At 44.1% G+C, this 60,948-nt stretch overlaps 1 protein-coding gene across 1 annotated transcript; it reads left to right on the top strand.

Annotated features, from left to right (window-relative positions):
• The first annotated feature begins 13,893 nt into the window (after positions 1-13,893).
• Positions 13,894-56,425, top strand: E2F3 (E2F transcription factor 3). Its single transcript, XM_082499179.1, has 7 exons — positions 13,894-13,952; positions 45,883-45,994; positions 48,329-48,530; positions 49,099-49,310; positions 51,995-52,116; positions 54,977-55,112; positions 55,831-56,425. Exons 1-7 carry the CDS (start codon positions 13,938-13,940, stop codon positions 56,094-56,096), a joined length of 1,065 nt encoding a protein of 354 aa, XP_082355305.1. The 5' UTR covers positions 13,894-13,937; the 3' UTR covers positions 56,097-56,425.
• Positions 56,426-60,948: the final 4,523 nt, after the last annotated feature.

Below are 60,948 nucleotides of genomic sequence, written 5' to 3'. Positions count from 1 at the left end.
GTGAGATCTGAAGAAATCTGCTGTTTCCCAACTGATTTGCTGCCATCTCTTTCCCAGAAAGACAAGAACTTCCCAGATGAGTCAGACATAAAAGTGAATTGAGGACCAAAACAAGAATGCATTTATACCCCAGCACAGCTAACTCAACTTGCATCATACATTTTCTGAAATTAAAATGCTAAATTGTTTATGAAAAACAGAGCACAAGTCTCTATTTTCTATTCTGCTAAGTTTAGAATTTAAATCTGAGACATGAATTATCTGTTCTGATTATAATAAGAAAGATATCTCACACAAAATTAAAAAGAAAAAAAAAGGTAGAATCAGAGGAGCACTTCCCTTCTGTTCACCTGGATAAATAATAATATGCTTTGCAAGTATATTCTTCTTTCAACAGCTACTCTCTTTAGTCTCAGAATACTGATGTCTGGCTAATGAGGATTTTCATGGACTTGAATCTCTTTGTTTTTATAAAAGATGCATAGCAAGACTGATCATCTTGAGAACTGAGTCCTAAAATCTTTATGCATGACCAGATTGTGCTCAAACCTCGGGACATATAGGGACCAGAAAACCTGACAAGAGGATTTCGTTGTGGGCAAGGACTTCATCTCAACAGATGCTATTCCCTAGTAGCAGTACAGAACAATTTACATTAGTGTTTTATGTCACAACTGTCCATTACACAAGCTTCATCATTTTCCGAGACTTTGACAGCCACATCATAGCACCCCCACTTTTGCATATGGAAGTTCTCCAGAGGAAGGGAGAAAGGTTTGCTCATCTTTGTGATATTACTTGGAGTCCCTCCCATCTCACCACTATCACTCACAACCTCAACAGCCAGCTATTCCAATACTTATAATCCTTCTCCTTGTAACAGTACCCATGGAGTGCAATGACACTCAATTATGAAGAGATGATTTTTGTAAGAGACAAAGACTGCTGAGATCAAAGCAAAGTCAACTGCAATGAAGTGGTGGCAGGAAATGGCATGGTTTGGTGGGAGGACATTCTGAGAAAAGCCAACCTAAGTAAATAATAAGAAAAGTAGGCAAATGGGACCTTGCCAAGCATAGGTGTGAATTAAAACTGAGATTAAAAGGCTGTTCAACAGCTGCTCCTTGTAGTTGTTTGTCCCAGCTGCGTCTGCAGCTGGTTCTTCCCTTGAGTTTGGGGGCAGATAGTATCACCCCTACAGGCATCTTATGCAGAAGAGTCCTGGAGAGTGGGACAATGCCAACTGATCTCTACCATATCAGCTTTTACTGCCAGGTCTGGGGAAACTTGGAGTTGCAGCTGCTCTCTGACAAACCAAACATAGCCCAGAGTCACAGCAACAAGAGAAAGCATCGGCCCAGTTAATATGCTTTCCACAGTCAGCATAGCACAGAGACCGCTATTAGGAACATGTGGCGTTAAGCACTTTGTCCAGTTGTGGTTCAGCCAAGAGGGAGCCCGTGCGGGGCTGTTGTGCAGATGGAGCAGAGGCTGTAAGGCCAAAGCTACTTGCTGAAGATCTCAGCGGTAGAAGGTGAGATCTCGTTGGTTGCAATTTTCTCTTTGACCACCAGACTCCACTGTCCTGCCTGGGATGTGGGCAGCTGTGACAGCCACGTCTTCAACTGAACTCAGTGCTCCCAGCGTCCCACCTTGGAAAGCAGGAGTGGTGAGAAAAGCCCGGAGGAATAAGAAGTAGCGTAGATCACCTGTTATGTTGAGATGGATGTGGAACAATTAAAACATGGCAAAACAGCAAAAATTCAACTGAACGCATTAACTGAACTCCTGCAAAGCACAATCAAGAAAAAGGCTGGAGTTTCATGGACTCTTTGAGCTGGTGGCGTCTCAGCTCCCTGTTTTCCAGGCACCTGGATCATCCCTGTCTCCACGTTGTCCCCTCCCTTGTGTTGGCACAAAAAATTTCTGTGCAGCCCTGCAGTGAAACAGATCAGGAACTGATACAAGCTAAGACTAACCCAGCCCAAATAATAGTTGGCTCTAACTCAGATCAGTTCCCCAGCCACAAGCAAAGGGAGGGGTAGCGCAGGGACAGGAATAAATGATAAGTGACTGCTTCTTCTGGTGGCAGTGACAGCTTCTGCCTGCTCAAGTTGTGCATGCAACCGCAGCCTAACAGCAGAGGCTGTTAGGGTCAGTGCTCAAGCCTGAATCATGTATGGATGATGTTGCAGCAATGTTGGATTGCTCTTCCTGTACCCCAGGTTCAGGTGTCTTCAAAAGGTACCTAATTTGAAGAGCTCTGGACAAAATAGAAGGCCAGAAGTCAGAAAACAGGAATGCCCCAAATGTCTTCATGTGCATCATGCTATGTTAGCACCTAGCTTCTGACAGGGAAGGCAGGAGATAGTCCCACAGAGATAGCTCTGACCACATGTGGAAACTTTGGGCTCTTGCTAACTTGTTTCCCACTGTATTCTAAATAGAGTGTGTTTCTGAAACCTTTATATGCAGAAATAATATTCAAGCATTATAAGTATTATTATTTGTTGTAAATATTTCTGATGCCTCCAAAATGCATGTCTTCAGTTACACCCCTGTGAAGATGAAGTATGAGATTTTGGACAAGCTGCCAGGTACTGGAGAAGTAAGGCCATATTCCTGAAAAAGCTATATTGATACAACAGTTCAAACCAAAGAAGAATGGTAACTGATGTTATATCCATGCATAATAAAGAGGAAAATGAGGATGAATATATCTACTTATAGAAACCCACTGTGAGGTGAAAGGTGGATTTATTTAAGAAAAATTGAAAAAGCACAGTAAAATCTAACTATGATCTCAAAGCAAACTTTACAAAAATTCTTGATGCAACAAGAGTTCACGAAATGTTAGGGAAGTTTAAAAGCAAAAGAGAAGGAAGAAAAGGATTTCCATCTCCAAAAATGGCAATGACTATACTTATCAAACCATAGATAATAGGAATTACGAAAAAATCCAGAACAAAACTTGTAATTTTGGTAGCATAGTATACTTTGTGCAACTCTGTACCTTTCTGAAAGAAAGGGCTGTTGGTTTTCTGGTTAATAAATAATAAATCTAACCATTTTGCCAAAGCCTGTAAATAAAGAGTCAGTTCCAAAAGTCAGTACATTATGAGAAACAGTTTCAGTGCATAGACTCTTTAGGCAAGCATTCAAAAAAGTAAATACAGCTTGCGATTTATCTGATCTGGATGAATGTGGAAAAGAAACCTAACAAACCTGGATTGAATTAAGACATTCCACTGGTATAACTTTCCTACAACAATCCCACTAGTTAAAGAAGGGTAAAGGGGGCCTTGTGTACACAGAGATGAAAAACTTCTAGTTACAGAAGAGACAGTGCCCTAATAAAGTAGTTCTTCTCCTGTCTCCTCTAAGAGGAGGTAATTTCGAGCTGGATTGATGGAAGGAATATAAGCCGAGCACCATGGTCCCTGTCTTGTAGGCCCTGACCCAGGGCAGGAAACAGTCCCCCAGCCACTTGGCCATCGATGCTCTTCCTCGCCCTCTGCCACCCACCTAACCTCATCCCCAGCCCAGGCTCCCACCATGTAGCTCTGTGCTCAGCAGCCGTTCCTGTGCTGCCTAGGGAAATCTATGGGTCTGAACCAAACACTCAAGCTCTTCCTATCCAGTGCATTGAGAGAAACAGGCACCCAAGATTAAGAGCTGGCCCTCAACAAAAACCCCAAATGAGCAGGAAGCTTCAAAGGGGTCCTTACTCCAGCTCTTCACAGCAAGTTACTTACCAGAAGTTGAAATTTTCTCTCCTTGTTTGCCCACAACAAGGGATATTGGAGGTCTGGGTTCAGATTTGTCTTCTGCCTGCTTTGGAAAATGGGTTTGAACATTTATCTCTGTCCTAGGAGAGTGTGCGGGCTGTGGGCACTCTCCAATGGAGCTATTCCACTACCAGGCAGACCACTGTCACAGCAGCTCCTCAGCAAATGACTTCAAGTGATCGATGCAGAGAACTGGATTGCTCCAATGAAGAAAACTGGAGAAAACTCCAGAAGATTAAACTGAAACAGATTCCTATGAGAATGCCCTGGAACTGTCTCTCACCCAAGAAGTCCCCAAATAACTTGCTCTTTAAAAAGAAAACCTTGAAGATAAAAATACACAAAAATGAACAAAACATGTATTAGCAATATTATGTACCTGATCTTAATAACCTTTTGAATCCAGTTCTTCTCCTGAAGCATGAGAGGTTCAGGACCTGCATGGGTAGCTGTCCCACAGACTTCTGCATGCTCCAGAGGCCAGGAGCTGAGGCGAAGCAATCCCCTCTGGGTGCAGCCTCTTCACAAACAGTTATTTGGGCTTGGTTATTACAAGGGGATTTTTTGGTCTTTTGGAAGGCTATTGGTTCAGTTATACAAAGGCTTAAAGATTGAAGGTCTGAGTGGTAGATTTAAGAGGGTTAGATGGCTTGAGAGCAGCTTGATTTTAGGTTCTTTGTGTTTTAAATAGCACTCGATCAAGATGAAGAAGGTCTCGATTGCTATGTGAGGACATGGTGCAGGAGGCTACTATGGATGTTAACTCTTTATGTAAAGTTGGACTGAATTGACAAAAGGAATCAGAACTGGCCACAGAGGAACAGACCCAATGTCTCTTCTCCCTCCTAGTGAAACCCCTTGCACTAGGCCATGTTCTCAGAAGGTGAGAACTGCGAGGTGTGCTGTAATCCCACTAGAAGAAAGGCAGAAATTTGCAACAGAAGGACCAAAAGTCTAGCAAGTAGCCAATCCCCTAATCCTGCAATACACAGACACTTAAAGTCACCTTGTGATAACTACCCTGCATAAGGTCAAGTACATGTTTCTGTCTTTCTGTGATAGGGGTGTAGTGCCCTTCCATCTCCTCAAGCAGATAGTCAGACTCGACGTTCCTCACTAAAATCCCTCCTAAAGCAGAACTATGCTGACATACAGAATTTATAATGCATGCATGATTTTTGTTGTATTTTTGTATCATTTGCTGCAAATGAAAATTATATGTTTACCAATATAAATACAAGCACAGGCAGTGAAGTGTAGAAATGGAAGACATTAACTAGTTTATAGATATATACAGCAGGGTTTTTTAACATAAATACATGACAACATGCAAAGAATTGAAATGCTGATGGAATAGCAACAGACTGTGATGACCGTGCCAACAGTTAAAAAAAATAAAGTCATTAACCCTGAAAAATAAACTCATATGAACCAAGCAATCGTTTCTCCACCACAAAGTTCTTTTGGTGACTAGGATTCATGGCTGTTACACAGGTAAAATGAGGAGATGCTACCAAATGCTGCTGTGTTGCTCTATGCCTTCGCTCTAGTTAGGCGGTCTGCTGCTTTCCCTGAAACCACTGAAATGGGAGGGATGGCTCATTGGTATAAGGGTTGTCCCCTCGTCTAATTATTTTTTTAAGGCAAAGTGACATTTCAAGCTTGATGCCTTTTAAAAATTAAGGGGTGATAGTCCTGTAAATGTTTCCAGAAACTGTTAATTAAGTACACCCAGTAACTAGATCACATGCTGCTCACAGGAGTCATTTCACAGCTAAATTCTGAGATCACCTTCTTCGTAGAAATTACAGAATAAGGAAGTCAATTTAGTTTGTTTAGTTTCATTTCTCTGTTTTTTAAAATTTTGTCTCTATCCTAAAAAATATCATTATAATTGCTGTAAATTTTGTAAGTGTAAATGCGATTAATGAATTTGCCCAGGTTTTATGCATTTACTTCACAAGGGTTCATTTTTTTTAGTTGGTTAGTTGGATGTTTGTTTTTAGCTCTGAATTCCAACTAAGAGGAAAAGGGGTCTAATGACATAAACTGTGTTCAAAGGTTGTGGAATCATATTAGATTATTTCCAGTAATGTCCAAAATATGTAGCCCTCTGCACAAAAGCAGATTCTGCTATTACTTTACTGCAGCTCCATCATGTTTATTCTCGAATTGCTCTCCAGAAGGGATACTTATATATCATTCTCTGGGAGGGTAGGCATGCCTATACTTAAGGTTACCCAGCATTTCTCATTGAGACCCAGTTTTTAAATCATCATTCACCTTCTGAAAGCTAAATCATTTGGTCTGAAATTTCACAGAGATGATGTCCTCAGCCTGACATTTTTGGCCAGGACTATTAAACTACTTGAGAAACAAGGCGAAGTAACACAAGCTGTCTTTAGAAAATATGGTAAGCTTTCCTTCGAAGCAAAGCCTTGAAATTTGGTCAAGGATAGCTCTAATGCAATTTTTCTGAAAATGATTTTTTTCTGAAAAGTGAAACATACTAAACATCACAGCTTGCAATTGTTTAGCAGAGATTCACTAATTCTTAGTAGCTGCTTCAGAAGATGTTATCCTAAGATGGCAATCAAGAGTAGAGGGAGCAAGGCAAAAAGTAGGATCACAACCCAGACTGGAAAAGAGCCAACTTCTTTGGGTATCTGCCTGGAAGAATCCCATGGGACATTGTCCTGGAGAGAAGAGGAGACCAGAAGATCAGTTGCTTTTCAGGGATGACCTCCTCCGCACTAAAGATTTGTCCATCCCAATGAGCTGGAAATCACGCAAAGGCAGCAAGAGGCTGGTGTAGATGAACAAGGAGCTCCTGACAAAACTCAAACATAAGAAGAAAGCATGTGGAAGCAGGGACAAGTGACCAGGCAATAATATGGAGATGCTGTCCAAGCATGCATGGTTAGGAAAGCCAAAATCCATCTGAAGTTGAATCTGAAGTGGGATGTGAAAGACAAAACCAAGAGTTTTTCTAGGTACATCAACAGCAAAAGGAAGATGAGGGAAAATGTGGGCCCACTGCTGAATGGGGAAAGGGTCTTGGTGATAAAGGACATGGAAAAGGCTGAGGTACTGAACGCATTCCTTGCCTCAGTCTTTACTGGTAAGATTTGCCTTCAGGAATCTCAAGTTCTGGAGAGACTGGTGGGAAGGTCTAGAGGAAGGATGATTTACCCTAGGTAGAGGAGAATCGAATTGGGGAACATTTAAACAAACTGGGCATACACAAGTTCATGGGACCTCATGGGATGTACCCAGGAGTGCTGAGGGAGCTGGCCAATGGCACTGTGAGGCCACTCTTGATAATCTCTGGCAGGTCATGGCCACTGGGAGAGGTTCCTGACGACTAGAAGAAGGCAAATGTCAATCCTGTCTTCAATTATGGCAAGAAGGAGGATTGGGGAAATACAGATCTGTGAGCCTTACCTCAGTCCATAAGGTGATGGAGCAAATTATCCCGGAAAACACTTCCAAGCACATGAAGGACAGGAAAGTGATTGGGAGTAGTCAGCTTGCATTTATGAAGACAAAGATACGCTTGACCAACCTGATAGCATTCTACAGTGAGATTGACTGGTTCAGTGGATAAGGGGAGAGCAGTGGATGATGTTTATCTTGACTTCAGTAAGGCTTTTGACAGTGTCTCCTGTAACATCCTCATAAACAAATGGATGAAGCATGGGCTATATTAAATGGACAGTGAAGTGGAATGAAAACTGGCTGAACTGTGAGGCCCAGAAGGTTCTCATCAACAGCACAAAGTCCAACTGGAGGCCAGTCATTAGTGGTGTCTGGTAGGGGTGAATACTGGGGCCCACAGTGTTTAACATCTTCTTTAATGACCTGGATGATGGGATGTCACACTTTCAGTGACAGCAGGAAGCACATATCCCACCACTCTCAGTACTTCCTCCAGATGTCCACTTGCTGTCATGCAAGTTGTGTTCCAGATGTGTGATCACAAGCACAGAATCCCATCCCTGCCTTCTCAACTCGTCCTTGGATGCTTATGAAGTCAAGCTTCAAAATTTAGGAAATTGGGTTCTTAAAGGTTAATAATGAGGAAAGTAGTTTTTTGTACAGTCTCAGTTCTGCCCCTTGCATGCATGCATAGTGATACAGTCTTTCATTATGTGAACATTATTCCTTGCACAATTCTTCGTTCAGTATGGAGGATGGGCAGGTCTTGTGTCGTAAGTAGCTGTTCAGTATTATCTGACCTCAAAATTATTCCATGTACAGGGCTATACATTTATTTACTGTCTATTACTATTAAGACCCTTTTTAGAGACAGTTTTTTTAACTCAGGAAATTTTGCAGTCCTAATTTTTACATTGTTCAGAATCTTCTTCATGGGGGAAGTCACATTAGAATCCAGATCTCTGGGGCAGCTTTTAGCCATTTTAACATCAAGGCAAAGCTTAATCTCCATTGCTGCTTCCACTACCTGCAACAACAGTCAAAATACCCAAGAAAGCAATCCTCGTTACACAGATTTCAGGACAAATGCAGCCTTCTCCCTAAATGACACTGCATGGGTAAAAGTGCATATCATCATACAGATATAGACCATATTCCCAAGGATAGTAGTATAGTACCATAGTACCATACTCACAAGGAAAGACACACATCAGACTTAGGAGATACTATAATCTCCCAAGCCTTTGAGTTCTGCAGGGTATTTTTCCTGCAATAGATACCTGGATGATGACATCCCAGCAGGCAGCAATTTGATTTTATAGACCAACAGAGGTTCTTGGGCCTGCAATTAACTTCCTTTACATAGCTCTCTGTACACTTCTTATGTATGTTTTACTTTCCACTTTCTTTAGGTTCTTTCCATTAGCTATAGCGAGAGAATTATGTGTTTAATAGGTCCCACTGCAAACTGAAATATCTGCCACAGACCTGTGTTTAAAGAAAAGAAAGCGCACCTCTTCTCCCACAGTGTTTTCTGCACAAGTCAGTTTATGGACAATGAAGTTGCTTTTCAGATGAACCCTGTGTTTTTCTTTGAAGTTTCTCCACCAGCCTCACCAGACTCACAGCACAACTCTGCTTCCAGAAGACAAGAACATGTGACCTTGCCATTCAGACAATATGGGCCGTGTCTCCTGGCCACCCCATGCAGCTGGTGCGCATTTCTGGGTCTAGCCTTTTACAGCTGGTTACAGGGAAATGCTACCCAGCACAGTTTCTTCTCCTGCTGGAATAAGGTTTTCTTTTCTTTTTCTTATGTAAAAATAGATGGCGCCTTTCTGGATTTATTGCAGTTCAGTTAAAGTGTCCTTCTGAGTGTAACGGGATTTTGCTTGTTTCTTGAAAATTCTTAACCTTTCTTATGCGTTACGCCAGACCCTTTTCCTTCACAATGAAAAACAGCACACAAAGAAACAACGTAGGATTTAACTGTTAATAGCTTAGCTTTACTTTATTTCAACTGCTTGACTTATACCCTTTACAGAGTAATGAGCTATTAGAAATTTAGATAATGAAAGAACCAATATACAAAAGTGAATTCTGAAGTATACTGTGCCTGAGCCTGTGCACTGCCTCTTTTGCTCCCTTTGTTTGACTGTTTTGTTTCTGCTCCTGAGATCCTGGCTATTTCTACTATATCTACATCACTCTTTTCATACTTTAAAGGTCAGCTCTAAAGATTCTCTACTTTTGCTGTTGTCACCTTGCTATCACGGAATCACGGAGTTTTCAGAGTTGGAAGGGACCTCTAGAGATCATCTAGTCCAACTCCCCTGCCAAAGCAGGATTGCCCAGAGCACATTACTCAGGACTGCATCCAGGCGGGTCTTGAAAATCTCCAGGGAAGGGGACTCCACAACCTCCCTGGGCAGCCTGTGCCAGTGCTCTGTCACCCTCACCGTAAAGAAGTGTTTCCGTGTATTTGAACGGAACTTCCTGTGTTCTAACTTGTGCCCATTACCCCTCGTCCTGTCACTGGGAATCACTGAAAAGAGCCTGGCTCCATCCTCCTTCAACCCACCCTTTAGATACTTGTACGCCATAATAAGGTCTCCCCTCAGCCTTCTCTTCTCCAGGCTAAAGAGTCCCAGCTCCCTCAGCCTTTCCTCATAAGGGAGATGCTCCAATCCCTTAATCATCTTAGTTGCCCTTCGCTGGACTCGCTCCAGCAGTTCCCTGTCCCTCTTGAACTGGGGAGCCCAAAACTGGACACAGTATTCCAGTTGTGGCCTCACCAGTGCAGAGTAGAGGGGGAGAATGACCTCCTTCGACCTACTGGCCACACTCTTCCCTATGCAGCCCAGGATTCCATTGGCCTTTTTGGCGACAAGGGCACATTGCTGGCTCATGGATAATTTACTGTCTATGTTTGTACCTTGTTTCTTTATTGCTTTTCTTTCCTTATGAGGTAACAACATGGACCATGTTTCTTCTCGTCATCTGGCAGGATCCTCGATTATTTCCTCCCCCTCCTTAATCTTTTTTTTTTATACAGTTGTCTCTATCCACATAGTTTCCTAGATGCCTTTTTATCTCTCCTCTTTTTACTGAAGAGTCCCCATTACTCCTTTCACAGCTGCCCACGGTTACCTTTCTTTCCTCTTATTTCCATTTCCTTTCCTCTAGGATATGCAAAAGCAATGTAGTGTCAACATTTCCATACATGGAAAAAAATATTTTGAATGATAAGCAAGCTTACTGCCCGCCTGCCCGCACATTTTTCTGTATCTGAACTTTTCCCTCCCCATCCACTTGCTGTCGGTATTCCTCAGCTTCTGCCCCAGGAACCTTCTCCTGCTACGAGGCAGCAAGTCCTGGCATAGGATGCCCTCACACGATGGGTAGTTAGCTGAAGATGGCAGAGACCATGGCAGAGGAAAACCGTAAAAGACGCTCCAGAAGAAGACTGAAGATGGACTCTGCAGTAGGGAGTGTTTCTCCCTGCCTCCACTGAGGATACGCCTCATCCAGACAGCAAGATGTTGCTATACCTGCCGTGGCCAAGGCACACTGACCACAGCTCTCAGCTGCTTCACACTGTGCACTGGCACAAAGTTGGACGTTGCTGGCTGACTCCTTAAGAGCAGTCCACAGTAGCAGAACTGCAAATTTAGACAAAATTTTAAATGATGCTAAGGTTCTGCAGAAGAACATGAAGTTTTTCAGCCAAGCCCTGCTCCAGCCTGGTCTGGAAGGACCATAATGAAGACTTGGAAAGGCTTTTAGACTTGGAAAGGCCCTGGATGCCCAGCCCAAAGTTGCATCACCCTTAAAAGAAATTGTCCTTATCTATTAAAAAAACTCCTGTATCCTTGGGTAGGCTGCTAAGGGGTTTCCTCACTTCAACGTCTATTGATCCCTAATTATCTAGTTTAAATCTAATATTGCTTAAAAAGTCCATTACATTCCCTACGGAGGAAGAGCACTCTCTTTGTGACCCGTTGCGTATCAGATCATCACTGCCATGTCCTCTTCCCCTGGCAAAACAAAAGACAACCTTTGTAGTAGGACACATTTTTCTCACCATGTTTTTTTATTCTTGTTTTCCTCTGGATTCTCTCCAGGCTGTATCTTCCCTAACACGCAGTGCCCGGAATTGTATGCTGTAGCTTAATCAAGGCCTCTCCAATGCCAAATGGAGCAGAATTTCTTCCTTTGATGGAAAACATGCCCAGAATGGAAGATGCCCTCCTTTTACGTGCAGCAGCATCACACCACAGGTATCCGCTCTGTTTGAGCTGGGGTCAGATCAGGGGGAATTTTAAGCAGACTCGATGGAGCAACTTGTTCGTATACCTGCGAGTGTTGGACACGGGGAATGTTACCAAGGGAAAGGGTCTTCATCTGCCCGATTCAGCAGCATCCGCCTGCATGTGCAGCCTGCGGCACATCTGTTAGGAACACTGCTGGCAGGGTGTGAGGGAGGAGAAACAAAACGTGGGAAAACTGGGCACGGCCAGTGGGGGAATTTAAAAAGTTAAGGGGGCATTTAACTTTAGGGGGCATTTACTAAGTGAAGCTGCTGCCCAGAAAGTGGAAACAGCTGGTGAACATAGGTTCCATTGTTTTACTTCTCGGAGGTAATACAGATGCTAAGGGAAGGGAGTATTTTGGTGGGCGGCAAAAAATAAACGAAATGTCTCCGACAGGCTGATTTGAAGAGTTAGGGGTGCAGAAGTCCGAAGACGACGGGAAGGGGCTTCTCCAGCTACCGGTGAGCGTGAGATCCCGCCGGCTCCCAGCAAACTCCACCCGCGCAAGCTGGCGCCTTTCCGAGCGCACCAGGGCGAGGACTCAGGTGACCCCTTCCGAAGCAGCAGAAGCGCCGGCCCAGCGGAAGGGGAGGGGGGGACGCCAGCCTCCCAGCCCTTCCGCAGCAGCGGCGGCGGCAGCGAGGGGAAACCCCGCTAGTCGGCCGGGACCGCGCCTCCTCGGTGTGTGTGTGTGTGTGTGGGGGGGGTGCAAACCGACATCCCCCGTCTCACCCCGTGGGGGGGCCCCGCCGGGCCGAGGGGCGGGGCGGGCCGAGGGGCGGGCCCGAGGCGCGGTCCCGCCCCCCCGGGGCGGCCCTTGCGACGGGCAGGTCGCGGCAGGCGCCGCCGCAGCTGTCACTGTCAGAGAGCCGGCGAACCGGCGGGATCCCGGCTCCTGGGAGGGAGGGGGGATTCCCCCTCCCCAGCCTCGCCCCCGCAGCCAATCGGCGGGCGGCATGCAAATCGCCGCCGCGCCGGGTCGGTGGGCGGCGGGCCAGTGGGAAGGCAGAGGGGCGGGGAAGCGGCGCCCCGTTGGACGGCGGGGAGGGCGGCGGGGGCCAATGAGGCGGCGAGGCGGGCGGGGCGCGCCCCGGGGGCGGGGCCATGCAAATTTGGTTTGAAAAGAGGGCGGGAAATCCGAGTTTCGCGGGAGGCCCTTGGCGCGTAACCCGTCTCCTTTCCCTTCATTCATTGTCAGCAGCCGCCGCTTCCTGGAGCCATTTTCCAGCCGGCCCCACACAGCGGGAGCGGCCCCGCTCCATCCGCCGCATCTGCTCGCCCCGCCGCCTCCGTCCCCCCCCGGCGCCCCGCATCCTGCAGCCGGGGCCCCCCCGGCACCCGCAGCCCCCAGTATTTTGCGCGAGGCCTCGGCATCGAGGAGGAAAGGAGCTGGGAAGGCCGGGGGGGGGGGTGGGTGGGAGGAGGGACGGGGGGAGGAGGAGGAGACGCGGCTGCGGGGACAGACCCGGAGGGAAGGATGAGAAGGGGACTCCAGCCGCCGGCCCCGGCAGCGCCGCCGCCCGCACCGTCCACGGACTCCAGAGCAGCCCCCGCCGGCTTCCCGGCCCGCTTTGCCGCCGGCACCTTCATCCAGATCCGCAGCACCGGCACGGTGGCGGCGGCGGCGGCGCCCTGTGTTGTCTCCACCGCCGCCGCTTCCCAGGCTCCCGGTGCCTTTGCCCCGGCGGCGGATGGGGGCCAGCCCGCTGGCAGCTCGCTGTACTGCACCCCCCACGGACCCGCCGGCAGGACGGCGCTGCTGCAGCCCGCTCTCGGCGGAGGCCGCCCCCCGGTAATTCTTTTTTTCCCCCCGTCCCTGCGGGAGGGTGAAGGGGGACGGTGGGGGATCAGCGCCAGGCAGGCCCTCTCCCCGCCGCCGTCCGGGCCCGGGGGCGGGCGGGCGGGTAACGTTGGGGGGAGGCGGGGGGGGGGAGGGAGAGCAGGAAAGGCGGAGGCAGCGCTTTGTTGCAATAAACTTTCCTGCCTCCTTCCCACCCCCCGCTGCCGGGTCTTATTTAAAAGGAAAAAAAGAGGAGAGGGAAAAAAAAAAAAGGGGGGGGGAATTAATAATCCCCCGCCACGTCCCACCGCACGGGCGCAAAGACCGAGAAGCCGGCGGCGGGGAAGGGCCCCGCTTCCCTCGCCCCCACCCCCAACCCCCTGGGGGCGGGGGGGGCCGGGCCGGGCCGTGCCCCGCCGGTGTCTCCGCTTCACCCCCGGAGCCGCCGGTGACGTCTGGCACACGTGCGCGGAGGCCGCGGTTGTGACTGGGAGCCGGGGCGGGCGGGGAGGGGGACGCCGCTTCCTCCTCCTCCTCCTCCTCCTCCTCCTCCTCCCTCTGGCCTGGGACAGCCCGACCGCCGGCCGGCCGCCCCCCCGTCCCCCGCCGCTCTCGGAAATGCCCCTGCAGCAGGTCAGTGACTCGTGGGGCGGCGGCGCGCACCGACACCCCCCCTTCCCCCTCCCCAAATTCCACCCCACCCTCCCCTTAAAATTTCCACACTCCCCTCAAAAAAAAAAAAAAAAAAAAAAAAAAAAACCAAACCAAAACCCAACCAAATTCCGCCACCCCTCCCACCCCCACTCGTGGGGTTTTCTTTGTCCTCGCTGTTTTCGGGTGCTCGCTTGGCCCTCGTGGGCTCCGCCGAGTTGGAGGGTGCGGGGCATCCCCGCCGGGCGGGGGTCGTGGACGGCGTGTGGGGGTGGGCTCACCTGCCCGCCGGACCCCCACCCGGCGACGTGGGGCGCCGTCCGCGACCCCCACCCGGCGACGTGGGATCTCTAAACTCCCTCCCACCTCTTCCCTTCCCGGCCCGGTGCGCCCCTGCCCGGGCAAAAAGGGTTTTAACAGCTTCCCCCCCCCCCCCCCCTTCCCCCCCCCGCCATCCGCATCAAGTCGGAGATGGTACAGGTATGGGATGCTGCTGTAATTCTGAAATACTTTTGTAAGAGCTCGGGAGCAGCGCGTCGCGGCTTGGTGCGGCGGGGAGAGGATGAGGATGGCAGGAGCTGCTTTGCGCGTGGGTTTTTGCAGGTGTTGGTTGCTGAGGTAGCGATGGAAGTTTCAAGGTTTGTCGAATCCCATCCAAACCTTTTTTTTTTTTTTTTTTTTAATAAGAATATTTGCTAGAAAAGATAAGTGATTTTTCAGTTGGTCTTCAGCATATCCTAATAGTGATTGGTGTCAAGCAGGCCGGTTCAAGCCGCTTTGTAAAGCTGTCCTTATGCAAAGGTTTGATTCCTAGAAGGTGGTGGTAAGCAAATACAAAGAGGAGGATGTGTAGTGGGATGATTCGGGGACAATGATTGTGTTGTTTTTTGTTTTTGTGGGAGGGGTGTTGGTGTCTTAGGGGACTCCTAAAATTTCTCCTTAATGGGTGCTACAAGAGGGTTAAATATGAATTTAGTGCATTTTTCTTAGTATAGCATTCATGTCTTTTAATAGGAGGAACTCCTGGCCATAAAAGCATAGAGAGGGTTCCCCCCCCCCCCCCCCCCCCCAAAAAAAAAAGGGTTTGGAAGCAGGAAAGCAATTTTGGGCTCCACCTGCAAAAAAGTCATGAGTTTGTTGGATACCCTTAGCCCCCATGATTAGTTTGGGGAGGGAGGTGGGATGGGGGAGGAGGAGAGTGGTCAGGCTGGTGTATCTATAGGCTCGGGCTGGCACCCTCCCAGGGCGATAAGCCATCCATGGCACACACCAGGAAAGGGGCTGTGCATCCTGCTCGTCCCTGACAGCGGTGCCCCTCTTGGAGCCATGCTGGTTTGCGGCAGACCCGTCTTTAGGGAAGTAAGGCTGAAGTGCCCTCATCTTTCTGCTCCGCAAACCGCTTGGCATGGAGATGATCCAGCCTTTCCACGGTTCTCCAGCTCCCACCTAGTCTTCCCCCAAAACTCGCAGAGGATTTTCTGGGACTGGGAGGCGAGGGTATTTTCCCGGTTGGCTCCTAGCTGAGCGTTTTTGAGAAACTGATATCAAAGTCTGGTAAAAGGAGTGTGAAAGCACTGGGTAGTTGAGGCAGCAAGCTCGGGCGAGCGGCACCAGTATAAATTAGTTGAGTCGCAAGTAGTGCATGGAGACTGAGACCCCCCCCCCCCCCAGCTGAAAGCGAGGCCCTGCTATGCAAAAGACTATAGGGATAAGTATGAAATTTGGCCAGCACACCTGCGCTGGTTAGGGTTATGAAAATACTCTATCTTTGCAGATGTAACTGCACTGGCAACCCACCCATCGCTTCCAAATATAAACTATGGTATGAGTGGAAAAGAGTCAGTACAGCACTATAGTTTAGGCTGTTCAGGGAGGTGTTTGACACCAGCAAATGAAGAAGTTTATTTTGCCAAACCCTAATGCTTCCCCCACCTGGGAATTCGGTAGTTACTTTATCTATGGTTGCGTGAGCGTCACCATGCTGGAAAAGCCTTGAAAGGCGGCCTAGTCCGTAACAACAGGCAGCTCCAGCCTCAGAGAGATGAGAGCTTGCACACTCTTCCATCTCCCAAGCAGGTGTCTCGATACTGTCCAAAACCCGTTCCTTGCTGTGTCACGGCAGCTCCTGTGGCCAAGGGCTGCTAACCATGCTTTCCTACCCCGCTCAGCCCGGGCTCCGGGGGGCTGTGACCCAGGCTGCCCACCCTTTCAACTTGAGGAGCTTTTTCATGATTCCTGTGGAGTTAATAGAAAGTGTTACCGGGCAGATCTGAACCCCTGCCATGTCTTAAAGGCAAGTGGTAATGAAGAATTAACCCTTGCGAAGCAACCATCAGCTTGTGCTCCTGGGGGAAGGCAGAACCTCCAGAGATGGGGTCGGTGGTGCTGCAAGGGGCAGGTGGTCCTGCGTTCTCCCCTGCGCCCTGCCAGAGGCTGGTGCCTCTTCCCTTCTGGAAGCTCAGGCTTCCCAGGATGGAAAATTAACCCCGACCAAAATAAATAAATAAAAGTTTTCTGCTGGGCAGTCGGGTTGAATCAGCTAATGGAAGGTCTGGTAGGTGCTAGGGACCATCAAAGGAAGGCAGTGGTCAGAGAGGGCACAGGGGTGGTGACACCATGCTGTTTTGGTGGCAGTGAGCTTGCGAATCAACTTGTCTCCTTGTGAAAACGTGGGAGTAATTTATGTTTGATGAGGTACCCCAAAAGCATTCTCACTCATGTTGGCTTCTTGCTTGGTGTGAGAAAGTCACTACCATTTGCAAATCCCAGTACTCAAAAATGGGGCTGCTGTAAAAGCAAGCTGCTCAAAATGTTTCTAATTCAAATAGTGGAGAATTTCTTAGTGTCTTTGGGTTATAAAGATAAGCCTTTAAGAAGAGGGCCATTTTCTTAGCCATGAGAAAATGCTTAAATGGAGACACCACCCACATGTTAAGTCCTTTTTAAAAGGGGCTAAATCCTCTTAACGAGAATATCTTTAGAGAACTCCTGTGGCCTTTAGATGACATGAGCTGTGGAGAGGCTGGTTCGGCATACTTCAGAAGGGGGCGGGAGGATTTACATTTCCAAACTGAATACTTAGCACCTCTCTCATTTTTCTGGTGGTTTAGAAAGTACCTCTTCCTCCTTCTCAGCAAGCCACAGCTGGAAGGGGAGAAAAATGGGGTAACGCAGTCTTTCTCCTAGGTGTTAGGTAAAGGAGCAGGCCAAACAGGACATAAATACTGAGAAAGCGTTTGAGGTATGGGATAAAAACCTGTAAGTTGCATAAAAGTGGGTAGTTAACTAGTAGCTTTTCTTTATTTTGCAGGAATTAAAAGTTTTGTCGGTGTAGAAGACAGGTGTTTTCATATTTAGAGCTGTTTTTGTCTTTCTTTGTCTGATAGTTTGTGTTAGTACGAATGAATCCTAGCATGAGTCTGGGGCCTTTGCTTTTTGAATAGCATTTAAGGGAGTTTCTTTGGTTTAAATCCATCTCTTCCAGCGACAGACTGCTTCTGAGCCCAAGGAGGTACCACATGGTCCTTTGGCACAGCTATCTGAGAAGAGTTCAAAGAAGTATAAATCCTGATTGCCCTAACTGTGCCAACAAACATCTAGTGGAAAGCAGGCATCCTAATAAAAAAAGTACAGGAATAGCCTGTAGCTTGCTGTGCTTGCTGATGGTGGCTTTGCTGTCCTCATGCAGAGTCCAGCTATGCTGGTGTGGCTCCGTCTGCACCAAAGCTACTGAAGTACAGTAGGTTTCTTTCCCCGTGATAAGGGCTTCTGGCAGGTTTCCATGAGCAGCTGGGCCACTCAAAGGCTTTACTGTTGCTGGAAGGAGTAGGCTTTCTTCTCCCTCACCATCTCCTCTGGAGCACCTCCTTCACCCTACCCTTGGCCTGGCAGTGCTCCTCCTTCCCTTCTTCGTTTGGGGAGCGTCCAGCTGTGCTGGTGGGTTGGTTTTCTGCTGCTTTAACAAGGTAAAATAGTTGGGTCTGATGAGCAATTAGGTCTGGCATGCGGTAGGTATTAGGCATGCGTGGCCCAAGATGGGATGAGCGAGATGAAGGAAGGAGATGGGAGCTTTCACACGCAGTGGTGTCGAGGTGTTAAATTGTCTCACTGGGTCTCAGTTTTCAGAAGTTGGTCTTGCCTGTTCTCGCTGTGAAGGTATCTTCCTTCTGCCACCAGCCTGCTTGCCAAAGGCTGGATATGGGTCACTTTAGGACTAGTTTATTCCTCTGTAGAGGCCGCTTCAATTGATCAAGCGATTAAAGCCATTTTCTTTCCCGTCATTGCAGGTACATTGGTGCCGCTCTTAATTTTTACGGAGTGCTCATTTGTACTCACAAATGTGCAAGCATTAAAAAAAAAAAATCTTTAAACTTGGGAACTGCAGTATTTTGCAAGATGAAATGTTCTCCTGCTACTTCTCTGACTACATCTGCGGCAAACGTTTGAGGAAGGAACACAAGAAGAGGTCTTGCACAGGATAGCCCTTCTCCTACTTGCTTTGTGGGAGCACTTCCTTGCATAAGGGTTATGATAAGCTTTATAGCTACCAATGGCCTGTGATTTTTTTTGCCTAATCCCCGTTTGAAGCTAACTGTAGTTCTGACCCTATGTAGCAACAAGTTCTATCTAGGATTTAGTTATCTTGTATGGAAGCAAAAGTGGTTTTGTTTCTGCCTTTTTTTTTTTCTTTTTGAACTTGTTGTCTATAATGTCATTGGTTGATCCTAGATATTGCGGTAGGGGAAAATTACTTCCTCATATGTTTCTCAACACAGTTTATGATACATTATCTTCTGTCCTCAGTTGTCTTCTCCAAGCTGAAGAGTGATAGACTATTTAATTTGTCCTGAAACTAAAGCCATTAATGTTAAAATAGAAGTGTCCTTTATAAAAGAATTCCATGATTCTTGGAAACCAACATGTTTGTTAGTTGAGAGTTTTTACTTGACAAGCTTTTGTGGATTGGTGGCTCCAAAAGATGTTTAGAAGACAGGGTGGACCCACTTTGCAGGCCTAGCAGGAGCCAGAGATCCTTTCAGAGCCAGCTTGTTTTACAAGGTCTTAACCTGTCCCTGGGTGGGAAACGGGAGGTGTGGGGCAGAGGGGCCAAGTGTGCCTGACTACTGTGGGAGCGACTCATTACAAAGCGCAGGTCGCAAAAAAGGAAAACTAAGTAGCACCATTCCTCTGGTGTGGCTGTGGGAGGGGAATTCAGCCCACCCCTCCTGTCCAGAGCACCAAGAAGGGAGTTGGGTGAGAAACGAAGATGTGAGCTTTTCTTAGTAGCTTCAAATATGACACCTTCCAAACCTTCGGGCTTCACTTCTGAAGGTGTGTGCTGGGCTGAGGGCTGTGGCTGTGGTGGCAGGGTTGGTCCTGGTGCTGGTGTGGTGTGGTGGGAGGGTGGCTCAGGCTTTAATTCTGGTTTGTGGAGGAGCTGCCCGCTAAGGATGGGTTGGAGACCGTGACTTCAGTTTGCATGGGTTTCTCACACTGGCAGTGGTAGCGTAGATCCAGCTGTGCCCAGAGAGAGCTTTCAGCAGATGGAAAGCTCTTCTTAGTGTAACTAAGCCTCTGGATTGTACAGTCTCTGCAAATAATCCCATTTGCAGCTGGCAGCACTGAGTGTGTGTATATATGGTGGCCTCCTTACAAATGACTAAGTTGGACTTCAGGCTTTTTGTTTTGGCTGGCAGAGTTAATCACTTCCCATATTATTTTTCGAGAGCAGAATTGTGTTTGCTGTTGTGGGGAGAAGAAACCCCCTTTGAGTGCCTGGGGGTGGTGGTGTGAGGGAGGCTGCCGGTGCCCCCAGGACGGGGCTGTTATGGTGCTTGAGGTGCTGCTGCTGAAATATTTGGACTTGGTTTCAATTTCAGTTCTGTTGCCTGTTTGAAGACAGACTTGGCAAAATTGCCCAATTTATCACATCTTTAAAAGGGAACTATTTCACTTCTGTTTTCCTCGAGCAAGTTGGTCCAAAACCACACTTGTAAGTGCTATGCCTGGCATGGGTGTCTCCTGAAGTACTATGCTGTCTGCTTGGATGGTGCTGCTATTTGCTGGATCTTGTGGCGTTTGTGGAGTTCTTAATGCCTTGTGGGCTCAGGGTGAGCTGTGGTAAATATTTCCGTCTGCAAGCCCTCTAAAGGGAGAAGTCAAGAGTTGGACTAGATGTTGGTGAAGCCGGAGCATGCAGAAAATGGCCTCTGCTATGTGGTAGGAGTGTTCTACTTCATGCATTTCAGTCTTCCTTTTATGGATCTATGAATAACTCACAAATGTGTTGGTAGTTGTTTGCAAACTGAACTTGCCTGAGGTTAATGGCATGTGCTATGTATCTCCTGTCCTGCTTATGAATGTGAACAGTTGTTGACCTGACCTGTTACAGTGTGAAAACGAACATGCGAACTCTGCCACCGTGGCACGCGTGTGCCCTGCAGCTTTCGGGCTTTCGTGCCAAAGGTCTGTTGCCGAAGACTAAGCTAGGAAGGAAAGGTGGAGCATTGAAGATCACCTTCTCAGCATCAGCTGGCATCTTTTCTGTCACTGTGCTGAGTTACGTGGGCAAGCATGGCTTTTCTTTATTCCTGCCTCTAGAAGTAAAACCAGTACCCAGTTTCATTTCTTCGTTTAAGTAGGAGACTTAATTTGATCACCTGCGTCTACTTTCAAGATTCCATCCAACTTGTATGTGGCTGCATCTAGGCCCAGAAGTGTCCAGTACCTAAGGCTGACAGCATTTTCAGGTGCCCTACTTCAAGGGCCTAGGACTGGATTTTTTTAGGAAGGTATTGGGTGCTTCCTGTGATGTTCAGTTGCAGTACGGCAGATGTTGGGTCCTTCGTATCTTGAGTTTTATATAAAAAAGCCACTGTTAAAAAGCAGAGGCTGCTATACTTTGGCTTTCTTTTCTCTCTCTTTACAATGGGGTTTTAGAGTCTCATCATGTAGATGTTGCAAGCCACTAGTAGTTTTACAAAGATTAGTGAAAACTGGTAGAGAACATGTAAACAACCATTTTTGGTAAAAAGAAATTATATTGGGGAAACTGGATAACAAGAGGTGTCTGCTTAGCCTTGGCTGCTTCAGCTCCAGCATTCCTCCTCCGAGGTATGTGTGTGTTGGTTAATGTATGCATAGATTCCAGAGGTAATTTTCATTAATGAACTCCTTGAAAGACTTTATCCTCTTTATAATGCTGTTCTGGTTTGGGTTTTTTTTGGTGGTTGTACAGCTGTTGGTTCAAAGGTTGTTGCATATTGCATACCTTACTGCTAGAAAGCAGGGTGGGGGAAGAAACTCATTGGCAAACTTCCTTCCTTGTTAATTAAGGTGACATTAAAAGGTTCTGGTTTAGGACTCAATGGTGGCTGTCGCCATGCAGTGCAAGAGTTGAATTCTTATATACTATGTCAAGCTAATTGATCTATTCTACTAGTTCTCTCTAAATATGACTTTCTCTTAATTTTGGTTCTACCGGTTAGTTACAAAATCTTACTAAAATTGGAGTGCAGTAACAGATATAATTTTTCTTCTGCAAGCCACTGAATCTGCACTGCAGGATTTCAGGATTTTTACACATTTCAAAGTACAGATGTAATTTTAGAGTGAAACACTCTAAAATGAGTGTACTAAGCTATCCATAAAACTTAGCTTTCAAATTTGCCTTGTATGTTGTTCAGAAACAAACTGGCATGTAGACTCGCTTGCATCCCTCCTACCTAGACTTCCATTTAAGAGGTGTCATCTGGCAAATTTCAGGTCTGGAAGTAGAAAAGTAACCTCTTAGCCCTGCGTTTATATTGGTACGGTCCATTTGTGTTGACAGTAGGCTTCTGGCTTTTTGGGTGCTACCACAGTGTAAGTAGGTTAGTATGTAAAAATATAAAATGATGTGCAGAAAGGGTCTTATCTTAGACCGTATGTGCAATGGTGGTTCCCGTGTGTCAGGTTGTCTGTAGTGAACTGGAAAAGACATGCTCGAAGGAGCAGGTCTGAAGGGTTTGCTGTGTTCTCTGACTGCTTCTGTAATGGAAACTGGGCTTTCCTTCTCCCTCTGCTTGGGCTTTTTTAACATCTGCTGGTTTTAAGGTCATTTTTCCAACCAGAGACACTAGAAGTGGAATTATATGGAATTATAATGACTTGAGTGATGCTAGTAACCTAATAGTGCCTTTAATACTTGTTTTCTTTTGCTGCTAACTTCAGAATTAAATGGCAATTACCATGTATATATGCTGGTGTTATTTTGCCTTGCCAATGTCGTGTTTTTAGGCAGTGTTGGTCCCACACACTGACAGTCAGTTTTTTGTCCCCATACAGTAAGCTAGTTCACACTTTGTCTAATGTCTTTGCATAGCGGGAATTGATGTTGGTTACAGCTCTCACAGAAGGCTTTTGTGTGGCGGTATCTGAAAGCTGTCTTGTTGGAGCTCTTATCAAGGCTATTGCAATGAGGCCATTATCCCCACTCGTGGCCAACATAGATATTCGCAGAAATTTTTATAATAATGCTTAGTAAGTGGCACGCTGGTACAGAGCGACAATGCTGGAGTGGTACAGAAATAATACCCGAGGTGGCAGCCGTGCCGCGGCGGGGCGTTATCTGTCCTTGCAGACCGGGGACAGGGTGGGAAGGGAACCCCGCGCAGGGCAGACGGAGGGTGGTGATCAGGGCTATCGCAAGCACGAAGAATCCTGGCCGTCGGCTCAGCAGAATAAAGTTTTATTTTTCATGGTAAGACTTTTATCGAGCAGCTCCAAGTAACCCAGGTCCAAATTGCTGTATAATAGTTCTGTATCTTGTTCTTTTTTTTTTTTTTTTTTTTCTGCACGGTATCTGTAGCCTAAAAACGTCTCTTGGGAGTTATGTAAAACTGCGAGTCGGGTGAGAGGAAGCTGAAACTTCACAACTCCACTGTAGTACTCTTCTTAAGCACAAACCTCTTGAGCTGGTAGAAAAGACAACTTGCTACTCAAGTTGGGGGCAGGGAGAGCTTTAAAAATTACAGTAGTATTTTCACCGGCTGCTTTGTCTTGACACTGGCTATTTCACTGGGTTTCTTCTTCCCCCCCCCCCCCCACTCCCTCAGGAGTTGGGGTTTAGGAAAAAGTTCATTTTTGTAATAGGCAGTGTCCTGAAAGCATAAGAGAGTTGCTCATTTTCTTTCTCTGGTTCTTAATCATAAGAGCTGCCTTGATGATTTTTCCCACCTCAAATTAGCAGTTTATTTATAACATGCTAATGTTCTGCATGCCCGTTGGTATTACTGTTCCGTCGTGCTGAGCTGAGAATTGTTCTCTCGAAAACTGTCACTGTGAAGATGACATAAATGAACATGGGAAATTGTGTATGATAGAGAAAAACTCAGGTGGCTTTTGGTGTGACTTTGGTTTACACTTCTTTCTATAAAATCGCTTCAATTTTGTTTCTGATTTCAATTGCTAGTCACACTTTTGTTGCTTGTTTTTATTTGTTACTTAAGAGAAATGCAGACCATTGCCTTTTGGCATCCTCGCTACCTTTTCATTCCTGTTGGCGAACTTCTCTGCGATCGTCTTCTGTGTGCTGCCACCAGCTGCTGCCTTAAATTGCAGGCAGGGGAGTGAGGAACTTCAGTGGGTATTTCCCCCTTCTCAGGGCCCTCTTAACAACCGCTTTGCAAACCGGAGCCTGCAAAGGCCCCTGCAGGGAGGCTCTTCCAGGTCTAGGGGTTAGCAGCATCCCTCCTAGTGGTCCTCTGCTTCAGCTCCTCAGCAGAAAGACCAGGGAGCATTCAAAGTCCAGACCATGAGACACAGGGTGTCTTGTGCATGGAGAAGGAAATGGCAAAATAAAAACACATCCCGTGAGCTGCTGTACTTGGAGCCCCGTGCTTTGTAGGTGTTCAAGAGAAAGGTGGTAAAGACGGGTGCAAGATCATTTCGAGGCCTCCAATGTTGTTTGCTTGTGACCCATTCTCTAAAGATGCTCTTCATGTTGCTGCTGGCCTTGGGGCGCTGAAGTCCTTCCCTTTTCTCGTCTTGGTAACATCATGTTTTTGCTGAATATGTGGGAAGTGAATGCAACAGTAGTGAACAGGTTGCGTGCTGGTGGCTAGATATTAAGCTTAAGTACAGCTTTCTGTGGACAGAAATAAGTTAATACATGTAAAGCTTTTTCCTCTTTTTTTTTTTTTTTTTTGGGGGGGGGGGGGGGAGGAGGGGGTAGAAACCACTTTGGTGTGAAAGGGAATGTGTAGGGGATTCCAGAGACTGACATGTTTAATTAAATAAAAAAATAAAGAGAGAGAGAAAAGAAAAGCAAACTTGTAGGCAGGCAAATTCCCCTTATTCAGAGAAAGCCATATGTTCAGGATACTATCCTTAGTGTGATTTATTTGCTTCAGAACTAGGAAAGAAGGTTGCTAGGAAAAGTAAGATGCATTCACTTCTTTCACCTTAAAGAAATTTATAAGGGCGGTTACCATCTCCCTCCTTTCTCCCCCTTTCTCAGTCCTGGAGAATAATCAATTTAGCAATAACTCAGAGCAAGCAAAAATGTGATTGTTCTCATCTGCAATGCAGAGACTAAGACTCTCTCTTTCAGGCAGAAATACTTGACTTCGTCCTTAAAATGAATTGGGAGTTATCAAATCGTTCCGTGTTCAGTAAGAAAGGATCAGAATTTCAGACTTTTTACTTTCCTCTTCAGATTTCTCTAGTTCTTGATTTCTTGACTACCCTTTAGTTCTTTCGATGGCCTCAGTGCCATTTTGAACACATTTCCCTACTTCCTCCAAGGGGAAGAAGCAGCACCAGTTGTACCAGACAGGTATTACATCTGTTGCTAGTACTTCATTTGAAGTGGAGAAATGTGGCTTTCCCAGCTGTTTGAAGAGCTCGGTTGCCACAGCGTGTGAAGAGCAGCCCCCAAACTCTGCTCGACTGGCAGTTGAGAAGGGAGGAATCTCCTTAAGACCTTGCAGGGAGAAAACTCTAGGCATCTGTGAGATGCTATAGTGTAACTAGCTAAAAATATCAGGTACTTGAGCTTGCCTACTGACTTGTTTGATGGCAATGGCTTGTTGAAATGGGAAAAGCCAACAGATATGGAACAGTTTTAAACTTCTTGAACTTCCCACTCTTCTCAGCGCTTGTCAGGCCACACCTGGAATACTGTGTTCAGTTTTGGTCCCTGCTATGCAAAAAAGAAGTGGACAGGCTGGAGAGGGTCCAGGGAAGGGCCACAAAGATGATCACAGGACTGGGAAGCCTGCCATGTGAGGAAAGGCTGAGAGCGCTGGATTTTTTCAGGTTTGAGAAAAGAAGGCTTAGGGAAGACCTTACCACCATGTTCCAGTATCTAAAGGGTAGCTACAAAGAAGATGGAGACTCCCTTTTTACAAGGAGTCACATGGAAAAGATAAGGGGTAATGGGTACAGTTTAATCCTGGGGTGATTCTGATTGGACCCAACATTTTTCCCAATGAGAACAATCAGCCACTGGAATAATCTCCCCAGGGAAGTGGGGGATTTCTCAACATCAGACACTTCTAAGATTCAGCTGGGCAGGGTGATGGGCTACCTTGTCTAGAGTGTGCCTTTGCCAAGAAAGTTTGGACCACAGATGGTCCTTGAGGTCCCTTCTAACCTGGTATTCTGTGATTCTATGATGATGGTTCTATGAACTTTGCATAATGGTGCAATGACACAACAGGGGCAGTGTAAAGATCCCAGCAAACGTGTTTGCCCACCAGAGCAGCCCTGGCTCTTTTACTGGTTGTGCAAGCGTGGCATGCAGAGAGGATTAGTGACAGCAGCTGTAATGGTCTTGGAAGGTTTGCTTTTCTCCTGAAAAGCTGGTGTTAGATACTTTGTCTAGATTCAGCCCCAGACCCTTTAACCAGACCTGGTTAATGTTGCGCAAATCATACAAAAATGTATCATTCCTTCTGCTGCAAAGTGCTGCTGAACACCTTCTGCAAGTATTTCCCCCCTTCCTGAGCACCAGAGACGATGCTTTTTGCCCTCTTTGTTGCTCTGCCTTGTGTTTGCATGCCCCTCCATGGCTGCATGGGCATGAGCCCCAGCATGGAGCAGGTGCAGTGAGCTTCCCAGCTAGAACCTTGAATTAAGAATGCCTTGAATTAAGAGTGTGGGAAGGTACGTGGTCCGCTCTCACGAAAACTGTGGAGCGTAACTTAGTAGGTGTAATAGTCTGAACTGAGGTGGGCGTGCAGGTCAGGACCAATGCAGTGGCACACTTACATAAGGGACATCTTTATGCATCTGCCACTACAAGTCCACCTGTTTGTGCATCTGCACCCCATGCATGTAAGACTATAATTTTTTTGGATAGTAATATTGATCAGGGCCATGACTAGTTGCTTGCCTGTTCTCCACACTACACAGTTACATACAAGAACATGCAGCTTTCACTTTGCCTCTGAAAGCGAAGGGAAGCTGAGTTGAAACTCTGAATTTCTTAGGTCTGCTTTGACTACCATCACATGGCTGTGGTATCCTGATCTGATTTTCAGAAAAAGGGTCCAAACACCAGCATGCTTTATTCTGTCCATTTTGCAATGAGCGGATCCTTTTTTAAAGACAAACTTAGGAGCTTCTCCTGTTGTGAGGAGCTACGCTTACCAGTAGATGCTTGGAGTACCTGTGAGGTTGTGGAGGCTGCATCATCTTCAGGCTTGCTTTCTGAGGGGACAAGCTGCTAGTCCTGCCACCGGATCAGCCAGCTGCATTTTTGCTACAGCTGAGAATGGACTGTTGATCTCGGTGACATGTACTTCAAATCACGAAGGAACTGATGGAGGCTTTTGATTGCTCGGACAAAAAGATGGGACATATACATATACAGCTTTGAGGTTTGTTAGGGCTGAGCAGGAGTCCTTCTTGGGAGCAGTGGAATGAGGTGTACACTGGGGATCCTGAGGAGCTGTGCTTCTGCTTCTCCAGTTTAACTAGCTGCTTGCATCTCCCCTGGCACGGTGAAATTGCATCAGTCCCTTCACTAAGTGTCTTTATCCAGACTACCAATTTTGACAAAGTGATTTTTTATTTTTTTTTTTTTAAGTTTGGCGTTAAGATCTTTAAGAAGGCAGCCCAGTGAGGTGATTTGGGCAAGAACCTTTTGCAGTCACAATATGGAATTTTTTCACCTTAATGAGCAAAGGCAGCGGTTTGAGCATACGCCAGTTTGCCTTTCCAGAGCTGTGATATGGCTGAACCACAGTGGAAATCTGGAACCATAACGACACTGCTTATAGGAAGTTTGACTCCCTGTGTTTAACCACAAATGTGGTCAATCTTAGGAGAGGCAATAACGGAGAGGAAGAAAGGTGGTAGTATTTGATTAGCTTTGTTCTCCTTGTTTTCTGCAGTGCATCTGATGGATGCAGCTCTGGCTGTGAGAAAAGAGTGATAATATTACTGACTAGTGGTTCCAGTTTCTTCCTTGTTAAACTTTGAAGATACTTTTTTGGGGTAGATATAACAAGACTTGCTTTCTGTATATTAAATTCCATAGTCACATGCTATTATTAAATGGTATGCTGCTTGGTAAACTCTTCAGTATTTCCGAAGACAATGTGTAGAAGAGGATTAAATACTATGTCAAGATCCTTCGGGTGGTCATGAGCTTCATGTGGGGACTGAAACACCAAGCAGTCCAGTCATGATGGGTACCTGCTGTGGATGAATGAGCAACAAAGGTCTTCCTGTTGCTCCTCACCATCGTGCCCCAGACCAACCCGTTAGATCCGTTTGGTTCAGCAGCACAGGAATGGCTTTTTGTCTTGGAAACCAAAATATCCTTGTGCTTCCTATCTGCATGTTTTCAGAAATGAAATGTAATCCTCTCATAGTGAGGGTAACCTTAATTGCCTGCTGGGGTGGGAAGATATGAATGGGGGATGGGGTCTGTGCTACTAGGAGCACTTCCCATGATGGAGGGGGATTTCCTGGAACCATCCTGGGAGACGCTTTGGGGCTGTGGTTTCACAGTCAGCTTACAGTGATCCAAGTTGGTGCCACCACAAAGGGGGTTGCGCTGCCCTCCCTCCCCGCTCATGCAGTCCCACCACCTCCCTGTGCCAGCTCCTGCCTTGGACAGACCACGGAGCTGCTCCAGCTGAAAGCTAACACTGGGTGAGTGATTAGTTTTCAGCCCAGCGAGCTTCCCCGACATGGCTGGGGCAGAAGCGGCTGGCAAGGGCTGTCCACGATGGCAGCAGGGGGGGTCCCGAGGTGTACCCTGGGCTTCAAATGCTGTCAGGCATCCTCCAGCTGTGCATGTGTCCTCCCCACTGGTGGGATGCTTCACTGCCTGTGCCACCTCAGCATCTCCTAGAAGCAGGTGGAGTTGAGCATAATGAAAACAGAACAGATGGCTCTGCAAAGAAATCAGCACCTTTTGTGCTGTTACTTACCGCTTAGGTGACCGGGCCTTGCTGGCAGTGCCCAAGGGCCAAAGGGAAAACTCGCATGTTCTCCCCATCTCCACCTTTCAGCCTTTTCAAGGCTTGGGGGCGGTTTTAGGGGTTTTGTGAGCACATAGGGGACAAAACATGGCTGAAAACTCTCTCCATAGTTGCTTAAACTGAGAATCTGCATCTTCTCAGCGCTGTGTTTGCCCTGTGCCTCATACTCTTGGCTTCCAGTCCCTGACCGAGGCTCCCAGGCTACATGTAATTTAATTACAGTCTGGCAGCTGGCATTGAAGTAGGTGAAGATATAAATGTAATTGGTGCCTAGAAGTTATGTCTATAGTGATCTCTTAATACTGGAGGCCTTCTCCGAGGTCATAGCTATCAGAAAATACCTCCTGAGGCCAGGAGCTGGTTGTGCTGCTTGGACAGGCGCAGTTGCTCTGAGCAGGGCTTTAACGTGACTGTTTTTTTTAACAGGTGAAAGTAAAGGCATTGTGGTCTTGCATGAGAGGTCACAGAATCTCTGGAGACGGCAGTTGGAAGGGCTTTTGCTACCAATAGCTGCAGCCACAGCCGAGGGGCTTATCTTGCATGGGTTATGAACGTGGGAAGGTTCTTAGAGCTTCTGGTCAGATGAGGGGTAACGAATGCTAGTCATATGCAAAGTTCATCAAGGAAGGTTGAATTTCATGACCGCACTCATAGCGAAGTCTCCATTCTGCCCCTCAAGTGGAGAGGTGAAGCCAACCTGCCTGGTGGCGAGAGCACCAGGGGCCCTGCTTATTCCATGCTGCTGCAGGATTCGGCTCTTGTGACCAAAATACACTGCTGAATTTTGGCTTCAGCCTAAAAGGAGGTATATCATTGGGGTTGTAAGGAAACCTCCACGTACAAACTCAACTAGTGCAGTACCAAGTAACTAACTCTGGAGGCAGCCTCTAACTAATAGGGCTGCAAAAATAAGAGTTATCACTTTAGTCTGTTGCCCAATTTTGAACATAACTATTTCGTTATTGGTTACTTCAACAAAGAACTTTAGATGTGTTTATCCCGCAGTCCTTCCACATGTTGCCCACTGCCAGAAGCATCAGCTCTCCCCACAGCAACTGCCAAAACTTCCATCTTTCTCCTGATACTTTCTTTAGCACCATTGTGCACTGAAACACTTGCAGGATAGTAAAATGTGAAAGCTGTGTAGCATTCCTATTTATTTTGGAATTAATTTTTTTTTTTTTTTTTACACAAGGGGCACTGTAACTCTGCCATATTTACTTTCTTGTATTTAATTCAATAAAATGTATTTACCTGAAGCGGACATGAAATTTCCAGTTTGCTGTGGAAAGCGTAGAGCTGAGCTGCAGAACTTGTTCCAAGTTAGTGCAGAGTGCGTGAGGGCTCCTTGCCAGTGCAAAGCGTGGGAGGGAAGTCGGGAGTAAGGAGTCTCGCTGCTATCATCCACAGGCGCCTGCTGAAAGAGTAGAAGTTATGGATGTCAAGGCAAGACGACAGGTTTTTGGTATTTTTTTGAGTTTTATACTTCCAAGACAAACCAGTGACTGGCAAAGCAGGTTTCTTCCAAGACAGTCTTTAAAGTGCTTTTGTTTCACCTCGGATAAGAACCTTCAACCTCAGATAGTGAAATGTAGTTGAGTTTTCTTGGGTAATCTTGGCTTTACAGTTTGATATAGTTTGGAATTAGGGTTGGGAAAACAATTAGTGCAGAAAATGAGGATTTTCTTGAGAATCTACTGCACTCTAGGCTTTTTAGCAATCTAGGAAGCTACAGGGTGGTAGGGGTTTCCCACGGCTGCCCTGAGTTGTCTCACCCTTCCTCCTGCTGCTGAGAGAATAAGGCTGTTCTTCCTATCCACGTACTGTTGAGAAAGGCCATCATAACACAGGCTATTTTTGATCCTATTCCTTTCCCTAATTATATGTAACTTTTATAAATCTGTCTGGATGGAGAGATCCCATGTACTTTGGAAGGGCTCATTTGATCTAAATTTAAGGATGTCTCATGTCCAGTTGTGAAACTTGCTATTTTAGTTTGCCCTACCTACAGCTTTTACTAAAACAAGAGGAAAAGGATGAAAAGGAGAGGCTGAAAAGTGTGTGTGAGAGGAGGGAATGACGACTCATAAGTGGGACTGCATTTGAAAATGAAAAGGATCAAGGTGTACTGATCATAAGAGAGAAAGTTATGTTTTTTGTGAAGAAGCCACCATTAAATCATATGGTCACTTATCTTCTGAACAGGTTAAGGTACATTTGTGGAGGAACCCATGAGCCTGAATTGAGAAGATAACTTTGAAGAGAGAAGAAATCTATTTAAAGAAAGGAATTTTTAGTGCAGCCTTTAATAGGCGATATTTTATTGCTAGATTCCACTGGAAGACTTCTCCAGGCTTCTGGAAAATCCTATTTAGCTGTCCATTGCTTATGGGATAGTAGATAGCAGGTAGTCGAAAGGGAAAGAGGGGGAAGGCAGCAGTGCAAGAAACCAAATAGGCTTTCTCTGAGCTACAATGAATAGAAATTAAAGCTTGTGAATAGACACCTGAGTTTCTGCTTTCATGCTACGTGTTGTCTCTTTTACCTCTCTGCTAATTTTCTGCTCTCCCAGTCTTGTTCTGGCATCCATAAAGCTTCCCTAAAACTTGGGATGTCCAACAGTCTTAAAATAACCCTTTCTGTAGGGTTTAAGTAGTGTGCAATTATAAGGATGGAGTTGTGTACACAGCACTACAAAAAAGTGTTTGTGGTGTTCCCTAAAATGTTTACCAGCAGCAACCAACAGCTGGCTCTTCTCGCCTTCACCCTTCTTTTCCTGATTTTTCCTCCCCACCAACCAAAAGCGAAGAGATAATGAAGGTGTAGCTGTCTGCCCTGTGAATGAGGCTGACAGAAAGGATGCTTAATACGGTAAAGGGTTTTCATTAAAAAAATAACTGTCAGTATGGCATTGGATTAAAAATTGGCTAAGTTGACAGATCAGGAAAAGGGTCCTTTTGATTGATTCCGGCGAGTATTTGTGCTAATCCCAATACTGTGGAGTGCTTTCATCATTGTCCCAGAAGTAAACAAAAAAAACCTGTTACTGATAGTAATTGCTAGCAGAATAGTAAGTGATAATGGAGCTCTCGCAACTTGCTCTGTAGGCACATTCAAACACACTGCGTCTTTAACACGGCCAAAGCGAAGCTGTATGCCAGAGAACAGGGAATGCAGGCTATGCCTTATGAAAGAGGGCCTGTATCCTGGAAAGCAGCATTTTTGAGAAGTCTGTAGTGGACAAGCAACTGCACACCAGCTTCCAGCGTGATGCCGAGGAGCAACGGCACTGCAGCTCGCATCCTGGCACGTACGAAAAAGGAACAGGAGGAGAGGAAACTTGCCTCGGTGAACAGGCTTGGTGCCCCTGATACTTGAAATAACGTACACAATTCGGTGCTAGCGCTTGTAAAGGGGAAATGGGGCAGCAAAAATTACCTGAGGTCTGAAGGAAATGCCCTACGGTGCAACTTACTTCAGCAATATTTTGTTTATGACATTAATGTTAAGGGATGACTTGGCTGATATACAAGATACAGAGGGGGGGTTGATATAGCTGATGGTTGTGCTGCCATCCAGACGGACCTTGGCAGGCTGTAGAAATGGGCTGACGGGAACATTATGAAGTTCAGCAAAAGGAAGTGCAAAGTTCTGCCTCTAGGGAGGAGTAACTCCAGGCACCAGGATGGGCTGGGGCAAACCTGCTGGAAAGCAGCTCTGCAGAAAAAAACCCTGAGGGTCCTGGTGGACCAGTAATGCACCTTTACAGCAAAGACCACCGATGACCTACTGGGCTGCATTAGGTATCGCATTACCAGCAGGTTGATGGAGATGATCCTTTCCCTCTGCTCAGCCCTGGTGAGGCACACCTGGAGTGCTGGGTCCAGTTCTGGGCTGGCCGCTAAAACAAACGACAGATGCTCTCCCGTCTCTGAAGGGGAGAGAAGTAAAAGAGAGCATCCGTCATTAGTTTTAGTGGCCAGCCCAGCTCAAACCATGACACCAGTACAAGAGACATGGACTTACTGGAGCAGGTCCAGTAAAGGGGCATGAAGGTAACTAAGGCCTCAGAGTACCTGATACGCAAGGGGAGGCTGAGAGAGCTGGGAGTGTTCAGCCTGGAGGACAGAAGGTGTATAGATACCTATGGGAGGGAGTGAAGAAGATAGAGCCAGGCTCTTCTCAGTGGTGGCCAGTGACAGGACAAAAGGCAGTGAGTACAAATTGAAATGCAAGAAATTGCATTTAAACATAAGATTTTACAGTGAGGATGATCAAATGCTGGAATAGGGCTCTTAGATTGTGGAGTCTCCATCACTGGAGATACTAAAAACCCAACTGGACACAGCACTGGCATCCTGCTCTAGTAGCCTGCACTTTTAGTAGTGGGAGGTTGACTAGATGATCTCCAGAGGTCCTTTTCCACCTCAGCCACTCTGTGAGATGATTCTGGTGTTAAAGGAGTTCTTACATCGTTGAACTTGAGCATGTCAAGAACTTACTACTGAAAGTTGAAACAGTGCAAACTCAAAGTGGAAATTAAGACTTTTTCTTTTTTTCTTTAAGTGACAGGAAGATAATCACGAGTTGATACCTTCAAGTTTTGACAGAATGGGTGTTTTGCTGTGTAATTTCTCTGCAGAGTTATGCTCTGTAATTTCAGTTCTGAACAGCCTTGAGGTCAGCAAGTCCATCTGCCTGCTTTCTGGTGACAGCAACCAGGTTTATGGTCCTTCCTGACAGGTGCTGGCTCATTTAACTTTCTTGTAACAGAGATTCTACAATTGCATGGCAATCTCTTCCTATCCTTGGCTACAAGATAGTTTAACGTTACTAATTACGTAACAACTAGGGGAAAGGTAGTGGTCTGTGATATGTAGGAGGGCATATTAGAAAGTCGGATTCTTTTCTTTGACCAAAGGCCGGGTTAGAGAGAAAATCTCAATTACTTTCATTTTAAAATTTCAGATTTAAAGATAGTATACGTTTTTCTGGAAAAGTCATCTCAAGGTATTTAGTTTAGGGAATACGTAGTAAAGAAGACAAAGTAGAATGGACAGGTTGTGTCTGGTGTGGGTCAGTTTTAACATGGAGTCAAGTCCTTGGTTCACTCTATGACCTAAGATGTTCTGCTTCACCAGAGCCAAAACGGCAACTTTCGTTTCTTTTCCCCTAGAAATTTATTCTCTGTGATGATACACTTGTTTTGGACGTTGTCTTGTAAATTAGGCTATCACATCAGCTTTTTGGATTGCCCCCTCCATGGCATGACAGAATTTACCCAGATGTGAAAAAGAAAATTATTTAGTCTATCAAGGCTTGTTTGCTTTTTTCATGAACTGTTGTTTGTCGTCTTGTCTTGTTTTTATTCCCTCTCTGTCACTGGGAATAAGTAAACCTTGCCTTTTGAACCAAATAATTTATCTTCATTTAGCCAGCACTACCAGGTTATTCTGCTCCTTGGTGTGACTGATGGAGGGATAAACACTGCCGAGGTAGGATGTGCATCACAGCGAAAGCTCAGTGGATTAGTTGTTCTTTGTGACATTACACAGAATTTAAAACACTAAAAGCTCAGCTATCTTTGTGCCATTTCAGCCACGTAAGCTGTCTGCTGCCAAAACCGATTGGTGAAATAAGAGTATATGCAACAGCTGCCTACCTTGATGGAGGGAGGGAGGGAGGGAGGAAATCATCGGTTCCTCGGGTTTAGCAACCCAGGCTGGGTGAAAACCAAGTTCAGTTTGTAGTCAAAGAAAAGTGCTGTGAAGAAACCCTCTGACGGCAGTACTGGCTCCTGATGTAGGATGAAGCATGAGCCAGCAGTGTGCCCAGGCAGCCAAGAAGGCCAACACCATCCTGGCCTGCATCAGGAATAGTGTGGTGAGCCGGACTAGGGAAGTAATCATCCCCCTGTACTCGGCACTGGTGAGGCCTCACCTCGAGTACTGTGTTCAGTTTTGGGCCCCTCACTACAAGAAGGACATTGAGGTGTTGGAGCGTGTCCAGAGAAGGGCTACAAAGCTGGTGAAGGGTCTGGAGGACAAACCTTATGAGGAACGACTGAGGGATCTGGGGTTGTTTAGCCTGGAGAAGAGGAGGCTGAGGGGAGACCTTATCACCCTCTACAACTACCTGAAAGGAGGTTTTAGAGAGATGGGAGCTGACCTCTTCTCCCTGGCGACGAGTGATAGGACAAGAGGAAATGGGTTCAAGTTATGTCAGGGCAGGTTTAGATTGGATATTAGGAAGCATTTTTTCACTGAAAGGGTTATTAAACATTGGAATAAGCTGCCCAGAGAGGTGGTGGATTCACCATCCCTGGAGGTGTTTAAGAAAAGGGTAGATGAGGTGCTTAGGGACATGGTTTAGGAGTGGTGGTGTTTTTATCAGGGTAGGTTAATGGTTGGACTTGATGATCTTAAAGGTCCCTTCCAACCTCACTGATTCTATGATTCTATGAAGGGGGCTGTCAGCCGCAGCTGGGGTCTCTAGGTGCCTGCTCTCTGTGATTCTCTCCCTCCCTCTCTTCTTACATGCTTTTATCTACTTCTTTGACTTTCTGCTGATTTTGAGCCTCCTTTCTGACTGCTTCTAGGAATAGTTGCTTTTGGAGATGTAAACCGTGTTTCCTGTTTCTTGGGCAGTTGTTAATTATTTTTGTTACTCTGAGGTTTGGTATGTGGAGGAGGTTATTGTGTTTTCTTCAAGGTTACCTAAGGATTTTATTTTTATGTGATACTAGTAATTTCTTTTTCAAAACTGTACCTTACTAACTTTTTGCAAATAATAAATCAGTCTCTCCATGCAAAGTCAGGATTATAGATATTGTAGGTGCAGAAATAGATTACCCCTGAGAAGTTATTTGGGCAACGTTGTGACTTCCTTAAAGTGAACTAAAACCCCCACAGTTTACATAACGCACACAACTCTCCTGTATTACAGTACATGCTTAGGACCCTAAGTTATCTCATCATCTGGCTCTGTAAGTGCAAATAATTACATGTCATCTGGGTCTGGTTGTCTCCTGAAAGTTTTTTGTCAACTTTCACAATGTCCTTTGGAATCTATATAATATTTTTATCACCCTAGATGGATTCAAAGTACATTTATTACTTTTGGGGAATCCAACTGTATGTTTTTATACTCGTATGGAACTAGGTTAAGGAAGTACTTCAAAATTAAAGATTTCACTACTTTAGATCTGACTTTTTATAACTAATTACATTAATTGAACAAGTAGCTAGATGTAAGAACCACCTTGCCTCAGGCAGTGAATTAAAAATACGGAGTCAAGGTTGGTGTCGACTTTTTTTAAGTCAGGATTCTCCTCCTTTGGGAGCATGAATACCCAACGCTAAAACTCACGCGCACCTGAGTATTTAAAACTTAATGCCTTCTAGTTTGTAGTTCTCTGCTATAGTTTCTGAAGTGTTTGCGTACAGATCCTCTTTGTCATTAATTTTTGAAAGAATGTACAAGTGAGTTGGTTCCCTGTGAGTCACCTGTCAGTAAGTAAAGTGATGTGATGCAGTCCCTCAGCACTACACTGGTATAACTCAGTATGGGTATTTTGCGTGGGGTGTAGGGAGGTTTGGGGTGCCAGGATGGGAAATCTTGAACCACAGACCTGTGCAGACAAGAAACCTTGCACTCCAGAAGCTTCATTGGTGTAATTCCTTTCTTGTAGGTGTCCTGTATCCAAGGCAAACAAAGCTCGAGATGCTGTGGCTTAGGCTGGCAATTTAGTGAGCAAACTTTGTGATGCAAGCCCGGTCTTGCATCATTACAGGGCACCTACACTGAGATACCACTGGCATGGTTTTGTGAGTGCTCCTCTTTCTCCTCCTTCTCCTTTTTCACATCATACATATCAGATCCTATTAATTCCATATTCCTAGAGAGTTTTGTGACTATATTCTAAATGTTCTGTAAGTAAGGAATAACTCTCCTCCTGATTCCTATGTCGATGTATATGCCCTGTATACTACTACTTTCGTTTTTAACCTGTGTATCTGATTCTTCATGGCGTTTACTGGAGTTCCCTTCAAGGAAGTTCATCCTATCGTATTCTCCAACTCTCATAATGTCCTTCCTGCCCCCTCCCAGGGCTTGTTTGTTTAGTAGACAGTTTGGCAGACAACTGACAGTGTTTGAAAGTTTTTCTTTTTTAAGTAGCTGTGCTAATTTTTACATGTAGAGTGGAAGTCACTAGTGGAACTAATCCAATCACAATCTTATTTTGAAGTTAATGATTTTTAAAAGAGTACTTTTAAAAGAGTACTTTTAAAAATAGTCCTTAAACACAAAAGACAAAATCGTCTCTAGGTTATATCTTGAGACCAACTGCTTTGTGATGGTTTTTCTTTGGGACCAGCCTTAAAATGATATGGAAGTTTTTATTTCCCTCGTTCCAGTTCAGTTTTAGCCTCACCAGTCAGGAGGCTGAAAGCCTCCTGAAGGGCTGCAACACAGCAAGCATCTCCGCTGCCACATGTAGAGGTGGTGCCTCATCACACACCCCGTGTATTTAAACTATCACTTTCTTATTTGGCTTACTTTGATCTCGATGGGTAACATTAAAAGTGGACCTGTGTCGGTGTAATTATTACACGTATATGCAGTACAAAGAAGTTACACCAAGAAGTCTCTTACGCAGCCATTCTCTTGCCACGTCCTCCCCCGCCACGCACTTGCCATCGGTTTGAAAGTTCAGCATCAGGCCTGTTTTGTGACGGTCTTTTTTTTTCTTCAAAGGATGTCTGTGGTGAGAAATTACTGACGTGAACTGCAACTGAAAACCCCTGAGCTCTGCTCTGGAGGCAGCAGCCGTGCCGAAGCGGTATCTTTGGAAACGGGGCTGGGCGAACGGCCGGTAGCTTTGAGACACCAGTTTGCTGGACCAGACTGGCGTTAAAGCCTGCTGGTGGCAGGGCGAGCCTTCCCACCATGGCCCTGGCCATGCTCACCGGGGAGGGAAACTGCCCTGCTGCATCCAGCCACCCCAAAAACCCGCAGTCAGGGTCGTTCCCCCCCCTCCCCCCCCCACCTCCAGGTCCTGCTTGGTCTGTCTGTGCTTCTGTGCATGCGTCTCGGCTGTCCGTCAGTACGTTTTCTGGAGGTTTTGTCTCCAGAGCTTCCACCTTGACCAGGCGGGTGGGTGCAGCGCAGCCTCCAGCAGCCGTTGGGACGGGGGAGTAGCTGTTGCACGGAGCCGTTTTCGGGACGGCTGAGAGGCACGCGTGCTCCTCACCTGGGGCCGTTCAGCAGTTGAGATGAAAACTGGGTGCAGCTTCCTGAAAACAACTTTTCATATTTCGACATGAAGCGGTAACTGGAGCCTTCAAGCTTCACGCAGTGCAAGGCCATTGCTTCCAGTAAGAAGTAATTGTTTCATATTTGGTGGAAAAAATTGCAATAGAAAGGTCTCGGGTGATTCATTTCCTATGCAGAATAGGTGTAATTCTGTTGGTTTGAGGCCTGAAACGTCGTGGCTTGTGCTTTGGTTTATTTCTTGCACAACCATTGTAATGTCCTTCCCCTTCTAGTGCAAAGAAAACATGAAGTACGGCACCAGCGTAGGAGAATAAGATAAGCCGCATGTTTTAGCGGTGGCTACTATATGGACTGCAAGCTTGATGGGGCGTAGGCTGATCCCACGGCATCCGAGTAGACCGATGAGCAGAAAATGGAATAACGTCAAACGGGTTGTCCACTTACCTTACTGTCCAAGTTATGTTAGCGGTGGTGGCTGTGAGATACTCTGACCTCCCGGCAGGTCAGCCCCCCATGAGATACCAGGGTGAAAATCAAAGGGAATTAGTACCTTGACATTATAATCCTCCTTCAGTAAAAATGACTTGCCGTAGGTCTAGGCAGAAACGACCAATTCTTATTGTTCTGTTTCACTGCTTTCTTGGTTTGGTTCAGGTGACTGTGTTTCATTGAAATGTCCTTCTGTTCAGACGGGACGGAGATGAGAGAAGTGTGAACTGCTACCAGGGGGTGAGGCGCAGGGCATCGATGCACAGCGCTGCGACCGCGGGAACGAGCCCTCCGCGCTCCAACTGTTGAGCGTATCTGCAAGCTAATGTATGCCTTTCAGTGGGTGTTAAAAGTGGCATTGTGCGATGTTCTGCAGTAATGACTGACTGGGAGGCACTCGTGACACTTGCGCTACTGCTTTCTGCATATTCAACCTGAGAAGGGAAAGCCATCCTCTGGCATGGGTCCTACTTTCAAACAAGAACGCGCTGCTGAAACTTCGCCACCCACATTTTAACTTTTTTGAGCTAAATATAAGTTTTACCGTTTGGTATTCAAGCGCTTAGAGTTCGTGGCTTCCTTGACACTCCCGATACTTCTGATGGAATTGTGAAAACGGAAAATCGATGGAAATAGGATGGTTTAATTAGGCCTTGAAAGAAACTTCACCAGGGTAACACTATTGCCTTGAGTTCTCAGGGTCAAATGCCTATAGTAAGAAGGGGCTGCAGATGATCAGAACGTAGTTTAATTTGATAATTGTGAGGTCCCTCTTATTGAATGATAAACCCAATTAAGACATAAAAAGGGGATTTTCTTTTAATATTCATCTACATTAAAAACAAGCAATTTGACTGTAGCTGAATGAATAATTTCAACATAGGAGCTAGAGAAGAATTTCCCTCAGTCAAAACTATAATAAGCTGATACCTGATAAGCTGAAAAATAAGCTGATAGTTTAGGAAACAAATTGGTACAGTGTAATGGATTTTTTTTGTCCCCTTTTTACTACAGTTGCCATTTTCTGAGAAGAAAATTTGGGGCTTTTGTGTTGGAGTAGGTTGATCAGGATGATTTCTGTAAGCTGTGTTTTCATTTGCTTTAAAATGCTTCTTTAAATGTTACTTTAAATACCAGCTGCTTGTCACTCAACTAATAATCCTGACTAATAAGTAGCGATATTTCAGGCTGCTGTTTCTTCTTTTTGTTGGTTTTACAATTTATTCAGTTTTCAAGGCACTGGTTTTTGTGTGTCTTTCTATATGCTCTTACCTCAGTCTAATGAATGAGTTACATGTAAAACTTTAATGAAAACGTGACCTTAAAATTAAGTGTCATTCCTGGACTTGTTCCTCTGTGTAGGGTAGTAGGGGAATGTGTACTGTTGACAGAGAAGTAATATTTTTGTGAAGAGTTGAGACGACTTTTAGACCCCCCCCCCTTTGAGAACATACTTAGTTTACTGTCTTTCACATGCAAGTAGTTTCATTCCCAGCTATTTCTTTGTCTTCCTGTTCTTTCATTAAACCACCTTTTTATGGTTTTATACTGTCAGAATTAACTACTTGAAACCAAGGGTAGTACGGTACAAATTATTGGTATCTGTGTGTAGACCACTGGGGTAAATAATTCTTTATGGAAAACTGAAAACTCTCTCCCTTCCAGGAGCTTGGAGTACAAATTTATCTCCTCGTTGCTCAACAGAAATAGGTACGAAATGAGGAGCTGTCACTAGGAGTCTGAAGGCAGCAACTCTGATAGTCCTCTTGCATCTTTTTGCTGACCTCCAGGGTTTCCTCACTACGTGGAGCTCAGCCCCTTCCTTCCCTGCTGAGAGCTCCTCTGCTTTACTCTCTGCACCTCTCCCCGTTTTTCGGTCTCTGCTGGTGTTGGCTGTAGTGTTTGCCATGCCCTCAGCTGGGCACAGCCCTCCGGCAGGCACTTGGGGCCCTCCACATACCAGAGTTTGTTCATGTGAGCATGTTCAGAAGGCACAGCCTGTATCGCCCCGTTCAGTGGAGAAATTTCCCTAGCACATGAATATTTCTGTGCCTTCACCCCAAGGTGTCTTTTTTTCTTTGCTGCTTCTCTTGTATTCCTCCCTCGCCAAGCTCCGGCTTAATTTACCCTTTCATGTAAGGCGTTTGCTTTCTTCTCTGCAGCTCCTGACCTCCAGAACAGCTTTCTAGAGTTCATGCCCCAGAACCCTGGCTTTTAAATTGTATTTTTAAGTGACTGCTTAATTTTGAAAACCTAGAGGAAAGCCTATGGAAAGCGCGTGGGGATTGTTAAAGCGTCTGTGCTGCGGTCAGAATTTATCTCTGCTTTCTGGATAGGCTTGCATCCCCTCCCCAGTAATATCAGCATTGTGGTGACGTACAGAAAAGCTGCCATTTTATCTTCCCCAAGCAATTGTAATGTCTTCTGGAGACTGTGCCAGACTTAGTCATCTGCCCTTTCTTAACTTGCCCAGCATAGTCCTCGCTCTGAGACACCGACGGAGACACAGCTGAGGGCTAAGACACACTTCTCTGGCTTGCTGCTTGGTTCACTGTCAGCTATCACTTAATACACACAATTTATTCCTCGCTATGCTTGGTCACTTCCTATTTTCCCTGCTCAGTCAACCCTAAACAGGAGCTGCTTTCCAACTCCTCAGCCCGTTTATTCAGAATCGGTTATTTTATCTTCTGGCCCCATCTCAGCAGACTTTGTCCCAGTTTACTTTCGCGCTCATTCTGAGTTCGGCTTTTGTCCCTTTGTATTTAAATCAGACTGCTGCTGCTCTAATATACCCTGAATGCCTGCTAGGGGAGCAGGGGACTTAGATGTGTCTCATCCTGGATGCGACCTCCCAGGAGATGGCACGTGCGTGGCCTGGGCAGGCCCAAGATCTGTGCCGCCTGCAGTTTGAAATGGAATTTGGCTGTTGATGTTTATATTGAAAATGTACCAGCTGTGCTTTTCCAAGTGTTTTTAAATTTGGAATTTTGGGGGAATAGAAAGGCACGTGCCCGACTCGGATCATCCTTCTGTCAAACTTGACGTGCCTGCTAAAGCATAATGGGTGCGGCAATATTTCAGACAAAGGGTTTTCAGAAGGTAGCACAGGTAATGTAACTTTTCCCAGGTCTGTCTCTTGCAAACGGTGCAACTGTCTCGCACGCAGTAATAAAGCTGAGAGAGACATCTAGCAGGAAAAATTTCAAATGCGCATAGTTTGGCAAAGTTGTGCTCCGTGGCTCTATCATTGGAAAGAATTAGAGGATGTCTTCCTGCGGCTTCTTCCCTCAAACTTAGAAACACAAGCCTCATAGCAAATGAGGCCTTGGTTTGACACGGTGCAGTCTTCAAGAGCTGATGCTGGCTGTCCCCCGCCACGGCACTTCCCTCTCTGCTATCTCGACAAAACCCCGTGCTGGCTGTTACCGCACGCCTTGCGCTTTGCTATCTGTCATGCTCTTACGAGGTAACGCTCTGACTTTTTCCTTTTTTTCTTTTTAATTGGCGCCGCTTTCTTTCCCCAAGAACTGAAGTTGATTGCTGTGTGACACGAGCACTGGCACAGGCTGCCCAGGGAGGTTGTGGAGTCCCTTTCTCTGGAGATTTTCAAGACCCACCTGGATGCAGTCCTGAGTAATGTGCTCTGGGCAGTCCTGCTTTAGCAGGGGAGTTGGACTAGATGATCTCTAGAGGTCCCTTCCAACTCTGAAAACTCCGTGATTCCGTGAAAGCGAAGCCGCTCGAATGCCAGGCTGATGCCCCAAGGGGGATGGAGGGTGTCCCACTGCTCCTGCTCGGCAGCTCTCAGTGCGGACGAGTTACCCGGCAAGGAAAAACCCTGCAGAAAAACTCCTCACTTGTGTTTTGGAGGGGAGTTAGGTTTCTGCTGGTTGTGACCCCTTGAGCCAGCTCCCTGTGGAGTCTGATGAGGACCCATCCATCGGTCAGGCACTGCCTGCACCAGGGGGTGGCTCAGGCATGGTGGGAGGACGCAGGAGAAGAGGTGGTGGCCACAACCTGTTAGACCCAGGTAGCTGTGAGGTCAAAATATCCCATTAAGAGGGATGGGCTATAATTTCCCGAATGCACCTCTTCCACCCCTTTTTTCAATTCATGGTAAACCACATTTGCTTTTTTACTGGTCTTCTGTAAGCATACCTGCCTCCAACCTCTTCTTAAAAGTTAATCACCGAGACCGAGTATTGTAAAGTGAATTTCATCAGGTCCCGCCTACTTGAAAATACTTAGCTTATCCTAGTAGATTTTAAACTATTTTCCTATAGACACAAGTGTTCTTATGAAGACATTCTTGTGAGTTTGCCCCTAATGATAATTTTGGTAGCTATCTGAGTTTCTTTTTTTTTTTTTAAAGGGATTGAAGCTAAAAGGGGGTAACTACATAAGGAGTCAAAGTGCCACCTGTTTTTTACTGTTCTGCACTGAACAGTGGATCCATAGTAGTATCTATATCAGCAGTTGCTTATAGTATCAAAAGAGAAAATGGAGTCAAAACAGTTGATGCCAAACATTTTTAGGTCTCCGCCAAGGGGTTAGATAGGTGTCTGGTTCAGATCAATAGGATGCTTTCCTGTCACTTTTGTGTCTCTTTGCTGGATGTATCAATTTGTGGCTTTACCTGTCTCATTGCCCTGTGTGCTTTATCATCCTTTCACGATCCCCCTGGGGAATCTGACTTCCATTTGCTGCACTCAAATTTCAAATTGCTGAGAAGTTCTTAAGTCTCTATGCTTCCTGTCCCTCCCTGTCATTGGGATGTTTTGTGCTGGTGTCCTTTGGCTTGCTACTTCTTAGCAGGCCCCACGCACTGTGTCAGAAGATTCTGCGTGCTATGATTGATCAAATAATGCAAATAAAGACAATACAAAATTTGTACAAAAGCTTGTAGAAATACAGCAAATAATGAATATAGGGCTGTAGCAGAAATAAGTTATGCAAATCAAGATTATTTTTTTTCTAAAGAGTTACTGATTCTGCTGATATCTGAATGGAGATCTCGAGTTTTCTCAAGGGAAGTCTGATAACAGAAAGCACTATGAATAATTTTGCAGATGGGAGAGAGAAACTGTGAGTCACCCAGGATTTCTAGTGCAAAGGAAAAGGCCCTAGAAAATCTTTGGTCTGTAAGTCAGGGAAGAAGAAGATATCGAGAGAATATAGCACTTCAATCCTGCATCTTGTTATGAAGTTTGTAAAACAGGAAGGGGAAGAAAGCACTTGCTGAGTGACGTGTAACATCTGGCCAGAAATTAAACATTCCCCAGCGTTTGCTAAAATTGCCTCTCAGTAATTTCACCAAGCTCTTTTAAACTCTTCTGAAATATTTTGCTCTGTATCTCTCTCTCTCTCAGATTTTCTGTATGCTTCATGCCCTACAAAATAACTGTCTTTTTAGCGCTTTCTCTGCCGTTTGGTATTTAGTCAGTATTATAGTCAATCTATAGTCCTGCGCTGCCCGTAGCTCCGGTACGCTGGAGGGACCCACAGGACCGTGTTGTTTCTAACACCCTCTGACACACACGGACGGGCTTGTGCTGCTGTGCGCAGCCAAAGGATGCTGTTTATGCTCTCTCACTACCAAACCTGATTATTTGAAGTTCACAGGAGAAAGTTGTAAGTGTTTAACCACAAAAGCAGGGGCAAAATACCATTGTGCGTGTCTGGCAAACAAGTTGAGACAAAAAGTTTTGCTATGTCGTCCAAACGGGAGTTTCTGTTCTGATGGAGAGTGTTGCTGCAAATCTCTGGATTTTAAGTCTTTAGCATTTCCCCTCCTCCTCACACCTGGTTTTGAGATTCTTTTTTATCTTTAATTGTATCCCTTTGGCCTAGTCTTCCCACGCCCTGAATTGTTCCCTTTTCACCCCTCCTTCCTTTTCTAGTTCTCAGGGTGGAAAACCACTTACTTAGAAAAAAAAAAAAAAAAGTGTGAAATGTATTTCTCCCTCTGGAATAGCTGTAATCTTAATTTAATCCAATTACATTGGCTAAACATATTAGCTGGATGCTTTTGTTAACAGTTGACCTTTTTAAAATCTGTGTCCTTGGATTACAGAGCTGATGTCTCAGGGAGAGGAGCAGAGGTGTTTCACGCCGTTAGAAGCTGCTGCCGCTGGGAGCCCGCTGCCTGCCTTGGTTAGGAGGCAGTTAGTTCAGTTTTGCTTTGTCACCGGTGAATTTTAGTGCCTTGCCGCTTTGCACAAAATATGGAGAAGAGTGGCATTGAGCACTCTGCATGTGCTGGTGCACCGTGGGCTTGTATATGAGTTTCATGTGCTTTAACTCGCCTTTTAGTAAGCTTGAGGTTTGCAAGTGGACTCCAGCACAAAGATGTTAGTTAGCTATCCATAAATAAATGCATAAAAATCAATTTATTTAGAGCCTTCTCTAGGTCACAGACCCAAAGTAAAACACGTAAGCTAAATCCACAATATCTGTCTAAAACTCCATAGCGGAACGTATTATTTTACTTTGGTTCACTGAGGAGAAGAATATGATGCAACCCTTTGGGACAAGTGTAAAGAACAAGCAAATACAACACTCTGAAGTATTCAACCTAGTTGAATAAACAACATTCTTTGGAAACAGTTATTTGGCTAAACTTCATGAGGCATAAGCCATCTTTTTCTTCTTTTCCTGTATCTTCCCAGGTAATGTTCTTTCTATTGTTAGGATAACAAATATCCCCAGATTAAATTTCAGTAACTTGAGTAGTATGGTAGGGTATAGAATTGTTTCCAAAGATAGCAGATTGTGTTTCTGTCTAGGAGCAAAAATCATATTGGTGGTGTTTTTTATTGGAGTTTGCATGTGTTGCATAGTTTAACAGTTTCATTCATTATTTTTATTAATCAAGATGTACACAGCTTGCTTTTTTTTGAGCTGAATGCAACATTTAGCTGATTTTCGGGCATCATCTTTTTGGCGCTAGTTTTGCTCCACCTTGCTTTTACGTAGGCAGTTTTAATGAAAATGTGCTAGTTAATGTGAAATAAATGTAGCAGTTGTGCTTTCAATGAGGACAAAAAATTCTGAGAAGCAGAGGAGAACAGTTGTCCAATGCTGCTCTTGATGCCGTGCCCTGTATTTCGTTGGTGGAAGGTTTATAGTGGTGGAAGTTGCTGGTTCTCTCAAAGCCATCCTTTCAAATGGTGAAGGAAAATCACAATTTGCACTAATACTACCTGTGCACAAACTTATATGGATATAAAGGGTTTTTAAAAAGGAATGTGACTTTGTGGGTGCAAACGTGCACGTGCTTGAGAGATGCTCTTTGGTTTTCTTAACTGAAATGCTCTCAACTCGGGTGAGGGTAGAAATCTTTCATATGTATTTCAGAAGGTCCAGACTAGACTGAAGTAGTTCATACAACTGTCACTCAGCTTTTCAAATTTAAAAAATTGCTGAATTTTCAAATAAACCCCCCATCAACGTAGCCTTTGAGAGGGACATATTTAAGTCCACCCAAGGATTCCAGTAAATATTCAGATTCTCTTGTGATGGACATGGGGTATGAACCTGTACTGATACCTTGCTGTGAAAAGTTCACTGCTGTCTGCCTTTCCTATAGCCCCGATATTGTGTTAGATAAAGTGAAACATACTTCTTAAAAAAATCCATCGATTAAAATAAACTTGTTTTCTTAACAGGCAAAACGAAGGCTGGAGCTAGGAGAAAGTGGCCACCAGTATCTTGCTGAAGGACTAAAGACTCCAAAGGGGAAAGGAAGAGCTGCGACAAGAAGTCCAGATAGTCCAAAAAGTAAGGGAACTAGTAACACACTGTATAGCACAGAGTTTGTTTTTTATTTTACCAGCTTGAGATCAGAGCGAACCAGTACAACAGGCTGCGTTACCTAGCTAAAAGAGTGGGTTTGTTGCTCTCCTCACCTACCTGGATTTGCACGCAACATTCTGAACCCCACAGCCAGGCGGCCCACAAGAAGTTTGCAGCACAACAAGTTTGCAGCGTGGTCCAGAGCTGCTGAGAGGCCTCAGAGGCTCCTGGCTGCTGGGTCTGTCCCTCTGCCTGCCGGGCAGCCTGCAGCCTCTCCGTCCAGGACCTCCTCCTTCAGCCAAGGGCAGGAGGTTGGGGCTGCTTCGGAGAGGTAGATGCTGAGGAATCAGGATATTCTGATGGGATCAAATGCAATTACTAGGCAAGGTTCATCAGGCCAGCCTCCTCCTTCCCTGCTAAAGGTACAGCAGCTGATCGGCAGGGATCCTTCCCCCAGGCAGGGATTTGCAAAGAGCGGTAGCTGTGCCCTAGCAGCGTTGCAGGCTGAATGCTTTTTGTGGGCTCCGATCTTCCTCCTTTCCTTGCGATTATGATTAGGTTATTGCTATTAATTTTTGCACATCTTGTGTTGCCTCGGGCAGTAGGTTTCTTGCAACAGGAGCTGGGGGGTGTAGCCTTGTCATCTCATTTGGGGGATTTCAGCAGGAGAATTAGGCTCGCAGAGAGAGGGGAATGGGGAAAGGGGAGGACCGGGTCAGCAGTGGTGGTGGTGGGAGAGCAAGAGACCTGAAGGGGTGTTTGTCTCTCCTCACCAGTCTAAGTCTTGTTTCTGTTGAGGCAGATGGGAAAAGTGAAATTAGCAGAAGATACAAACTTAAAGCCGACAAGTTAAACAACCACAGTCGCTTTAATTAAACTGAACTTCATTAAGCTAAGCGAAGTCTGTTTTAAATTGAAGTGTGTTCTCACAGAAGTTCAGTACCGTTCAGAGCATAGGATGCTGCTGCAGTGTTGATAAGGCTGTACAGAAAACTTCTTGCTGCATGACCAGGAGCACATGCCATTTTCGGTGGGGGTCAAGTAGCCCCTTGCCCTTCTCACTCTGATCCTCTTATCCTTTTCTAAAACACAAAGGAAAAACAAACAAACAAACAGAATCCACCCTGCTCCTAATTTGCAAGGTCACCTAGCTGATGTGTATGTTCCTCTGTGTCCCAGTGCAGACAAGCCCTGAATCTACCCAAAAATGAGATACAGCACGTCTTTTTTTTTTTGCAAACAGGCAGTGACTTGGTTTTCATTGAAAAGCCATCATATTCTTCAAAATATTTCAGTGTAATCTAAAGGTTTGCTTTCAGGTAGGATTTCAGTTTTGACTGACTTCTGCAATTAAGTGTGGAACCTGAACCTTGAAAAAATGAAAATGTCCACCAGATCAGCCTAAGATCCATCCTGCGTAATGTTTGACCTCACCTGAAGCAAATGAAAGGTTTGAGGTGTACAGTAAAGGTTTTGCTAACAGGGAAACTTTCAGCCCGGCAGGCTTCTAATAATGCCCTTGACACAAAGGCTTTGAACGTTTAGAATTAGAAATGATTCTGATCTACCTATTTAAACTCTTAAGACCTCATCTATTAAATGCACAGTTGCTACATTTGAGCATGAAAACAGCGAGTTGTCTAGTACGATCCAAGCTGTTTGCTGACCTCTAATTTAAAATAAGTGGATACCCTTGCCTGGTTTGAGCTTTGTTTGGTTATGGAGAGATAATGATTATAAATTGTATCTTGCGTCAGTCTCCTCTAATTCACTTGAGTTTTCTGTAAGCCGTGGAGTCTGGCGCTGATGGAATCTGCCATTGTGTTCACCCACTGAAGTACACCTAAGTCCTGCTTAATTGCATGTGAAACACTTATCTTACAAGAGGGGAAAATCAAACCCTGATGAAAGCTGGCTATCAGCCTGATGAAGGAGCATCATAAGGGAATTTTTGGTATTGCTGCCAGGATAAATAGATACTAAAAATACTATTAAGAATTCACATAGCGAAAGCCTAAGTCGAATATTGCTATATGTATCCGTCAGACTAATGGAAATATTTGCATTTAAAAAAACATATGTATTTGCTCATGTACCTGTGACTTTTGGAAAAGTACATCTTGAAATACAAATAAATACCCAGGGGTAAGTTGTGTCTTAATGCAGAGGTTTGAGAGATTTCTTCAGTAAAAATTAAAGAAGTATCTGTAATATGTATCCTTTCATTTCTGGATGCTGCTTTTGGAACCAAAAGGAGAAAATTGATTTACCTGGGTTTGGTTTTTTTTCTTCCTTTCCAAGCCCCAAAATCTCCTTCAGAAAAGACTCGGTATGATACATCACTTGGCCTTCTTACAAAGAAGTTCATTCAGTTGCTGAGCCAATCTCCTGATGGGGTCTTAGATTTGAACAGAGCGGCTGAGGTCCTCAAGGTGCAAAAAAGGAGGATTTACGATATCACCAATGTACTGGAAGGCATCCATCTCATTAAGAAAAAATCCAAAAACAACATTCAGTGGATGTGAGTATTCATTATCCTTTTCCATTCCTGCTGGCTGATTTCACTGTCACAGAGCAGCAGTGTTTTTCTTCTCCCACCTTCCATTCTAACACTTTGCTCCAAGCAATCATCCAAAACGCCTTCTATCAGGATAAAGCTTTCTTTTTCTGTTAAGACAACTTTTCAGTGTATAAATAGCACTTGTCAGGGAAATTAGAAAACCAGCATTTTGTCTGAATACCGGATTAACTCATTTGCTTCTGCAAGTGGAGTAAGTTTTCAGGTACATATCTCTACCTACTGTCTTGCTTGGTCTTCTTCAGGGTGTTAGAGGAGAGGGGAGTTAAAAGCAAGATTTTGTAAGCGCTTAGAAACAGTCGACTTTTCCATCTTGGTGGCAGTTCCCAAATGTGTTGTCATGATAAAAAGACGCTTTTTCTGGAAAGCGTAGTTTACGTTGACTCGCTATGGGCGGCTGTAGGGAGAAGGGGCTGAAGGACTTGATCTGCAGCGTGAAATCCTGCCTCTTCCCTCTCCCATAGCACAGGGCCAGGTTTCACAAATGTGTCTTCCTTCTTTGTATCCGTAGGGGCTGCAGTCTGTCAGAGGACGGTGGCATGCTGGCACAGCGTCAAGGCCTCACGAAGGAGGTGACCGAACTGACTCAGGAAGAGAAGAAACTGGACGAGCTAATCCAAAGCTGCACCCTGGACCTCAAGCTGCTAACAGAGGACTCGGAGAATCAGAGATATCCTTTTTTCGCCAAAACCTCAGAGGTGGTCAGTCTGCTTGCTGTGCTCTGTAATACTAAGAGAATTCTTCTAATCAATGCGATACGAAGCATCAGAAATTCGCAGAAGTTGGATAACAGGTTTTAATGTAGTTCTATATAAAAATTACTTAAGCACTTGCACCTGTAATGCTTCTGGAATGTCAGGAAAAAAAAAAGAGAGAAAGGTGGTGTATGAAGGAGCCCATTAACATCCATGTTCACGTAGAGCAGAACCAAGAATTTAACTGATTAATGAGTGACAACATCAAAAACCTGTGCTTTTTCAACTCTTGAGCCCACAGCAAACCCCATTTTTATGTGTGCAGAGATTATAAAGGCACGCAGACAAAATCTTTGCTAAGGTAACAAAGATTTGTGTGGGTGTACTTATTACTTTTTTTTTTTAAATTAAACTGACATGTATATAAATTACAGACACAGAGAGGAAAATAAAGTTGGGAGTTAGTTTAGTGTGAAACTTGAAACAAATTTTTAGATTCCTCTGGTTAGAGAATCTATAATAGAATATCACAGCTAAAGGTTTTATGAGCGCTCAAAATGTCTATTTTAGACTGAATTATTTCATGTATTAGCAATGCTCAATGGCATAAGGTTCATATGACTTCTGGTATTTTGGCTGCTAATATCCCTTGTGAGTAACCAATTCTCATTTTCACTAGATTTCCAACCTATTAGCAACAGAAGAGAGTATTTTATTAAATGCTGATGTGCGAACTTTTATTACTTTAAGTAGTCTTGAAGAGCATCCAATAAGGTAGACGTATTCTCTGCTTTGAAGGATAGGAAATAACTACGGGAGCGTCAGTAAAAAGTAATGTGAACTATGTAAATATTGCCTTTTGATAGTGCTTGCATCTCAACGCGTATGAAAGCAAGACCACCCAGTGGCATAGGGAGTAAGGTCGGCACTGCCTTGGTGCAGGAAGAGATTTAAGCAAAGCAAAACTGAGGGCTGCAGTTCTTTATTTTTCTCGTGCTGTTTGCTGTGGTAGAGATCCCTGCCCTGCGGTTGCTGGCTCCCGTGGGGGTGGGCGAGGATGGATCAGCGTTAGCCGCGTCTTGGCCTCATGCGTTTGGATTTAGGAGAGCGTATTCCCCAAATCCTTCCATGAATCTTAAGTTTACTGATAATACTAGCGATTATTGAGGAAGGAACGTGGAAGTGCGAAACCTGGGGACGAGTCTGAGTGCATCCCAGTATGGTCTTTCGCTCACCTCACTCAAGTCTGACGAGAGGTGACCTACTGAAGACTCAGAGAGCTGAGAAGGCCCTTCCTTTGCTTAATCTCTGAAGGCGAAATTTCTGCTTTCGAAAATCTTTTTCTTCTCCCTCATGATTAGGTAGTGCCAAAACACTGTTTGTGCCCTGGCTGTGTGCTTCCTCATCTACCTTATAATTAGAATCAGAGAGTAACTGAGCGCTACCTTGACTGTTTTGGGATATGCCCAGCATTAGCAGGGGGAGCTCTTAGCTACAGCAAGGAAGATTGTTGTTGTATTTGAAAACCGTGCAATCCTTTCCTTTCTTCATATAGTGACAGCCACTGTTGCTGTAATTGGTACTCTGCCTTTGCAAACCTCACTTAAACCTCACTAAAGGAGCGGTAGGAGCCTTGACAAAAGCCGTTTGTCTGAAGGCTGACCTGTCCTTTCGCCCCCTCACCTGTTACTTTGCATTTGGTCCGAGTCAGATGTGAGCTGGATTCGGCGTTTTGAGCTTGGGCAGTTTGTCTTACTGGATGGTAACAGTAGACATTTACCAAAATTGTTCACATTTACACCCCCCCAGAAGTATAATAATAAATTAGGCTCTTTATTTGTATGGCATAAATATTATGCTAGATACCTCATGGATGACAAAACTAAAGAGCTGGAAGCGCTTGCATGTGATTGCGGCCGTTTCACTGTTTGCGACAGGTCAGTAAGTTAACGGTTACAGAGGTCAGTAAGTGAGGCGCCACCGTGCAGTAACCCACCAAAACGCTCGTGTTGATTTGGACAAATTCACGTTGAACAGCAAAATATTCATGTTCATTCTGTGTGTATGCAGGAGTCAACTTTCTGCACTGTTAAGCTGTTTAAAGTAGTTGTATAAGCAGTTTTTTTTTAATAATTTCATATAATATAAATGAATAAATAAATATAAGAATATATAAATGTCTACAACCCCCCAAATGAAAATTGAAATTGTTATTTTGATGGCTTCAAAAATATATTGTGTATGTGCATCTGTAACATGCATCTGTAAATTCCTTTACGTTTTTTCCGTGATTTCCAGTTCCCTGCATTTTCATAGCAAGAGTGTAAAACTTTTTCCTTCGTGCAGTCTGCAAGTAATTGCAGGTTGTTGAGCTTTAGCTTATGTAGCTTTACGCATGTAAAGGAGAAGAGAAAGAAGGACCCCTGCTCTGGCAGGGGGGTTAGACTAGATGATCTCCAGAGGTCCCTTCCAACCCTGACCATTCTGTGATTCAGCGCAGAGAATCTCTTCTGTCACTCGGTAGTGGCCCCAGCTGTTAGATCAAAGAGAAATTCTCACACACTTTCACTGCGATCACAACCAGTGAAGAGAATAGAAAACCTTGGGCTAAGAGTAACGTAGCCATGAGTAAGTGGAAAAATAATTGAAAGAATTCTGTCTCTTCAAACAATCAGTATATATTATAAACTGGGTTGGAAAATTCCTTAACAGTGATTACATTAGCTTATGTGACGTATCAAGATATTCGAAAAATTAGTGGCCTTAAAGACCAAACTGTTATAGTTGTGAAAGCTCCTCCAGAAACAAGACTTGAAGTGCCTGACCCAGTGGAGGTAAGGAGAACCTGACTTTTCCTGCCGGGTTATATATCATTTTTCTATAGATGGTGCAAGCACGTTGTGAGTCTTGCTGCGGTAACTGATGATATTAGCACACAGTCCTATATTCAGCTGTCTTACAAACTTTAGAGATGTTTTGTGTTTGGGTTGTGTTTTTTGTGGGTTGGTTTTTTTTGTTGTTTTTTTTTTTTTTAAAAAGGAAGGGGAATATTTAAAAAGAATTTTACACAAAGCAATCATTACTTCTTCCTTTTCTCTCAATTCCAGCTTTCCTTCAAAGTAATCCACACTGTTTACAGATTATTCTCTTTTGCTATACTTTATGTAAAGAAGAGCTTTTCCTTGACAGTTGAAATGTCCTGTTTGTAACCATGTAAAATCTTAAGAGATTCAAGTCTCTCTCTTTTTTTTTTTTTTTTTTTTTTTAGCTTTATGTAGTTTTGGTTATAAAGTTCATGGATAACTCAATGCCTTAATCTTCTTGATGACTCATATTACTAATATACTAATTTATTGAGACATATGTTTTCATGTAGGATTTTCTTTTCTGAAGTATTACAGTTACTGTAGGAAATTGTGGTTTACTCCTAGAATCCATTCTTGCCCTTCCTTCTTCCATCACCATCTTTGCTTCATTGACACTGACTTTACACATCTGTGTAAAACTTTGTGCCTTCTGCTAGTGCACTTCTTGTTTGCTGTCATGAAGTCTGTAGGGGGTGGGGATTTCCTTTCCTATTTTATTGTAAGTATTTCTGTTTCTGAAGCTGTCTGTGTTTGTCTGTCCACCTCTTCTGTTGCTCCTTGCTGCTCAAGCCACAGTCTCCCTCTGAGTTCCAGCTTTTGTATACGAGATGTCTGTTCTTTCATCCTGCTTTTGTTTCTCTTCCTTATGCCAGGTAGATATCTAGGGTAACTTAGCTGCTTCTCCCTTCTCTTACCTGATGTCACAGTTGCAGGGGAAAATGCTTCAGGTGGCTTTTCTTTGAAGATATCCTCAGGGAGTAGCTTTACTGTTCTTCATTCCTCTCATGGTTTATGAACCACATGGTTCAGCTGCTCCTGGGACTTTATCTCTCGGTGGCAAAAGTGGGCTGCTCTGCAATTCCCGGTTGTTACGACAGACCCAAGTGTGTTGGACAAATGTAAATAAAGCAGTGACTCGTGCAAATTAGAGACTTAAAAGTGTACCTAATTTCTTCTCTCAAGGAGCAATTAGACATAGGGCTAAACCCCAGAAACCTCTGTGCTGTGTTCATACCTCTTCATTATTCCCTCATCCCTGCTCTTGGGCTGGTTCCACTGAGCCCAGTGGCCGGCAGGAACAGACTCCAGATGCTCTGTCATTTCTTTTACTAGGGTTATTCTTCACTTGCTTAGGCCCATTATGGTTTACACCCTTTCTTTCCCCCCTGCCTTTGTCCTTAGTTTCCCCTTTGAACCTAGGTACAGGTTTTGGAAGAATAAATCATTTTGCTGCAGTGAGGAAGAGATATCTTTTATCAGTATCCATAAATATATACGGTTATCACTGCTTGCTTTCCTGTTTGTTTCCCCTAGGCATTACACTTTGATTTTTAATTCAGTGAACTCAGGCGGGTAGAGAGAGAGATGCACACAATCATTAAAGCTAGCGCCTAGACCTCCCTTACCCCCTATGCCCAACTTATACATTTAATGTTCAGCTTCAGGCAGTAGAAGTCCTATTTCTTTCTCTCATTTGCAGTTACATTTCAGTGTCTTTTTTTGCATACCGCAGTCGCCCAACAGTACCTTCTCCAGCTCCTGCTCTTCCCATCTCCTTTTTTCTAATTATCTTTAGCATCGCCCTAAGTACTCTTAAGTGTTTTCTCTGCCCTGGGTTATCCCTGTTCAGTTGTTGTTCTCTCTATTTGTAAATGCTAACTATTATGCTACATAACTGTCAGAACACAAATAATAGGAGGAACTTTTGTTAGAGGGCACAAGAAAAATGTATTTGAAACAAGTCTGCAAAGACGTATACAATGCCTGTATTCATACTTTTTAAAACTACTAATGCCATACAGCTGGAGCAGGTTTATTTTTAACTGGAGTAATTTATGATTTTCCATCATAAAGCTAAGAGCAGCTTTGCAGATTTCCTATCTGTCTACATATGTCACCTTGTTGTATTGCATCAATGTGTGAAAGTTAAGAAAAGATAATTTCTTGAGACAAATTAGGCGTTCCTGTTATTCAGAAACACCATCAAAATTAGACTTGCTGCCTTGAGGGGACAGGAAGACTCATATAAACGAGTTTGGGTGAAGAAAATGGCATGCTTTTTCTTTGTTAGTTATTTGGAAAAACTTCCCTGATAAACAGGTGAACTTACATACAGCTATTTGAGTTCAGTGTGAATGAATGCTGAAGGTTTTTGGGTGAGTGAGAAGGATGTTTTGGCATTCTTTTTAAGCAGAAATATTTACACAAATAAATCCAATAATATTGTTATGAATAATAATAAACCCTGTGACTTTCATCCTGTAGTTCCATTCCATCAGAACGCTCCAGGTTATTACGGTTGTAAGAAAATTTTAGGAGTTGAATCCTTTCTACCTCTCTGGTTATGATACAACACATAAAATGGTTGGCTTCTGACATTTGTGCACTACAGACAGTGGGAAAACCTTTTATGTTCTCTTCCAGTCTACAAGATACATCAGCCGAGCCTTTCACATCTTCAAAAAAACTGCGTGCGGGATTTCAGGTTCTCTTGATTAATGAAAAATGTATTCAAACACTCAGGCCCCAGTAAGAATTTACTCTGTATTATCAATGTTCTGTCATGTTCATTGCTATAACACCTTTCTGATGTTTGTTTTGTTAGCAGAGTGCATTGATACATTTATCTAGTACTCAAGGACCTATTGAAGTTTATCTGTGCCCAGAAGAAAACGATGCCCTCAGTCCAATGAAAACCTATAGTCAGGACCACAACGGAAATATTTCCAAAACCTTTTCCAAAGGTAAAATTATTTCTTTGTAATACTGATGACCTTCCTTCTTGCTCTCATTCAAGATTTCATTTTGAACTTCAGATATCCAGCTCTTATTTTTTGGCTTCTTTTTTTCGAAGAAGTGCAAAGCTAAGGCATCCATTTTCCACTGTGCCTTTCTGGTTTATATAGTAGGAAATATGTTTTCTTCTGCATCAGTTATTTAAAATAAGTTTCATATTTGCATATCATATGGAACTATGTAACTAAAGTTTATGCAATATTGAAGAAACAAACAATTTTGTTCCTTTTGCGTTTTCAAATAGGACAGTAGCAGCAAAGACTTGTCTCAACACAAGAGGCAGAAATCTCTGTGTATGGGCGTATGCAGCTATGCAGTGTCACTGATGACACCCATTGCCTAGAAAGTTTTCACTTGGAGTATGAATTCCACTGAAAAATGGGCATCTTTCACTACACTTGATTTTTCTTTTTCTCAGTAGTTGTTTAAACCCTGTAAAACATTTTTTTCATAGAAAAGTCAGTGGTGACAGCAACATGAGTAGTTTTGAGAAGCCCTTTGTAACAGATGAAAAACAAGGTAGAAATTATATGGAGGCCATTTTTTGTTGAAATGATGCTTTATGAAAAGCCCTTTATGCAGTGATGACTTTGTTTCATCTGTGTCTAATATTCCTAAAGAGATTAAAGGTGTCCTCTTTATTTTTTCCCTCCCTCCCTCTTACAGAAGTGGCTTCTGCTAACTCAGGACAAGGTGACTGCTCAGTAAATATGGCAACAATCTCTCCATTGGCTTCTCCAGCCAACCTTCTCCAGCAGACAGAGGACCAAATTCCCTCAAACTTTGAAGGACCATTTGTGAATTTGCTGCCTCCTCTGCTTCAGGAAGATTATTTGCTGAGCCTTGGGGATGAAGAAGGCATCAGTGACCTCTTTGATGCTTATGATCTAGAGAAGCTTCCTTCATTGGTGGATGAATTTATATACAGCTGATTCTCTTAAATGATCTCCGTATCCAAATCATGTTTTTAATGGAATCAAAAAACCTGCCATCAGTCAGAGTTGTCCCTTACTTACTATGAAATAGCATTATTAAATAAACTAGGCTCTTGAACAGTGCTGATATTTTAATTAAATACTCCCTAAAATACTATAAGCAACAAGCGAAGGCTTTTACAGCAAGGCCTTCTCCTTGACCCTGAGCTCCAGCGCCTTGTGAGTCAGCAAGTGCAAGCAGGTGACCATAAATGTTTTGTCTTCACACTCCCCCAGTCTCTGCTTACCGTGACAAATGGGCTTACGGAGAAGGGCTCAATGAACTGGTTTAGTCCTAAATAACAATTTTATAATAGTATTTCAGGTCGTGCCTTCTGCAGAGAATGCATGTCTTCTGGGTGTCACAACATGGGTTGTACCTGCAGTGAACATAAATATGAAGTAATGCAAAAGTGTGAAATGGGATTCTTCAGCTACTTGTGGGAATGTTTAAATTGCTGTCATAATGCTCATTTTGAGCTGTGTATATGTCTCATTATGAGGTCAAATACTTATGTCCTTAAAAGCTTTTAATAAAAAAAATACACTGTAAATGTAGTGTATATTGCAAGTATTGAAAAGTATGAAGTTCTGCCACTTCTCATAGTAATTGCAGATTTTTAAAAATGCTTGTGTGTGTGTGTGTGTGTGTGTGTGAAAGTAGTTTTTGTTGGTTGTTTTTTTAAACTAGAACGAAGATGCACAGTTCAATTTTACTGCCCCCAATGTGCATTAGAACTGGTACATAAATTTTTGTGGTACTAAGTGGGGCTTTGTGTTAAGTGCCTACTAGAGATGCACTGTGGGTTTTTCCCTCTATGGAAAACACTTATGCCAAGCTTTGTTTGTTCAATATATCATATTTATCTCAGTGGGTTAGCTTCCTCTGCTTACAGCTTTTTATAATTCTCTTCGCCAGCAAAATGGAACTAATTTTTTTCCAAAGTACATAACTGTAAGTACCACATCAACTGAATTGCATTTATTTTTTTGAAGATCTTTGGTAGTATAGCATAGTACCAATATTTATTTTTTTGAACGTGAAAGGAATTCTAAGAAGTCTTAAATATTTTTTTTTTTTTTGAGTGTAAAATACGTTGCCATGTTCTGGGCTAAATTAATGTAATGTTGATTAGATGATGCCCATATAATCCTTTTGTTTGCATTACTGTTGTACTTATCTGACATACTCAGAAAATTAGTACTATTTGTACTGTAGTAGAATATTATGTATGCAGGTTTTCTGGTACCATTGAGTTGCTGCTATGAAAGCTCACACATGAAAAGGCAAGAAGTCACAGTACTAATAAGAACACTGTATGACTGTGTGAGCTTTGGAATATAACATGTATAAAAGGCAACACATAAAGAACTGTTAAACAGTGTTAAGTGTGTGTTTATATGTACAAATGTGTGCATAGATCATTCAGCAGTTGTATTTAAGTTGATATATGTTCTCAACTCACACTTTAGTTATCTAGCAGTTTTGTACAATAGAATTAATTTGTAAACACTGCCAGAATATTTTCTAGCTGGTTTGTAATTTTTTAAGAGTTTTTTTAGATGTGGATCTGTAAATAAAATTGTAGTATTTAAAGTTTTTGTCTTGTGGAAGAGGAAAGTAAAAGTTGTGTGAGCATGAAGATTTGCGAGACAAAGGGGCACTTTTGCGGGGGAAGAGGAAATGAAGACTAACGCAAACCATCTTTTTTTGTACAAATTAAACACTTGTCCCAATGTGCGTGGGCAAAATACTAATCTAATTTAGCTTTGCATTGTATGCTAGTTTAAAAAAAACACCTCTGTAAAATACTGTAAAAAAACCAAAAACAACAAAAAAAGCTTTTATGGTGAGTTTTGTAAATAGATTTATTAAAGGATGACCTGTTCTCTAGCTGTGATCTTACCACTTCCAATGGATGTAATTTGAATAAATTTTGTATGGTAATGAATCAATAAAAAGGATTTTTTAAAGAGTTCAAATTTGTATACAGCTTTTTTAATTCTTCTTACTCTTGGTGCCTATCATGCTTCTTCATGGAACCTAGCTTTACTATTTTCATTATTAGTGCTCACACTCATTTGACACCCGATAAGTTTCAATCCCACTTTTTTATTATGCTAACAATAAGTTCAGTGTTTTTTTTTTAAGCCATGGTGAAACAAGAACAAAAGAGACACACCTAGAGAGACATAGTAGGAGATCCAGAGGTTGGGCTAACAGAGGTCTATTTTTATTTATTCTCCCCATATGAATTATGAACAGACTTCTTGCAAACCTCATAGGAATTTGGTTATTCTAGGATTAAAGGACATGAACGCAATTGTTGAGGATCTGCTTAACCTTCCCACAGATAATTCTCCAGAAGTCTCCTAACAGTAGCTGTGAAAAGAAGTTCTGTTTACTTGAGTCATCCCTTAACAGTCTCTTGAACCAAATGTGCATTTACAAACTTGTACTCTCATTCTGGTCTTGGTGCTGCACCTTTCTAGATGCATAGCCATCAATTACTGAAAGAAAAAAAACCCAAAACCATCAGGACAAAAAAATCACAGTAATATGGTTGTTTGCCTAAATGTTACAATTCTGAACAAGTCGTGTCTTGTCATCTTCCCTGCACTCAAGAAGATGACAAATATTTTATCTCTCCATGCACTTGTCTATACTTCTGCACACAGCGGTACTGAAAGGAAGATTACAGTAAAGATCCTCTGTTCTTCTATATTCCCAATAAATAATAAAGGAGAGCTAAAGGACTGTGTTCTCCAATCTCCCTTTGAAGCAGAGATGACAATAAACGTCCTCTTTCTGTCCTATCTGTCATAGCTCCCTGGCCTGTTCTCAGTTTTCATGTCAGTTTCTCTCCCTTCTGCTTTCTCTATCTGCTTTGTCAACTCCAGACCTGCTGAGTGGCAGGAGGAAAAAACCCAGCCAGTTAAAATTCTGCTCCCCTGAGCTAGCATAATGTACCTCAACATTATTCAGCATACAAATATTAGTTTCAGGGAGATTTTATTGGGGCCTGTATGTGCTGCGTTCCTTGGCTGCCAGCAGATGGAAAAGGATTCTGAGAAATCTGTCAAAACTGACCTGGGTGACTGACAGGCAACTACACGCTTCTTTACACAAAAGAGAGGAGTTTAGAAAAAAAAAAAAAAGGTGGTTCCTGTCCTTGAACCTACAGTGAGAACTCGTCCACCTACAAATGACAGACACCATCACTTTCTATTCTTTTTGACTTACACCCGAAAGAGTAAATTACACCACTGCCTTGATGCAGATGTGGACGTTTTTGTTGCGGAAAGAAAGTATGAAAGATATGTAAGGTACTTTTTGTAGCACGAGACATTGTTACACGTTTAGAAACACCAAACTTAGCAGTATATGCCATTTTTTCTGTATGTCACACAGTTAACACACGTCATTGGTGCTCCAGTGCCAACAATTCTCAAGCTGAAGTGAACCGAAAGCCTGTACAGCAAAGTCAATGGAGTGATATTAACAAAAGTATAAACAAGTAAAATTCATCTACTCCTTTTGCTTTTCTTGCTGAAGCAAGATCTGCCTGTTTTCTACAGCAAAGTAAAGATCAGTAGAATGCTTTGTCTTTTTTAAGTTTGGGAGTTTCTTTATCCACTTTTTCCTTTCTAAGACTTGACAGGGAGAAAGTGTCATATCTAACAGAAAAAACAGGTGGTTATCAGTTCTGAGCGGCACTGAATGTTGCTGATGACAAATGAACAGCCGGATTCTCCTAAGTTGTAGGAACAGAGGGAGAAATCTAATTTCTTGTATCTAACTTTATGACTCACCCATTTTTTCTTCTTGCATCCCTTCCCACTTAGTTTTCCACTCAGAACTGCACATTAGTTATCAGAGAATAAGGTTGTCATATAAAAACTGCGCCCTCGCTTGTCCAACTGTTTCCCTTCCCTAAGGATGCTAGCTGAGATGCTCTGAAACAACTAAGGATGTATCTTCTACTAACCATGAGCTAAAACTGAGGTTTGCATTTTATTTTCCTAATAGTTTTTTTCTTTTCCAATTACCTACTCCTACAAAACCTATAATGACTTAACATGGTAACCCAACTGAGGCTGGTGTCTTCCAGTCAACCACCCCTGAAGAGTAGGAAGTATGGTATGCAGGCAACTTGGAAAGGATGTATTCTAAAGCTGTTCTTTGGACATTCCAGGAACTGGAGCATGTACATTGCTAGTCTATAAAAGGCCAGTAGTATGAATTGTACTGTCAGCCACTGTTTCTTAAAATGCAGTTTTTCTGGGTAGGTATAGATAAGCTTTCTTCCTGCGGTCAGGAGTTGGTAGGGAATCACCTTCTTCCCTTGCTACCTGCTGCACTACCAGCAGTCTGTGTGCAGCTTGGTTTGTTACTATGAATATGCTACAAAGCAATTTAGATTTGTCACCTTCAAAAGCACTGAAAGGGTGCCTTCCATGGTGTGGCTACATCCTAGATCTGAATAGGACTGTGCTGGCACAAAGGCTGCTTGATACTATGAATTCTTGGCAGCGGGACAAAGTAAGGACTCTGCCGGACCATGCTGAAACTGATCATCATGGCCTATTTATGTCACTAGGTATGGGACTCGGGTTATTCCTGCCTGGGAGCTACTCTTGGAGTTCACTACCTCCCCTTAACAAGTAGTGTTTTATCAATCATGGCCATCTGGAGATTTTTGGATATGTCTAGCAGGCTATCTGTGCTTTGCTTTTTTAGGCAACCATAAAACAGCACTGATGTCCGCCCAGTTTTATTTAACCAGAAAGGTAACAATCAGCTAGTCTA

This window comes from Vanellus vanellus (assembly GCF_965231255.1).
Source record: "Vanellus vanellus genome assembly, chromosome: 2".
NCBI lineage: Eukaryota > Metazoa > Chordata > Aves > Charadriiformes > Charadriidae > Vanellus > Vanellus vanellus.
This window is presented reverse-complemented; position numbering and strand designations above follow the sequence as displayed.

Coding starts and splice junctions, on each gene's coding strand:
- E2F3 (XM_082499179.1), top strand. Junction 45,995..48,328: donor AAGTCCAGATAGTCCAAAAA/GTAAGGGAACTA, acceptor AATCTCCTTCAG/AAAAGACTCGGTATGATACA. Junction 48,531..49,098: donor AAAAACAACATTCAGTGGAT/GTGAGTATTCAT, acceptor TTGTATCCGTAG/GGGCTGCAGTCTGTCAGAGG.